The sequence below is a fragment of the Ipomoea triloba genome, chromosome 4, assembly GCF_003576645.1.
Source record: "Ipomoea triloba cultivar NCNSP0323 chromosome 4, ASM357664v1".
Lineage (NCBI taxonomy): Eukaryota > Viridiplantae > Streptophyta > Magnoliopsida > Solanales > Convolvulaceae > Ipomoea > Ipomoea triloba.
This window is the reverse complement of record NC_044919.1, coordinates 19,277,308-19,341,891: the sequence shown is the minus strand read 5'-3', so window position 1 is coordinate 19,341,891 and position 64,584 is coordinate 19,277,308. Positions and strand designations below refer to the sequence as shown.

Below are 64,584 nucleotides of genomic sequence, written 5' to 3'. Positions count from 1 at the left end.
GAGGCTAGAGGCAAATATTCCTCAACTACCAAATGGCAAATAATATACACAAATGGAAAATAATGCTCATATACACAAATGGCAAGTGATGCCCATAAACACAAATGGCAATTAAAGCCTCAAGAATACACAAAGATACTCAAAGATTCATCAACCATATCCAACCTCAACTTCAGCCCAAGAACAACCACTCAGAGTGTTCAGCTCAGATATGAACACAACCCAACTCCCAGATAATACAATCAAGAATCCAACAAAGCAAGAGATTCAAAAGATGGACCAAGAGGTAGGAATAAATACTCCAAAGACATGGTAAAATACCCAACAAAATACTCCAACAAGATTCAGAACAAAGGGGGGAACAACCAAACAAACAGATCACAGATAGCTCATTGGGACAGAACTCCCAGTAGCCTGACGGAACAGCCCAGCGGAACGCTGCCCTCCGCCACTCTCCTCCGCACGAAGGGAGCGGACCACCTCAGCGAACCCCTCTCCTCCGCCAACCCTCACCGCAGCCTACTTACGGAAGACTCCAGCGGGACACATTATACCGCTGGGGTACTCCGCAAGGGCAACCCAAACCTCAGATCACAGACTCAGACAGAATACACAATGTTCATATCAGAATACAACAATAGGATCAATTTACTCAGATTATAACTCCAGAAGCCAAATAAACAAGGAATCCATACAAACAAATATCCATAACATCAATACACAAAGGATCAAGAACACAAGTTCATAATCCATCAAGAATGACTTCACAGACAACAAGAAATAGGCTAACAGCAAGGAAATCATCAGGATTCCAATACACCAAATAATATCATAGATTGAGAGTGTAAAAATAGGTTTTAGTGGACATGATGGTTACCTCTTGAAGCACACTTCACCCAAGAAAACCTCAAAACACCTCACAAGGCACCACCTCCATCTTGATCATCTTTTTCCCAAAAGATCCCCAAAAGAACAACATAAGAACTTGTATAAAGATTATGAAAACTACATGATGCAAGGTATACTCCTAGAGATAGACACTTACCCAAGCCTCAACAATCCTAAAAGAGCAATCTTGACTTGAATATTAAAGGTGAAATGGAGACCAATCTTTGAAGGAGAAGAAGATGAAAATGGCGTGAATGAGTAGGGAAGAGAGAGAGTGGAAATCTCTAGAAAATGCTAAGTCTTGAATATATATATCATAATACATATATACATATATGTATATGTTAGGGTGGAAGATTTAATAAGGAATGGGCTCAAATCTTTATATATAACAATGCTATGTATAAGATTAATTATTGGGTCAAATGATTCATCTCTTAAATAAATGAATACATAGGATAAGGAGAAAGCCCATAATATTAGGAATTAAATGTCTTAGAGACAATATATATATACTAGCATAAGGAATTGGACCATTATATAAATACTCTTACTTATAAGAATTGTAAGGATCCAAATTAGAATAAATCCCTTACAAGAATTAAATCAAGAATTGGTCTTTTAGAATAAATAATTAATTCCGGAATAAGAAATATATATGTATATATATCAATTGGAAAGACTAAGACCAATTAAATCAAATAAATCGCCCGGCGGAAACGATTACCGGTCTCAAGGCTTGAACGAATTTACGGGGTGTTACACTCTACCCCCCTTAAAAGGAGCTTCGTCCCCGAAGCTCATAGCTCACGGGAACTTGAAACGGAACGGTTCAAGGAAACAAAGAATTGACCGAAGGTTAAAGGAAAAAGGATTGCTCAACCAACTTATCCTTAAGAACACTCTACACCACTAACTCCTAAACTCCTAAATTACCCAACCCATACACAGCATGCAAGAACTAAACTAGCTACTTCCCTAGGTCAAACAACGCTGGAACCGCTTCCTCATCACATCCCATATATCAAAGGTCGCTCCTTTGGCCACGTGGTTGGATCACACTACCTTCGTGGACTACACTGCTTTCCGGTGCGCTTCTCTTGACTGGGTGACCGAAATTCTCACCGGCTTCTCTTCATAGGATAGAGCATCTTCAAAGGTTACAACTTCAAGCTGGATATCAAGAAGCGCATCATGCACATATATCTTCAGCAGCAAAATGCGAACGCATCATGCATCTGGTCTAAGTTGGTCGGCATACGACTCCTATCGATCATGGGCGGCTTCCATCCTTTCTTGAGTCAACTCAACTTTTCCGATGACACTTGTAGACAGTACGGTCTTAGGGTTACCCAATTTACAAAATCTACCCAACCGAATGGGCTTCTACACTTCTTTGCTTTGACCTTTTGATAGCTTAGGCGAACTCACTTTTCTTGCAAGATCCAACTCAGAACCATTCCATAAGGTAAATTCGTATTGGGGACAGAAGGTTAAAACTAGTACGGTAGTACATATGGAGAAAACATTTATAGAACATATGCTTATTTTGGAAAGTTCGACCCAATAAGGAAAAATAGAGTGAAAGGGTTAATGTTTAAGATTCAAGAACAACATTGGTTAAGAACAGAATCAACGGTTATCAAGGTTACAACTTAGAAAATAAGGTTGTCACCTTGCACTGACTCATTTCAAGAAGAAAACAAGAGCAACGTTCGAGAGGATGGGGATGACTTCTCAATGTCAAGTTCTTTAAAGAGAAGAGGAGAACTCAACTTCGAAAGAAAATAAGGACGAGGTTCGAAGAGGCCAAAAGGATTTCTCAATCCAAGGGAATATCAAGTTCTTTCAACAAAAGAAAAGTGAAGGAAAGAATTCGACTTTAAAAAGATAAGGACAAGGTTTCAAAGCACGAAAAGAGTGTTGCAACAATAGGGTATTCAGATTTCCAAAGAAGAGAAAGGCATCACGTTCCAAGAGGAGTTAAGAAATGAGGTCTGGAAAGACAGAAATAATTTTCCAACAGTAGGGTATTCAATTCTCCAAAGGAAAGAAAGAAATTCAATCTTGAAAGGAGATAAGAATGAGATTTAAAATAGATCGAAGGGGTGTCTCACGGACAGAGTATGCAATTCTCGAAACAAAGAAAGGAAATTTCAATTTCAAGGGAAGATATCGATGAGGTCTAGAATTGATAGGAGGGATGTTTCAACAAAAGGAATTTGTAGTCTCAAGAAACAAAGAAGAATTTAGTTTCCAACAAGAGATGTGAATAATGATTAGAACAGATATAAGGGATTTCTCAACAAAAGGATAATTGGGATTTCAAGGAACAAAGAAGAATTCGGCTTTAAGAAGGATAGGAAGTCTCTCAACTCTAAACGATTTCTTTGGCTTGACGATTTGATCACGACACCTTGACCGATCGACGTGTTTTAACCTTGCTCCTTACGAAACGCGAATCTAGAATTCGGATAGCTCTACTTTATAAGCTATGGTCCGCACAACCTTATCACTCCAGGAGAGGTCGAAGACAATTCATCGCGGATGACTGATAGGTGTAGAACAAGAGATTTCCGAGGAAGCTTTATGAAAGGATAGGTTCAATTAGGGAGGTATTGCCTGATCTTGAAAGGAGATTCGCCTATGATTATTGGTGGTCTTGGAAATCGGGTTTACTTCCTTGTACTCTAAAACATCGAGGTCCTAAAGCCAACGTAACGCGTGCACCTTCTTTAGCATTAAGTATTCTTGCTCTTTTGATCGTTCAGGATCTTTTGAGGAGTCCTTTGATTACTTGATTGGCAATCTTCGTTGTAAGATGGTTTGGTCAAGTCTTGGTGTTCTTCTTGCGATTCTTGCAGGTCGATAGCGCGAACACATATCAACTTGTTTTTCCACTATTCATTGGTTCTTCTTGTTGGTCATCTGAGGTAGGAGGTGCAGCTCTCAACTTTAATCTTTGCGTTTAGCGCAATCAAGGGCGCTTTTGTTTACTTGCTCGGTAGATTAAGTCTTCTACGGAACTCCATTAGTACACGGTTAAACTCCTCTGAGGATGGAGCTAGCCTTTTCACTTCAGTTAGTCTTGATCTTTTGACGATTCGGTCTTCTACTAGCTTGCTTAGCTACTCCTTATTCCCTTCCTGCCACCTAGGTTCCTTCCTTAAGCCCTTACACAAGGAGTTACTCCTAGGGTGCACCGAATAGATTATGCGAGGTCCTTATTTCGCAATTCACTTCTTAGCTTCTTCGCACTTCATGAGATAGAACAACTTGATAATGGCGTTTCTCCTCGTCTTCGGGGGTCTGAAGAATTCGAGTTTTCCTTTCTACTTGACTTTGTCTTCTTTGCTTTGAAGGTTGCAACTTCTAACTTGTTCCTTCATTGCCGCGTTAGAGGTAGGTAGAACTACCTTAAGGTCTGCGAATCACGACCTCGAATTGTAATTCTTTAGGCTTCATTATTACTAAGCTTAGCCCGCACGATATTCTTCATCGTTATCACGCTTAACTAGCATGAGGCTCTTCATTATTGATCTCGAAGCTTCTACTTGGTGAGGCTGGACTCTTTATTAGCACGTCAACGTCTGCTCTTGCCGTTCCTTCGCAATCGAGGGTCTTCGAGTCTTTAGTCTTTGAGCTCCTTTCGCTTTCTTCGTCTTGCAACGAACTTCAGTTGCATGAGGTTTATTCTTCAAGTCTTGAGGTGAACGAAGATCTTGCAGACGATGTTACACGTGCGAAGACGCCAATTCCCGGGAAACGTAGATTGCTATTGCCGATCTCAAACAGTGAGTAGACTAGTCTTGTTCAACGAGATGCCCGATCTTCTTATCGCTTAGACGCATACGGTGCTATCCATTGTTTCGTAACAACTAACTACTTATTCCTAATCTAAAGCAGGCTCTTTAAGCAAAACTAAAACGAAACGACTTATCTAAAAGCGATTAAGGACTTACCGGGAAGACGCGCCCGCTAGCTGCAAACAACAAGGTTAACAAGAGCAACTACAAACAACAACGTTAACAAAGCACATAAACAAACAAGGCGTGTCCTCACCGCGATTCCTAGAATTCACACATCCTATGATTCTCAAACATCTTAATTCCTACTGATCAAGTCCTAGAGTCTCAAAAGTTCAACCCTAGGATCTCTACTCAAACCTCAACACAGGCTTTGATACCAACTGTGACACCCCAACTTTTCACAAGTCGAGATAGCTAAACTTTAACGTAAAAGCTGCCTATCTCAACTATCAAACATACATAGCGGAAGCGATTACCGGTCTCAAGGCTCGAACAAATTTACGGGGTGTTATAGCATCCACCATACTTCTATCCATAGGTAACAACACTTCATAGAAATATTGTATTAGGTGTTGTTCTGAGATTTGAAGGTGTGGACAACTAGAACACAACCCTTTGAACCTTTCCCAATACTCAAACAATATTTCCCCTGTACATTGTCGTATCACATATATTTCCTTCCTTATATTAGTCACCTTAGATGCAGGAAAGAATTTTTCTAGAAATAACTTTTTCACATCATTCCACGTAGTAACTGACTCGGGGGGAATATTATAGAGCCAATCTTTTGCTTTATCCTTTAATGAAAATGGAAAAGCTCTAAAGGTTATGTGCTCACCAGTCACCCCACGTGGCTTCATACCTGCACAAACAACTTGAAACTCTTTCAAGTGTTTATGTGGGTCTTCACCAGCCAAACCTCGAAAAATAGGGAGTAAATGAATCAAACCAGATTTTAAAGCAAAATCAACCTCAAGATTCGGTACTGTTATACATAGAGGTTGTTGGTTTAGATCCGGTGTAGATAACTCCCTAAGTGTTCTATTGTTTTGTTCGGCCATTTTACTTACAACCTCCTTGTTTATTGGATCACAGGTTGAATTTACTTCTTCAGAGCTCGATGAGCTATTTCTTTGCTTTGTTTCCTTCCTTAGTTGCTTCGCAAGTTTCTCAATTTCAGGAATGTATTGTAATTCTCCTGAATGAGAAGAACGAGTCATGCAACACTAAGGATAACAGAAGCAATGAAAATTAATAATTCAAGAAACAATTTTTAGTTCCCCGGCAACGACGCCAAATTTTGGCAGGGTTGTCGAAGCCTTACAAAATTAATACTGGCTCACTCCACTAATTTGTAGTAGTGGCAAGACCAGGTCGAATCCCAAGAGAACTAATGAGGATCGTTTCTTAAATTAAAAGAACTTAGAGTGGGAGAAATAATTTGAAATAAGTAAATAAAGTAAACTATAATCGTAAACAATTTCAGGTATGATGATATTTGATTCAAGGAAAAAGAAATATTAATGATGTGACTTAGATCATTGGCTCTTACAAATAAATTGTTAATTCAAGTACTTAGCCAAAGACTAATCAAGATAGCATAACTAGCCTTTGATATCCCTGAATTAATTGGTTCAAACTAAGCATTCAAACCAACAATTGTTATTGAATAAACTGGGGACGATAGCGTTCCATATTCACTCAATAACATCATTACACTTAAATGAAAAGTAACTAAACCTAAATCACAGATTGAGATAGCTACAACCTGCAACTTAGTCTTCCTGTTCTTTATGTACTGATCATAATAATATAATTAATACAGACTACTCGGTCTAATTGTTTATGACAATTACGGATCAGAAACTCATAGATAGCAATAGAAAAACAATAATAATAAACTAAGTTGTCAATTTAATTCATTATCAGTCTTCCTGGAAAATTAACTTTAAAAGAACAGAAAGTACATGAATTCAACAAATTAATTGAAATCGAACCTCCCTAAATTCACAACTGAAATTTCAATTCCTTGAATCAAAATAAATAAAATCTAGCCAGACATGGAGAAAAACTATTCTAATGTTCTAAGAATATGAAAGGAACAATCTGCTAAAATACATCAGAATAGCTCTCCTTTTATAGGGTTCTGAACCAACAATTTTCCCTAAAATTATTGCTCTTACCAAATCAAAGGCTGATTTCTCTCACAATTTCAACCTCAAATTCAAAAGCTTGGTTGATTTTTGATCTTCCGCGAATGAGAATCGGTCGAAGTCGATTGCCTGAAGCTGCTTTGGCCGTTTTTTCCGCTGTTGCGCACCATCCATCTGCACCTTTGCGTATGAAATAAAAGACAAACAAAATAATCTAATGTACTAATTAATGATAATCGGCAGGAAGGAATTGAAACAAAGAAAAGCAAATTAAAATCACTAATTAAGTGGGACCCACTAAACTAAATTATTAAAGATATAACTAATAAGCTTAATTATACTTAAATTTAATTAACTAAGTACTCTAATCCTAATATAACTTAATATACTAAATATAATTAAATATAAAATATAAATAATAAAATTAACCTATAAAATCTTATTTAAATATGGTATAAAATATGCTTATCAGTTACTTTCATAGACTTCTTTCTTTTGAGATATGAAGCACATTCTGCCTGGATATGATCAAACCCTTCACACTATCTGCATTGAATTCCCTTGTTCTTATTCTTGTTTTCACCCTGTTGCCATTGATTAGATCGTGATTGATTTCCATATTGTCCAGACTGACTAGACTGACCAGAGTTTTTCATGTAGTTTGAGTTGATTGACTTCCCACTGGATTTAGATGAATTTGACAAAGACGAGGAAGAGCTGTTTGATCTATTCGTCTGATTCTTACCTCCCCTGTTTCTTCGATTTATCTGTTTCAGAATCTTGGTGAAGTTTCTGGTGATCATTGCCACTACTTTATCATCCAATTCTTCGGCTTCTTCATTTGAGTCACATCCTTCAGCAATGAAGGCCACATTCTTACCCTTTTTGGAGCTATTTTCTAGCGATAGAATGTCCATCTCGTATGTCCTCAAATTACTCATTAATTCAGCAACAGATTTCTTTTCCCAGCCTACACTTTCTTGAATTGCAGTAACTTTCATTCTGAAACGCACTGGCAAAGATCGGAGGATTTTTCTAACCAGTTTGTCCGATGAAAAGGGTTCACCCAATACGGCGGCTTCATTCTTTAGTTCTTGAACCCTAGCATTGAATTCAACTATGGTTTCCTCATCTTTCATGCGCAGCTCCTCAAATCTGGTGCGCACTTGTTGCATCTTGGTTTGTTTAACAGAAGAATCTCGTTCATAGAGTTTTTCCAGAATCTCCCATGCGTCTTTTGCAGAGCTGCATCCGGCGATTAGCCCAAATTAGCCCTCATCGAGTGAACTAGTAATCGTATTCAGTGCCTTATTGTTGTTGTCACTGTTAGTAATTTCTTCAGCAGTCCATTAATCGATTAGAGCCAAAATTTCAGACTTGTCTTCTTGGACTCTTTTGGGGTGAGTCCACCCATGAGTAATAGCTTTCCACACATATACACCTTGTGCCTGAAGATAGATCCTGGTTCTCGCCTTCCAGTATCCATAATTGGTGCTGACTAATTGCGGCGGTCTAGCTTGTCCTTCCATAGACACGATTATAAGCACAACAACAATCTTGAAAAATCAGGGTTAGTATAGAACAAGGAAAACAGAAGATTTTGAAGGATCGAATATCAAGAGAAGAGTCTTGAGACTGTGCTCTAATACCAATTGAAATTTAGACTACCTGAGTCTGGGTCCTAGAGTTTATAAGTGGCTCCCAATTTTTGAACCTAGTTGCTAGGTTCATTGGAGGACACCTAACAACAATTTGACATAGTGCAGAGATTAGTTCAATTTGTGCTGTAATGCAATAATGTATATGAAAATTCTAAAGCAGTAAAGACACAAGCAATTGATAACCCAGTTTGGAATCTCAGTTCCTACATCTGGGGGGCATCACTCTGATTGTCTAACTCTTCATTGATCAACACTATGAAATGTACCACCAATTACAGTTGTGTATCACATGGTCACTCTAGAACTCATCACAACTCCATTCTAGAGTTCAACCTTGAAGAGTTGACAAGAACTTGATCTTCTGATCTTCTTGAATTGAGGCTCCCCCTCAATAGTTGCACGAATGACTTTCAGAGTGAATGCTTGCCCAACTAACTTCACGGAGAAGATGTATCTTGAGTCAAAGTTAAGCTTTGCCAAGATTTCTCATAATTGCATACAAAGAATTTCTTATCCACATCTTCAGAGTAAATCTCTCCAACCCTTCACAATAAGAGTTGGCTCATATTTATCTTTGTCTGAATCTGGAAAGCGGTTGAAACTTCAGTAACCAACTCCGAACATCTTTTATGCTCTTGTGCAGATACTCGTTCAGTAAGTTGTCTTCAGAGTCTTCAAGGTCTTCTGAACTACTTCCTATACTAAACTACTACAAGGCTACAACATTTTGACAAACCAGTTTTGAACTATCTACTGAACTAAATACATATTGTCATAAAAACTTGGTACAACCCAGTGAGTTTCTTTTTGAGAAAACTTAGTTTAACATATATATATATATATATATATATATATATATATATATATATATATATATATATATATATATATATATATATATATATATATATATATATATATATATATATATATATATATATATATATATATATATATATATATATATATATATATATATATATATATATATATATATATATATATATATATATATATATATATATATATATATATATATATATATATATATATATATATATATATATATATATATATATATATATATATATATATATATATATATATATATATATATATATATATATATATATATATATATATATATATATATATATATATATATATATATATATATATATATATATATATATATATATATATATATATATATATATATATATATATATATATATATATATATATATATATATATATATATATATATATATATATATATATATATATATATATATATATATATATATATATATATATATATATATATATATATATATATATATATATATATATATATATATATATATATATATATATATATATATATATATATATATATATATATATATATATATATATATATATATATATATATATATATATATATATATATATATATATATATATATATATATATATATATATATATATATATATATATATATATATATATATATATATATATATATATATATATATATATATATATATATATATATATATATATATATATATATATATATATATATATATATATATATATATATATATATATATATATATATATATATATATATATATATATATATATATATATATATATATATATATATATATATATATATATATATATATATATATATATATATATATATATATATATATATATATATATATATATATATATATATATATATATATATATATATATATATATATACATATATATATATATATATATGTATATATATATATATATATGTATATATATATATTAAGGAAGTGTATTGTTTGTTTAGAAATGAGTCATTTGCCAATGTGTCTGTAGTGTGCTTCTACAGCCTCAGGAAGGGGATGAGGGAAATGTATCAACTATGCAGAAGAGAGAGATAAATTAGGACATATAATTAATAATTAATTTGATAAAAAATAAAATAGAAATGAAATTACCATGTTAACCTTGTTATTGACATCCAACATGTAATACCCCGTATTTTCCTAACATTATTATTTTATTACATGTAATACCCCGTATTTTCCTAACATTATTATTTTATCCTAAGGCATTGGCATGCTTGAAATATGATCCATAGATATTCAAAATAATTTTTGTTGGTTAATATAGTTGTTAATAAGATGCGATCGTACGTACCGGTCACGAACCGTAAAATTTTTAGAGCTGGTGTTCGGACCCGTTTGTCCTAGGAAATGGATTATTAGACACCATATTATTATTCTTGAATTTCCTATTTAATTAAATCAGCCCATAGCAGCGAAAATTTATTTTGATCGTACATCGCTAAATTTCGCAGTGTACCGAACCTAGCCCAATTTTAAGTTTCAGTCTGGGATAAATTTTTGGTTTCGAAAATTATTTGATTTAAATTAGTTTCTACCGAGAATTCATCTGTTTTAATCCCGATCAGTCTAGCTAAGATATTTTTCAAGATCAAACCATAGGAAAGTGACACTTATCACAATTATATACCACATGTTGGTGTGGACTAGTCAACCATTTGAGATCAAAATATAAAGCCATTTTTTTTCCCTTTCCCTTCATTTGGACAAAAAAAAAACACAAGGAGAAGAGAGAGGAAGATCATCTTTTTTCCTCCATTAAAGCTTCACTTTCCATAGCCAAAGTTTCTTCTCAAGTCTCAAGCTTTTCGGTAAAACTTTAATTTTATTCGGTAGAAAGCTTTATTTTTCTTCCTAGACCTTGAATCTAAGCTTAGTTTCTTAATATTTGTTGTTATGATGTTAATTTTTCTCCTAGGGTTTTGGGTGAAAATTTGGGGAAAAGTTTCAAGATTCCTCCTACGGTGTTAGTACACTCCTAAAAAGGTAAGGAATCCCTTAAGTATGTTAAGGTCACTTGAAATTAGATAATTGCTAGTTTATTTGAATATGATGAGTTTAGGTGAAACTATTATGTACATGTGTGTATGTATAATATATATATATATAATTGTATTTTACATAATATATATATGTACAAAATGTTGTGTTGGTGAGATGTGGTTGCTAAGGTGCCTAAACCTCTAAATTAGAAGTATTACGTATATTATATAGTGTATGTATGTACGTGTAAGTATAATAGTATATATATTATATACGTATTATGTATGTACGTAAATCGTATGTGTATATATATGTATTTATATATATATAAACCGTATGTAGGTATGTTGGAGCTAATGGAGTTTAATTTGTTGTTGATGATGAAATTCGTATATGATAAGGATGGGGCTGAGGTTGAGATGAATTAAGGTACACGGGTTATAGAGTATTGCGTATGTTGTGAGATGGAATTTATGATAACTTAGCTGGTGATACGAATTAAGTATGGGTTGTTCTGGCCGAGATAATATGGGTTTGAATGGTGAATTTTATTTAAAATGACGTAGATATATTAATTTTGGTGATAAGGGTTGGTATAATGGTGATTAAAGTGTTAATTTTGGTGATAAGGGTTGGTATAATGGTGATTAAAGTGATGCTTTGATAATGGGTGGTTGGTATAATGGTGATTAAAGTGATGCTTTGATAATGGGTGATTAAGGTTATAATATATACTAATGTGCTTTGATAATGGGTGATTAAGGTTATAATATATACTAATGGATGGAGATTGCATGTTGATGTTGCCATGATTTAATCAAGAAGGTAATTAATCATGGATAACGAGATTACGATTATGTGTGGGGTTAATGATGGTGATGATGCTTCAATTAGAATAATGGTTAGTTAATGGCAGTGATTAATAATTAAGATTGTGGTTATGGTTGTAATTATTGATAATTATGGATTAAGGTTTAATTATGGATTAAAAATGATCAAAGGTTTATTATGGATAAAAGGTGATGTTTGAATGTTAGGTTGATACATGGGTTGTGAACTAATGATGAAGAGATTGTAAATAAATGGTGTTAATGATGCTATTATTAAGCTTAATTATGAGTTAATGATGATCAAGGGATGCTTAGGGATTATTCATGAATTAATGAGGATGCTTATTGATTAGGGATTAATGGTGAATGATTAAGTGTTAATGAAGCATGATGATTGGTCATGTTGTTGATAAAGAATTGATTGTGGATTAATAATGATATGATCATTAATCCGTGATTAATAATTAATGATGATGAGTTTGGACTAGGATGATAATCAGTTAATAGTGGATTGATTATGGACTATAGATAATAATTCTAAGGATGAGGTTGTGGTGATGAGTATGAATATTGGAGCATGATGACGATGGTATAGTGCAGAGATAATGTTATAATAATGGTTGAAGGGTATATGACGGAGTGATGATGGATTAAAGTTAGTAATGGTATATTTGAGCTAAGGATGGGTGATTAATGATTAATACTATTATTGATAGGGTATGTATGTTAACCGTGTATACATATATGTATGATTATTATGGAAATTTATACTATGTATATATATAGTATGTGCACTTTATGTGGGTATGCATAAATGTGTGGGGTGATATGTTGATTGCCTATATACATATATGTAGTGTTATGTACATATGTGATGTGATAATGAAAATTGTGGGATAGTTACACTTTATTACCCCGGTGTATGGTAATTAGTGTACTATCAAAATGTTTTGAGAAACAAAACTTTTGAACTGAGTTAAGAGAGTTGATTGATTTCAAGTTGGAACTTGGTTTTGTGGAATATGTCCAAAAAGTAATTTTTGACTCAAGAAGGATGAGGAAGAAGGAAAATTGTTTTCAAACCCTTAGTTTCTAGTAAAGTTGAGGAGGACCTTGATTAGCCTTCGGGTGGCTTAAAGTGCCCTTGCCCAAGGTTGTTATATTTAGTATGATCATTCATACGGAAGGAGCGAAGTCTATCCGCCGGGTACTATATAACTCGTTTGGATGAGGTATTCCTGCGAGGGTGTGCACACTTAAAGTATAGTTACTCTACAAAGTCCGGGTAGGTGTCGTTTCTATGGACCTAGTAGGGCCAGCTAGGGATCATTTTAACGAACCCTACCTCCAGGGGATCAGTGTTAGACCGGGTGATGACCACTGAACCCGAGTTCGATGATCAAAGTGGTCAAGAGAAGGAGTCAAGAGAATACTCCAAAGGCCTCACGCTTTCTACAAAGAAACTAAGTAGAGAATTTCATATGAAAATGTAGTTACTCTGTAGCTACGCTAAGGGGAAATGTGACGATTGTTTAAGCAAGAAAGGGTGTTGATGAACCCTCTTTGAGAAAAAGTTGGTGGAATTTTCCTGTGAGGAAGATTTTCATGTACAGGGTGGTGATTAGATGCGAAGTCCATAACATTCTTCCACTACTTACTTATATGCGTAAATGATTAGTGATGCATTGGGTAATATATTTCTTGTTAAGCAATCCCTTATCCAAAGAAATTCTACTGTTGCTCCGTTCTTATTTATTACTTGTGCAAACTATACTTGATAACTTGTTTGCAGGTAAAGTGTCAATGAGAAGTAAGGGTAATAGAGGTTTTTTTTAAGTATACCTGTTTTGCAAACCTTTATTTAATTTTGGGTGACCCATGGATCCCTTACTTAGCCGTCGCGCTAACTACACTTCATTGTGTTATCTACAGATGCAATCTAGTGTAAGTTCTTGTAGTGCGGCGAACTCTCCAAGTTCGCCGGAGTATGAGTGTCATGGCATGGATTTTGATGACTATGTACAGCAGATGACGGACACCCTGGAAGAATTATTTCCATATGTATTAAGTTGGATGTTGATGTATTTTGATGTTGTAAGTTTAGCTTGTGCACTTAGAGTGGAGTTTATCAAAGAGGCGATAGAATTCACTCTAGGCGTGGCGGTAGCCCCCAGTTTTCTGCTAGTTAGATGTAAGCTTCCGAAATGTATTATTGGGATTTTGTAATAAATCCAAGATGTGAAAATTGGGGTGTTACACAACAAACAGAATTCTTAATAAGGACTAAAGTGGGTAAAACCATTAAAGTAGAGGACTAAATAGAGTACAAAAAGTCACTTAGGATTAAATTGAATAAAACCACTATAGTCGAGGATTATATTGGGTAATTCTATCCCATTTTATTTATACTTTTTTTGTTTGTTTTGAAACATGCATTTTATTTATATTATTTACTCTTTATTGTGCATATTAATTATTTTTCTTTAATAGGAGTATCAATTCGTATATACTAAAATTATTATTATTATATATTAAATATTAGTATTTATGAATATAATTAATCAATTATAATATTATTAAATATTACATGAATTTCAATTTTGGGTAATGGTCGTGAGCCCCTAGCATATATATCAAATTTTATCAATTGCTTATATTATAAATTACTTATATTAATTCGTGATCCCCTAGCATATAGAGTTGAATAATGGATGAATATATAATAATAAACATTCAAATACTCTTGATTTCCATTCTTGTTTTTTACCATATATACAAAAATAAAAAATGTAAACAAAATATATACCCTCTATATGGAAGTTGGTCAAAATAGAAGATCAATTATACCATACATAATATTACCAATTATGTTATTATGTTATTACCCAATTAATTTGTCTTTTCCACACGGTATTATGTTATTATGTTAGTACGTGAATATAAAAACAATATTACCAATTAATAGATATTAGTTAATTTCAATGTTTCATTTTCTTACCAAATAAGTTTTATTAATTATTTGACCAATAAAATAGTTAATTAATTCACTACAAAAGTTTGGACTGAAAAATGAAATATGAGGATTTTACTTTTATATATAGTATAGATTAATATGTCTTTTCTACACGGTATTATGTTATTGCGTTTATACGTGAATATAAAAATAATATTACCAATTAATAAATATTAGTTAATTTTCATTTAAAATTTTCTTACCAAATAAGTTTTAGTAATTATTTGACCAATAAAATATTTAATTAATTGACTACAAAAGTTTGAGCGAGAAAATGAAATTGGAGGATTTTACTTTTATATATAGTATAGATTACATAAGGACATTTTAGTTTTTATACCACTTTTTTCCTTCTCATTCCTAATAATTATTATATTTTTCCCTACCAAATACTGTAATTTGAATTCCTACATTATTCCTACCTTATTCTTTCCCACCAAATTGCAATTCCTTTCCTTTTTAATTCCTTCCTCCCACCCAAATACCCCATCAATGTTTATTTTTAAATAAGTACTTCGAAATATATCAATGCAAAATTATATAACAGAGCATATGTTCATGCATAGGTAATTGAATATTAAATTTGTTTATTTAATTTGGTAATTCAAAGTGTATAAATGCAAGATAATATATAAGAGATTGATTATAATTGTCATTAAAATAAATGTTTACAACTTTGTAAAAATGCTAGTCTAAAAATAATAGTCTAAATAAATATTACTTTTGGTTTAAATTTCTCTAAGTCTTCGTAATTCTCTTTTGGGTAGCATTGTCATTGTCTTCAACTTCAATACTTGTCCTCTTCTTTTTTATTAGTAGTATGTCATGTGCAATTGGGTTACTGGTGGTTGCATAGATGTTAGCGTGATTCAATGAGATTATGGTGTAGAAAGCTGTGAATTTGCCTTGTTGTGTATATGACTGGATCTTAGTTGTACTATGAACTCTTGATGTTGCAAGTGCCTGTTGATATTTGGTAGTGGTAGTTTTTTCCCATACATGTTAATGTGTTGTGAGACGTGTGTTGTAGATTCTCATGTGAAAGCATTGAACAAAATATTAATATTTATTATATTTATAGAAGTTTCATGAGTAGTACATCTTGTTCTAGTTACATAACTTGTTTACTTGATAGTAACAATAATGACTCTGCAAGTAGTTAGAATATTGACTGTGCTACTACGGTGGTTAGTTTTTAACCCTTGGACCACGCTGAGAGCGGTTCGACCCTATCCGACCTGGATTGTCCATCCGTCCCGACCTTGTAGGAGAACGACCTCTTGGGCTCCCTACCTTGGATGCGATGGTCGTCCCCGATCGAACTGCTACTCCTGATCGGGGATGGTGTCTCGACCTTCTCTACAAGGGTCGACTCCAAATCTTAGGCAGCATTTGTAACATATGTACGACCCTTTTTCCGCTTCCTAGACCACCTGTGTATGATCCCCACGTGCCCGTCATGCCGGAAATGCGGGATTTGTCCTTTTCTCCTAGCTATAAATACCGCATTAATTGCAGAGAGAGGGACTTTTGGAAGCTTCCTCCTAGTAGCTAACATCTCGGAAACTTTTGACCTATTGTCACGTAATTCGAGCTGAATCAACCAACCCAAGAGATAGGCCGAATCAGTCCGACATCATATACTGTATAATCTCTATGTAAATGGTCATTGAATAATAATATCGGTTCTTATTTCACTACATCCGCGTATTTACATTATCAATATTTTTAGAATTAGTATGAATGAATCTAGTACTTGATTTTTTGTGTGTGCGTGTGTGTATTTTTTGTAAATTTTTTTTTTGTTGAATTGATACTAACCTTAAAGTACTGACTGCTGCCTTTTCACCACAATGCATGCAGTTAAATCACTACAAGAAATTTCACATTTAGTGATAACAGAAGTTGTCACTAAAACTACCGATTTTGGTCACTATTGAAATTAGTGACCAATTTTTGAAGTCGTCACCTGTCGTCACTTTATCCTCCTTCACTATTGTAGTAGTGACAACTTTTCAAAAGTTGTCACAATTACTTAGACTTTTGTGACAATATTTATGTACACTAAAAGTAGTATTTGAGTTATACCAATAACGGTCACAATAAATGTACAATTTGTGACCTAATATGTTATTACAAAAAATTGATTTAGTGACAACTAAAATCGTTGCAATTAATTAGTTTATTGTGACAACATTTTAGTCACAATAATTGTACTTATTTATGAGAATTGTTCTTGACACAAAAATGATTATCAGTGACCAAAAAATGAATACAAATAATTACTTTATTGTGACAACAAACATAGTAAAAAATGTTGTATATAATATCATTTCTCCTTAATATTTTGAACAAGTACCAAAAACACCGTTAATACTTTGTTTTTTTTTTAAAAAAAACATTGTTTCAAGAGAAGCCTCCGGCTTCATTATTTAATGAAGTCGGAGGCCTGGAGGCTTTTGTAAATGTCTTCATTTTTGTAGTGAATAGTTTTCCACTTTGTGCATAAACCTTTTTAAAACATATCTTCTAAGACACTGATTGAATCAACATAAAAGACAGTAGAAAGTCCAGTTGCTATCGACCCTAATCCTGATCATACTGAAGATGGAACACCAGAGGATGCTGATGAATCTACTAAGGTTACTAACAGAAGTCAAAGAGATAAGCCTACTAGAACATAAAAGAACCATCCCTCTACCAACATAATTGGTATTCCTTGTAGAATGAATTATTGTCTTACCCTTGAGGTATTTCAACCAGATAAGCACTTTCTTGTAAAATAACCCCAGACCACGTAATTACTCTGCCAATTGTAATTTATAAGTCAGCATAGTTCCAACGGCTAACTTTCAAAGGCTTTTAGTGTAGTCTTTGTTCTGTCAGATCTTCAATCAGTACTCTAACTGGCACTAAACCTAATCGCTACTACAGAAAACACATTTAACTTCACCAAAATAACGTCTATTTTTTACAAAACCGATGTCAAATAATTATTTAAATTTACAACTTTTTTTAAAAAAATGATACAACTTCGGTTAGATCAACTAATTGACGTCGTATAGTTTTCTTTTATTATTATTATTATTATTATTATTATTATTATTTATTTTAATATCCAATACAACGTCGATTAGATCAACTAACCGACGTAGTAAGTTTTTCCTATTTTTTTTATTTTTAAATGTAGGTACGACGGTTCATTATCGAACCGACGTTGTATTTGTTTTTTTTTATTTTATTTATAAATTATAAAATCTCATTTTTAATTATTAAAATAAAAACTTACAGCGTTGGTTGTTTCAAACAACTGACGCCATAGGTTCTTCAACTATATTACATTATATGCAACAAAACTCTCCAATTTGTTTGGACCCTCTCCTACTATTTTGGAAACCCTCTCTAACCTCAAAACACACTGCCGTCTGCCACACACCTCCGCCATGATCGTCGGACATCCTCGCTGCCACCGTCACACGTCCTCGCCGCCAAAGTCACACTTCCTCGCCGTTGCACGTACTCGTCGCCCAGCCGTCGCTCGTCACCCGTTGTCTCCCTACTGTCTGTCGCTGCACCCGTCGTCGCCCTGAAGTCCGTAGCCGCCCCCCGTTGCCTAGGCGCCCTTCCCGTCGCACCGCCGCCAACGGTTTAGGTAATAAAATAATTATTTTTAAATTATTTGTTTATAAATTTTGAATTTTAATGTTATATTTCAAATTTTTTGGGTTATATTTTAAATTCTAGGATTTTATTTCGAATTTTAGGGTATATATTTATATATTTTGAATTTATTGGGTTCTTGTGTATTTTAGAAATTATTGTTGATATATTTCAAATTTTAAGAAATTATTTTGTATTTTAGGCATAATAGATTATTGTTGATCAATTGCCGGCAACCGGACACACCTCCACACATGCAGCGCCGATCCACACCCAAACCGAGACGCCAAAGTGCTTTTTCGATGCTGGGTTCTGCTCGACTACATTCAGGGCGTCGTTTGGCGCGGTTCTGCTCTCAGCAACAGGGGAGTTCTTGGCGGCTTGTGCAGGTCCTCTGCCGCTGTGCTTCACTCCATTAATGGCGAAGGCCGAGGCTTGTAGAAGAGCGCTCACGTGGTTACAGGAGGAGGACCTCCATTCAATTGAGGTGTCCACTGATTGTTCCCAACTTTGCTCATATCTCTCACAGGACTGCCCAATACGCTCACACGCTGGTTTCGCCATCCAGGCGTGCAAGGCGTCGATAACATCTTTTCACAGCTGCATAGTTAGTTTAATTCCAAGATTACACAATGTTATAGCACTCACCCTGGCCGCGTCGGCTTCTTCGCAGATTGATACACTGTACTGGGACTCTGTCCCTCCTAACTCTATTTCTGCTCTTCTTCATTAATCGATTTGGTTACTTGGTTTTCAAAAAAAAAGATTATTATATTTCAGATTTTAAAAATTATTGTGTATTTTAGAATTTATTGTTAATTTAATTTGAATTTTATAAATTAATGCTAATATATGTTGAAATTTAGGAATTATATGTTGAAATTTTAATTTTAATGCTAATTAATTTGAATTTTATGTTGAAATTTATGCTAATTAAAATAATTCGAATTTTAATGCTAATTAATTTGAATTTTATGTTTAAATTAAGTACATGTAATAATGCTTTAATTAAGTACTTATTACATGTAATAATGCTTTAATTAAGTACTTATTTTATGTTTTAAATTTTCTTTATTGTAATACATTTATATATTTTCGTTTGTTAATAATTTTTCTTTCTAAACAGACATATGGATTCATCAAATGATGATGGTACTACAAAAGGTACTCAGGGTACTCAAGAGAGTGATACTACTGTTAAGACGAGGGTGTCACTCGTATGGGGTGGCGTCGTTTCAATATCCGACGTCCTTTCTTTAATATACTGCTTCTAGAAGACCGACGTCGAAAGAAAACCGACGTTAAAAGTGTTAAAAAATCGACGTTAAAAGCTTGTAGTAGTGAACATAACCTATCAGTTTGCCATAATAATTTTGCTAACTATACATTTGGGATTTACAATACTAAACACTAACAAGGGCTTTGGGGATGACTATTCTTAGTGTTGACAATCTTCCCACATGGGCGAAGAAATGAGATGCCAAATGCAAAAATAGGGACATTGAGGGGGAGTGGGAGGGGGAGGAGGAGAGAGCGAAAGAAGAAGCGACAAAAAATGTTGGAGAAAGAGGTTGAGAAGGATACCCTAGAAAAGATTGATTCAGTTAAGAAGGGGTCATTCATGCAATTGCTTACCAGTTAATGAAAGAAAGTCATATTTCGTTGTCAGATGGAAAGAAAACTGGTACGTGAAAGCATTAAGTGGTGGAGGTGTGGAGTAATTGAAGGAGAAATTTGTTTGAAGCCTTCACCAACAATACACTTCAACATTCCCAACATTTATGCTCATAATGTGATGCCAGAAGAAACATAGAAACATATTATTGTATCTTAGCGATGATTATGGGAAGTTGACAGAATTGAAATTGAAAAAAACAAAGAAGAAGAAACATAGAAATATATTATCCTATCTTAGCAACGATGGGAAGTAGATATATTAACTGTAGGAGCTTGAAGGATTCTTGAATATATATATTTACTAGTATTTTGTACGCGCGATACGTGAAAATTCATGCCCAATATTAAAACATTAATAAATACAAACAATTAAAATTTATAATTCAAATTATATATACACAAATAATATATATATTTTATACATACACATATATGATTTACCATTCATAGAAATTTAATTAAAATATAATCAACCATTAAATTAATTATATAATAATTTTAATAAAATGGTAATTAATGAATAAGGAAAAGATATGATAGATATAGGTGTATGATAATAATGATGGAGTTAAAAAGTAACGGGGTGTTATAACGGTGTAAGTGTAGTTGTGTCTAATAACATTGAAGTGTACAACATTTAAAGTAAAATGTATATATATAGCATACAAAAAGAGGGACATAAATTAAGGATATAACATTGATTGAGACTTATTATGTTTTTAGATATGAAGGGTTTATACGAATATTTTTAGAATAATAAAAAAATAACTATTTTTAATGGGTTACAAATAGCGAATCAATACCAAAAAAGCGTTTTAGATGCCTATTTTTATTGCAAAGAAAATAACTCATTTCAAATTTTATTCTTTGATGATCTACAAATTATAAATGCAATGATGATCGATCTACAAATTATAAATGCGATGATGATATGACAATAGGCTCAATTTCAGACGTTTGGGAGTATTGCGAAGATAAACAAAGCCTTAATGTACCAGGCTTCATGGATGGGTTACGGAACATGTTGAGCTAAACAGATGAGTCAACCTCAATTTCAAACAAGGATACTGAGGCAAATTAATTAAAGTGGTAACATTAAAAAATTGAATTAAAATAAAACTTGAGTCAATCTGTCTGCTGCATTGATCGAATCAAATGTATAAAATATGAGAAATGGAGTAGAAGAATAATTAAACAATTAGAATATTACACTATATATGGCTATTTAGCTACAACAAAGAAACTGATATGATGCAACAGTTTAATTAATTAAGCTGGCTGGCATATATAACATGCATCTGATCATTAATATTCAATTCCGCTATTTGGGCTGTGAAGTCTTGTGAATTCAACAAATCTTGAATCCACCCATGCACTTTAAATAAAGCAAGCAAATTAAAGTCGTGGGTGGTGGTGAAGAATGAAGATCCAAGGTAGGTTAGCTTGATTCTAGCTAGATAGTTAAGTTGAGGAGTTGATGATTGCCTGGATTTCCTCCAGGGTTTTCCCCTTGGTTTCTGGCACAACCTTGACCACAAACAGGAAGGTGAGGGCGCAAAACATGGCGTACAACATGAATGTGGCAGTGGAGCTCCATTCCATCATGAAGTTGAAGGTGTATGACACTGCCCATGCACCTACCCAGTTCACCAGAACAACCAAGCTTCCTGCAGCACCCTTTACATGAATTGGGAATATCTGAAACAAAACATTTAGTGTGTGTGAGTTCGATCACTACCGAAAAATTCTAACAGGCCGGAGCGAGAGAGAAATGTAAGTATATATATATATGAAATACCTCTGACATTATAACCCAAGGCACTGCTCCCATTCCAATTGAGAATGCTGCTATATATATCTGTTAGTTCACATTGAAATTAAATGAAAGATTTTAGATCAGACTCACTCTCTAGACAATTAATATAATGCATGTCTATTTGAATTAGATCAGATCAGAGGAAATACCAGTACTCCAGATACAGCCAACACTGGAACCAGATTAAGCCACACACTTTGACCCTGATTCAGAACAACATGGATGGAGTTTTTGAACCGAACCAATATTAGATTTCATTATACTAGCCATATATGCATGGGTTTTATTTAATTAATATGTGACAGTACAGTTCATCTGGGTTCTATACCTTTAGATAGAAAGAAGCTCCAGTTAGAAAGCAGCCAATGAATGTTCCTGTTGCTGACACCTTAAAAATAAATAAACACAAAATATGTGTTCAAAATAACCCCAAAACTAAAACTGGCATGACCAGGAGAAAGTATGTAGATCGAATTACCAGAAGAAGTGGTCTTCTTCCTGATCTGTCCATCAACATTGCCCCACCCACAGTAATAGGGACCTGTTGAAACAACATTAATTCAAGCATGAGAATATATAATCTTCCTTAATCACTGAGTTTTGTTGACAACTTTGAATTTCACTCTGACAAACCTGAACAATAGCATAGGCAATAGTCCCAATATTTCCATTGGAAAGTCCTGCAGTTTTCATCCATAAAAGTTACATACTATATATCTATCTTCAAGGCTACACTAGCAGAAAATGTTGCAAATCTGAACTGATCAATTACCTGCTGCTGAAAAGGTTTCGCTAGCGTAGAAACCGATACCATTTATCCCGATAAATTGCTGGAACACCATTAGTCCAACACCAATCTGAATGCATGCGGTTCAAGAATTCAATTACACTCACTTGATCAGGATGGAAGAGAGTAATCAAGGAAACCAAATGGATAATAGAAGAGTGCTTACAATAACAGCACGAATGTATTTGGAGTCAAACAAGTCTAGGATTCTAGCTTTGGGTAAACTCTGCAGAGTATCAACATATGCCTGGATTTCTGCAGCTTCTTTAGTAACATCTGCATTTTTCCCACGAAGCTTACGCAGTGCTACATCAAAATCTTTCTCACGCCCAACTTTTGCCTGAAATCACCAATAATTACTCAATTATTTGATCAATATTTTCATGATCGTCAAGTTAAGAACTAACAATTGGGCGAGATGTGGCCCTATGGTTAATATCCACCTACTCATCGTCAATTGGTTTTAAGATAACCAAAGAACTCCGGCATACTTTTAGGAAGTAAGCATAGTGCAGCGCTGACTGTAGTGCATTTTAAACAACACTTACCAGCCATCTAGGTGACTCCGGGACGAAGAACAGACCAACAAGCAAAAAAACACATGGAAGGATTCCTACAAAATTTAAAAATTAAGAATACTCATCAATTGTTTTCAAAAAAAAAAAAAGAATGCTCATCAATCAATTGTGTATTGTAAATTTAAATTCTTGAAAAAATCCTCACCAGTTAGAGCTAACTGTCTCCATGTCATAACAGTCCCAAGTAGAAATGCAACTGATGAGCCACAGACAATCATAAGCTGCAGATCCAAGCACCAATTCAAGAATTTAACAACTAACAGAATGCATTTAGTGCTTATTTAGGGATCATAATTTTATTATTAAGCTATTTTTACCTGATTAATTGTTGTCAGTCCACCGCGAAGATTCTTAGGAGCAATTTCAGCTATAAATACTGGAACCTGTGGCAAAGATTAAACATTAAAACTCTGAAGGGCTCATAATAATCTTGAGTTTTCAATTTTTGGAAATATTTTTTAATAAAATATTTACCACATAAGAGAAAATTCCTATGCCAAATCCTGTGAAGAACCTTCCCATATCAATGGACCAAGATCCCTTTAGTTAAGGGGAGAAGGATTGTGTATTAGTACTTAAACATTAATTAGAAATAAAGTATGTAATGATAAAAATAAATCAATAATTAATTAGCAATAATTGCATGAAATAGATAAAATTATAATTGGGAAAGAGGGAATTCCCATACAATGGCGTAATAAATTGCAAGCCACCCAGCAATACAGAGCACAGCAGACAGCCTCATTGCCTGTGTAACATAAACAAGACCAATTTATTTAATTAATTTATTAATTTATTGCAGAAATTTTTTAATTTCACATACATACCCCTTTCCTACCAACTAGGTCTGCAATCCTTCCACTTGCAATGGCACCAATCATTGCCCCAATGGTTATAATAGAACCAAACGTAGAAAACTGCAAAATTACTCAAAAATAAAATAAAATTCATCATTATTATACTTAAATATAATTAAAAGATGAGGAAATTACAATAACAAAAAATTACAAACCTGGGCAATTGATAAATCTAAGTCATTCCTTATGGAAGATTGTGTGGGTGCTGAGTATCCGACCTGCAAAAACCAAACTTAGAGCTAAACAAGATTTCCCACTTTATTTTCCCATTATGAGAAATTATTTTGAAGGTCCAAATCCGGGAAGTTAATAAAAATCCCCTTAATTTGTTAAGTTTTTGTCACTAGCTCATGCATGCTAATTCCTGGAACTAAAACTCGGTGAGAGAGATAAAATTAAAAGTAGTGTACTTACACAAGATCCGAATTCAAAAGAGCCACAGACAGCCACACAGGTACTGAAAACCACCATAAAAATCGACCCATTACTCTCTTCTTCATCCTCAGAATCCACAATAAGCTTTGAATAATCTTGAAGAAAAGGCACCTCCAGTTCATCCCCAGCCCCTTTCACCATGCCCTTTTCGATATCCTTACACTGATCGGCCGCCATTATATTATTGTCTCTGAACCCGGCGTGGCGTTTGTGTTTGAGATGGAGGCTGGAGGTATTTATATGCATGGAGAAGGTGATCCAACAGCGAGCGGAAGATATTATAGTATGAATAATAATAATAATGATTGGATACTAAAATAAGTAAGTATTTTGGAGAAAGCAAGCTGTAAACTCCGAATAAGATAAGATTATAAAGTAGGATTGAAGCTGTCTCTGACGTGTGATCGTATCACCCCATTTGCATGTTCATATGCAACTTGGATTTGATTCTTCGTTGGTGTTCCAATACCATCCAAACTCTACTACTGGACAATATAATGCTGTCGCTTCTTAATATAATTGGGATTAAGTTTTTGTGTGCTCATTTATATAGGATACGAATTTGTTGTTTTTCTTATGTTAAAAGGAACGCTTATTTTCCCTCCCAATTATAAACTCCTTATTATTCGTGTGCCAATGACTTTGTGGTCTAGTGGCATCCGGTAGTAGCATTTGGTTGCACCCCATGTTGGAGGGGCAGGTTCGAGCTTCAGTAGAGGTGATGCCGACTCTTTGTGCTTAAATATTAAGTGGATTGGACTATTTAACTTTTATTTATTACTTTCTCAAACTTTAACTTACTTATTATAACCATAATTATAAATTATATGTTTTTTTTTTAAAATTGAAACGGTTGGGACTATTTAACTTTTATTTATTACTTTCTCAAACTTTAACTTACTTATTATAACCATAATTATAAATTATATGTTTTTTTTTTTAAAATTGAAACGGTTACTATAAATTATACTAGTAAATTACTTGTGTGATGCACAGATTAATTTTTATTATATATTTAAATAATAAAATTAAAAGTGAAGTTATAAATAACTATAATATTTGAAAGTGTACATTTATTTGATAATAATATCAATGTAAAAGTATCAATAATATATGACTCATTTGATTGCATTTATTTTAGAAAGATGGTATGTAATACAATTTATGTAATTATATTATTATTAAAATAAATACGAGAAAAAGGATGAATAATTTTAAAAAGCATTAATATGAATTTTTGGTTATAAAAATAATTTTATTACCATTTAAATACTATGCAATTACTTTCATTTCCTTACTAAATAAAGTTGTTAAAAGTCTTTAACGAGGCGTTTGGTTGGAGGGAAGGAATCTATACTATTAATAAAAACAATATCCTCAACTTTAACTTCCCGCCCAAAACACTCCTATACTATTAAGGATTGCGTAATAGTTTAAAATATGGTAATACAATTCCTATTCGTAGTACAATTGTATATTAAAATTTGGTAATACAATTTCTAATAAAATATATTCTTCTCTGCCTATTCGTAATGCAATTCTAGATGTAAATTACTAATTGTAATAATATAGTACATATATTTCCTTGCGATGCAATCTATACTATTTATAAAAACAATATTCTCAACTTTAACATCTCGCCAAATTTATAATAAAATATATTCTTCCCTACGTTCCTATTCGCAATGCAATTCTAGATTTAAATTACTAATCGTAATAGTATAGTACATATATTTTCCTGCAATGCAATCTATACTATTAAAAAAACAATATCCTCAACTTTAACTTCCCGCCCAAAACATTCCTATATTATTAGCCCAAAACATTCCTATATTATTAAGGTTTGGGTAAAAAAAAAAAAAACGCCAATGTTACGAAAATTTCACATAACTCAACCCGTAAGGGTACATTCATGCCTGCAAGTGTTGGCGTACACGAGTCAAGTCGTACATTCATGCCTGCAAGTGTTGGCGTACACGAGTCAAGTCTTTTCAAGTTTATTTTGGAATTTGATTTGCACCCCCCTGCGCGTGAGAGAGAGCCTCTATGCTATACAATTCAATATGCTTTAAAAAGACTCTTGTATAAGTAGTTGTGGAAACCTGCTTTCCAAACCAATGTGGGACAAAAGCTACTTGAGAGTTTTTTCTCTCCATTTTTATAACTCAAATGGGTCAACTTTGAGAACCAATTTCTTATTCACCCATTATCCGTTTTGAGCGTACAGTATATCAATCTTTTCGTCTAAATACGAAGAATCGGAATTCACTTTGACCCAGCGTGGAAAAGAATTACAATTCAATGGGAAAAGAATAATGCGGGAATAAAGTGGAAGTTTAAATTTCAATGTTTCGTTCGCAGGAATAAAATTACTAGGGATTTCAATTCTAATGTTTGGTATACATGAGAATTGAGATGGAATAAGTAGTATAAAGTCCAAAATGCCCATTATTATTATTATTATTATTATTATTTATAATTGACAAATTAATTCACAAATTGTTATTGTTGTTGCATATAAAGAATGCGAATTTTGAATAGTTCTACATATAAAGAATTCAAAGGAACATACATAAAAGTTGTTGTATTGTTTAATTATATACAACAACTTTTATGTATGTTCTTTTGAATTCTTTATATGCAGAACTCTTCAAAATTTGCATTCTTTATATGCAACAACTCTAACAATTTGTGAATTAATTTGTCAATTATAAATAATAATAATAATAATAATAATGGGCATTTTGGACTTTATACTACTTATTCCATCTCAATTCTCATGTATACCAAACATTAGAATTGAAATCCCTAGTAATTTTATTCCTGCGAACGAAACATTGAAATTTAAACTTCCACTTTATTCCCGCATTATTCTTTTCCCATTGAATTGTAATTCTTTTCCACGCTGGGTCAAAGTGAATTCCGATTCTTCGTATTTAGACGAAAAGATTGATATACTGTACGCTCAAAACGGATAATGGGTGAATGAGAAATTGGTTCTCAAAGTTGACCCATTTGAGTTATAAAAATGGAGAGAAAAAACTCTCAAGTAGCTTTTGTCCCACATTGGTTTGGAAAGCAGGTTTCCACAACTACTTATACAAGAGTCTTTTTAAAGCATATTGAATTGTATAGCATAGAGGCTCTCTCTCACGCGCAAGGGGGTGCAAATCAAATTCCAAAATAAACTTGAAAAGACTTGACTCGTGTACGCCAACACTTGCAGGCATGAATGTACCCTTACGGGTTGAGTTATGTGAAATTTTCGTAACATTGGCGTTTTTTTTTTTTTTTTACCCAAACCTTAATAATATAGGAATGTTTTGGGCTAATAATATAGGAATGTTTTGGGCGGGAAGTTAAAGTTGAGGATATTGTATAGGAATGTTTTGGGCGGGAAGTTAAAGTTGAGGATATTGTTTTTTTATGTTTTGGGCGGGAAGTTAAAGTTGAGGATATTGTTTTTTTTAATAGTATAGATTGCATTGCAGGAAAATATATGTACTATACTATTACGATTAGTAATTTAAATCTAGAATTGCATTGCGAATAGGAACGTAGGGAAGAATATATTTTATTATAAATTTGGCGAGATGTTAAAGTTGAGAATATTGTTTTTATAAATAGTATAGATTGCATCGCAGGGAAATATATGTACTATATTATTACAATTAGTAATTTACATCTAGAATTGCATTACGAATAGGCAGAGAAGAATATATTTTATTAGAAATTGTATTACCAAATTTTAATATACAATTGTACTACGAATAGGAATTGTATTACCATATTTTAAACTATTACGCAATCCTTAATAGTATAGGAGTGTTTTGGGCGGGAAGTTAAAGTTGAGGATATTGTTTTTATTAATAGTATAGATTAAACAATGTATATAAAGAATGCAAATTTTGAATAGTTATTGCATATAAAGATTTAAATGAACATAAACAAAGAGAAGTCGAAAAATAATACATATTATAATTTAGAAGGGAATGTCAGACATCAATTTTAGCTTTAAAAAAGGGAGGGATAATTTTGTCTCATCATTGTCTTTTTTTCTTCCTAAAATCCATGGAATTAAAATCCCAATGAGGGAATTGCAATTCCGTGAAATTGCAATTCCATCCAACCAAACGAAGAAATTTAGTTGCATTCAGAATTAGGTGGGAATTAAGTGGGAGTGGAATTGTAATTCTATCCAACCAAACGTCCTGTTAAAGTTGTTAAAAGTCTTTAAAAGTTAATAAAAATTTTGATGGAATACACTCTTACCGGGCGTTTAGTTGGAAGGAAGGAATTAAGTGGGAAAAGAATTGCAATTCCATGAAAAAATAAATAATGTGGGAATAAAGTGGGAGTTTAAATTTCAATGTTTCGTTCGCAGGAATAAAATTACTAGGGATTTCAATTCTAATGTTTGGTATACATGAGAATTGAGATGGAATAAGTAGTATAAAGTCCAAAATGCCCATTATTATTATTATTATTATTATTTATAATTGACAAATTAATTCACAAATTGTTATTGTTGTTGCATATAAAGAATGCGAATTTTGAATAGTTCTACATATAAAGAATTCAAAGGAACATACACGAAAGTTGTTGTATATAAACAATGCATATAAGAATGCAAATTTTGAATAGTTGTTGCATATAGATTTAAATAAACATATACAAAGATAAGTAAAAAGAATAATACACGTTATTATTTAGAAGAAGATCAGACATCAATTTTAAATTAAAAAAAGGAGGATAATTGGATTATCTTTTTATCTTCCTAAAATTCATGAAATTAAAATCCTAAGGGAATATTAGAATTCTAATTTCATGAAAATGAAAAAATTACAATTCCGTGTAATAACAATTTTTCTCACCAAACATCATGTTAATACATTTTTTTTTGGAAAACACCCTGTTAATTCATAGGAAACATTTTTTCGGTAACATTCAATTATCCACACAGAGGGAGGCTGAACTCGGTATTTCCAATTTTCTACGTCATCTCCCTCCAAAACTTCTGATATTCTAGTTCCCCAGTTTGCTAAAGACACCGAATCTTGGCTAGGGTTCAGGGTTTTGTAAGATGAAAACAATGGGAAGGTACAGAAGCCGTAGTCGGAGCTACAGCCCTGTGAGAAACAATCGCTACGATGACCGTCGCGACCGGCGTGGAGACCGCCGTTCTCCTGCTCCCTCTGGCCTTCTCGTCCGAAATATCTCTCTCAAGTCCAGGTCTAATTCTCCTTCGTTTTCAGTTTTTATATACGTATGCGTGTGTGCCGCAGTGACGATGCAGGCATATACTAGAGCGTATGTAGCCATTGATGTTTTTACGGATTGTAATGTTGAAAATGTTTACCCCTTTAAAACAATTGCATTAACAATTTTTTTAAGGATGTTTTGGTCTCTGTATGCTTTAAATTCTTGCTAATTACTCTTCTTATTCTATCGTTTCGGGCACTGCCAAATTCTAAATGCTTGAGATTCTTTTTTTTTTTTTTTTTTTTTCAAAGATTTTGGAGTTTTTTATGAAGGCATTCCTGATTGTTCTAGCATGCAATCCTTTTACATTGCACTTCATTTTTATGAACCCTTTTACGCAAAACAATATGATTATGTTTTTCTTAGTTTTGTTAGAAAATTTGAAATTTGATTATGACTTGTCCTTCTGCAGGCCAGAAGATCTCAGAGTCCATTTTGAGCATTTTGGTCCACTAAGAGATGTTTATTTACCAAAAAATTACTACACTGGGTATGTTATGCTTCTTGCTCCACTTTTAGGTCATGGTTTAATATGTTTCAGTAGTTTGTGGGTCATTTTCTTTTTGTCTTCTGGTTAATGTTGTCTTACGATTCCATTAGTGTGCTTTTATATCATTTTGATTAAATGTTCTCCTGCTGGCTTTTGCCTTTATAGAGAACCACGTGGCTTTGGCTTTGTGAAGTTTCGTTATCCCGAAGATGCCGCTGAAGCAAAGAAATACTTAAATCATACTGTCATTGATGGGCGTGAAATTCAAATTGTATTTGCTGATGAAAATAGAAAGACTCCACAGGAAATGCGTAGGATTTCAAACACAAAGTATGCCATTTATTCTTATATTTATTAATATTCCCTGTATCTCTTGTTTGATAGATCTCAGTATGTTCTGTGACTCAAACTTGTTTGGTTTTAATGTTATATAGTGGTCGACGGAGCTCCAGAAGACACAGTCCTTCAAGATCCCCTCGGCGGAGATATCGCTGTCAGTTTGATTTTGTCCTCCTTTTACTTATTTCTCTGAAGCAAGAAACCTTTTAGCATCCTGTGCTTAGATAAATACAAAAATTTAATATCTATCATTCTGGTGTAAAAAAGGCTGTGTACATGGGACAAAGAAATTTATGAGCTTCATAAGTACATTTCATTTTTCATCTTTCTAAGTTTTTGAATATATTGTATGCAGCTTCTTGGTGCTTTCTTTGAATGATAATGTTATAGATAAACAAAAATAAAGGAATAAAGAAAGCTTTTTAGCATCTTCTTTGTTCAGAAATGCTGATTTGGTTGCAATCAAAACACACACACACACACACACACACACACACTGTGACGCATGTTTATGTATGTATCTATGTGTGTGCTTCCTTGTGCATAAATGTGTATAAGGTGATGCAATCCAATTTTATTTGTGTTTATTGATCAAATAACTTATTATTGCTATACTTATTTATTCTGCTTCTCTTTCCTCAAAGAATAATGGTTTACAATTTTCTTGGCAGCCTATTCGCGCTCACCCACCCCAACACGACAAGATTTGAGGTCTGTTTATAATCACATAGCAGAAGTTATACTTGCTCTCTTACCTAAACGTCCAGCTTTCCTTTGTCTTCATGTTTTGACTTTTCAGTTTGCAATATTGCTGTAATACTTTTACCCTTTATAAGTACTCTGTGAAAGAAGCATCTAATCTTTCTTGTGTAGACTGTATGCATCTTTTTGCATGGTTTACAAGGTATTGGAAGAGGGATCATGTTAATCATTGTATAGCAATATCTTATTCCTTTGATGGACAATGCTTAGAGACTTCTTTGCTTTTGGTTTATAAAGGCAGATGAGGAATAAGAGCCAAGTTGGTTAATGTTTCATGTATGCAAATGGTATGATGCCAATATATTCATTGACCTTGTAGGACTGTAAGCGAATCTAGTGCCACCAAGGTTATCAGCTAATATATTAATCAAACTTTTGAATGTCATTTTATTATTGGAACTTGAGCCTGCTTTTGAATGCTTGAGCCGGAGTGGGACACTTAGGGGCTAAGAGCAGCTTGGTCACTGCCCTGAGCCTGGCATTTAGATTAGTTTTCTTAATTCTTGATAAGTTGATAGTGTTAGGTTCAGTACCCTTTGCTTATGAGCACTACTTGAATTATAATTTCTTGAAGCAATAATTCTAGTAATATGTAGTAAAACTGTGAATCTGTTGGTTACCATCTCAATGGCTGGGATCCTGGTGGAGGTTAGAATCAGACATCTAGAAATCTACTTTTGATATTTCCTTTTTCTGAGGTTATAAGTCTTCTTGACATCTAGCTGGAGACATCAAAATGAAGTTACAGTTTTATTGGCTTCTTTCCTTTTCAGTTACATGTGTGTATTTTTGTGTCCTGTGTTACTAGGATGTTGTGCTTGCCAATTTAAAGTAATAATTTTTGTTTTCCTTTATCATTTGCTGTTTTTTCTTTGGTTGATGATAAGCACTAGGAGTTCTGATTTAAAGTTCCCAGGCATAATTTTATTTTTAGGGTAGATCTATCTAACAAATGCTAGTTTCTTTCCGTTTGAAGTCTGTAGATTGGGGAGACTTGGGGGAGTCAGGACTGGTCAAGAATTGTGAAAATGGATTATAAAGATGAATTCAAAGACTATTTGCACTCATATTTGTGAAAGATTCACCAAATGTTTCTGTTTTAAATAGACCTCAACATGGGGTATTTGTTTATTATTTAAGGACTTTTGATCATGAGGTTTTGCTTTTTAAGCAATTAATTCAAAATGGTGTGTTACTGATTCAGAAACAAACTTAGTTTATCTATTTATTAATATTTATTTGATTTCTTCATGTTGCATATTATTCAGTTAGAGAAAGAATTTATAGCTTAGTTGGCCAAAGAAAGATTCCATCTTCAAAGATGCAAGATTTTATAGTTTTGCTGATTGAGATGTGATGGGATTTGACAAAGGAACCATGGAGACTTTGAAGCTTACTGATATCCTTAAACAATGTTTGCATCAAAATGTAATTTTCCCAAGACTTTGAAAGAACATACAGGTAATAGTCATGATTCAATCACTGGATATTGCAAGGGGACATACACTATGGTTTGTTTGATGTTGACAGTGATTTGTCGGATTCTTGTGTGATTTTGAGTTGCTATGCACCTACTCATGAGAGAACAGTCATTGTCAATATGGTTACTTTTAAAGAAAAATCATCAAATGTTGCTAATGAGTTGATATGCCTTCCTTGCATCCTCTTGTAGTTACTTACCCTATCTGTTTTGCTTATTTGTCTAAAGAGACAGAGATCGTCATGGAAGGGGTGACTACTCTTCTCCAAGGAGATCCAGATCACTATCAAGATCTCTCTCCCCTAGGGGTGACAGGTCAATAGAAAGGAGGGCAAGGCGGTCCAGATCCATACCCCAGCCTGTTTCTCCACATGGTGACAGGAATGGTAAAATTCAAAGTCCAAAAACTAAATGTCAGGCTCCCCATGGTGAGGATAATGCTCTGAAGCAGTCTGAGAGTCCAAGAGAGAATTCACGCAGTTGATCAGAGTCTCATACTAGATCCTACAGGTTTGTATGAAATTCTCTCCCTTTAGGTTAAATTAGACTTCAGCCTTGCATGGGAAACCAGTTAATGTTAATGTTGGATGTTATATATATACCCATATGTAGGAATCTATGGCTCTTATTGAGTGATGCCATTTCTTTCGTGCTTTGATTGACAAGTTCAAAGGGCCATTGACACTGTTGCTGTGTTCTGTGCAGTTCTCTTTGACAGCTGTTTTATTCTGGCGATACCCCCTCATAGCCTTTGCTGAAGTATATATGTGCTCTCTTATCTAGCCGACATGTCTGAAGCTATGAAGCATTGTTGATTCATGACTTTAGTTCGACTGCCTTGTATCTGTTTTTGGGAACTCGTTTCATGAGAATGTAAATCTCACTAAGAGGTGCAACCTTTATTTTATGCTATCTACCATCGCTCGTTATAACTTTGAGTTAATTTTGCTGTTATTTATGTTTTAATTTACACTCCTTATTTGTATACTTGTGAAGTATACTTTTATGTTTCCATGTGACTCGATTCAAGTGTTGAGTTAAAAGACGAGATTGCAGTAACTTGTAATGTTTCCTTGTGACTCGATTCAAGTCTGGCAATGTTTTCCCGTTCAAATTTAGAGGTATTTTTGTAATACTCCTTTCGCCCCATTTTATGTGTCCGATTCGGTTTACGAAACTTAATAGAGGTTATTTTTAATTCAATTTCTCATAATATTAAATTTAGTTTTAGTCATGGTTGTAGTAGGCGCGCGGTCTAGGCGGCGCTTAGGCGGTACCTAGGCAGCGACCTATAAAAATAAAAAATTAATTCATGTGTGTAGGCGTATATTATATATTATACTCCTTGGCTCATTTTACCTGTCCTATTTATTATTCATTGGTCAAACTAACTCTTTATTCATTGTTTATTTTTCTTAATAATTTTTTTTTTTTGCGTTTAATAGTACTTTTAATGTAGTTTCTAAATATATAAATTTTATATATTAATGCTAAATTTAATATTATGAAAAATTAGATTAAAAATAACTTCAGTTAAGTCTCGTTAAACGAACTAGACAACCAAAATGGGACAGAGGTAGTATTATATATATATATATATATATATATATATATATATATTCAAATGCGGCGGCGAGCTCCGGTGCGGTCATGCGGCCTAATCTGCACCGTCCAATTTCATTAATCCTACTGAAATTCGCGTATGTTTAAGTGGGGTTATTATGGTAATTTTAGTATTTATATTACGTGAATTAGAATGGTGTATTTTAGTACATAGTGTGGTGCGTTTGAATACATGCTGTGGTGCGTTTTATTACGTATGGTGGTGCATTAACTGTGTTGTGGAATGGTGTGTTTTAATCTATCCGCTGGTGCATTTTCATCCGTAGAATGATGTGTAACTCTGTTGTGGAATCGTGTGTTTTAATACGTCGTCTAGTGCATTTTAATACATTTAATGGTGTGTATTTCAACACGTGTTTCTAATAAGTGTGCTGTGAAATGGTGTGTTTTAATCTGTCATCTGGTGCATTTTAATACGTTGAATGATATGTATTTTAACACATGTTTTCTAATAAGTGTAATAGTGCATGTTTATAATCTGACATGAGGCACGTTGTGGTACATTTTAATATGTAGAATGATTTGTTTTATTAAGTATATTGATGAATTTTAAGTGAATAGGTGCATTTGGTATATTGTGTGGAATGGTGTGTTTTATCGGTGATCTGGTGCGTTTTAGTACGTAGAATGGTGTGTTCTGTAACATATATATATTGCGCGTTGATTTGATGAGTTGATATGATCTAATGGCTGAAAATAGGCTACACGGTCACACCTAATGACCAGGCCACACCTGATCATGACTCTCTCTCTCTCTCTCTCTCTCTCTCTATATATATATATATATATATATATATATATATATATATATATCTTACTTCTCTTATATAAATAAATAAATGTATATATATATATATAAATATAATAATAAAATTAATAAGGCCGACTCGCTCGAGTTAACTCGACTAACTCTACCGAGTTGGGCGAGTTAACTCGGCCAAATTCGGCCTAGTCGGTCGAGTTAGGCGCTAGGCGGCCTCCTAGGCAGCCGGCCACCTAGGTGGACGCCTAGGAAGCAATTCGTCTCGGTCTAGGAGCGCCTAGGCGAGGACTTTTGCAACAGTGGTTTTAGTATTCAAAAAATTATATATATAGAAACTACACTAAAAGTACTATTAAACACAAAAAATTAAATTAAAAAATAAGTAAAAAATCCTAAAGAAAATAAACAAAGAAGAAAGATTTGGTATGACCAATGAATAGTAAGTAGGACAGATAGTATGAGACAAAGGGAGTTCAAACATTTGGGTAAATTAAAATTAATTACACTCAGTCAAATATTTTCACGCAATACTTTATATGAGAAAAACACAAAAAACAAGGAAAGAATATGAAATAATCCTATATATATATATATATATATATATATATATATATATATATATATATATATATATATATATATATATGAATTCAAAGATATACCCTTTTGGTAATTATAATGTTTTTGGTATTAATTCAAAATTTGAAAGCTTTTACCTTTCTTGAGATATCTTACCATTTAATAATTCTAATACTGCACCCTTTTGATCTCATTCATTGTGTATAAATACACTCTATATGACCATACACAACCGATAACTTCATAACCCCAACTAAGGTTAATTATTTCATGGAGTTGTTAGTGGTTGGTTTGGAGGCTCCCGGCGGCTGTTGGTGGTGAGATTTTCTGACGTTACCTTCTGCTATGCTTGATGTTTTCACGCTTCAACCATGGATTTTTGGGAACCTTTTAATTTTAATGAGTTTGGTTGACCATGGCGTTTGAGTTGGTGTTATCCATTTGAACGGTTGACTGGTGGGTGATTTTGCGGGTTCAAGATGGTGCGGCGTGGTTGAGTTCTGTCGATGGGGTTTGCATTTCGTTTGTTATTTCCTTATAGATTTGTTAGGCTTTCTATGGTGTCATGGAGTTGGGGCTTTTGCGCTAGAACTTGGGGGCGTTGCTCACTGTTTCTTTCTGGCAGCCTTGTATTTTCCGGCCATTTTGGAGCATTCTCTGTGAGGGTTTTTGATATGACGGTGAGACTCTGATTATACTTTTTTTTTTTTTACTGAGGATTGTTTTGAGTTGTTGGCGTTTTGTCTTGGTTGCTGGTTTTTGGTGTTTCGTGTTGACTTTGATTAAAACAAACTGCTCATTGTCTAGTCAAGTAGAAATATTAGAAAATGCAAGTAATGTGTAACAGAAACAGGTTGCTGATCGTGATCTTCTTCTGAAAGCCAGCCTTGACCGAGAAGAAAAGCTGAAACAAGAATTGGAGGACTTGAAGAAACGGATTAAAATGATGGATAACACATCCACTCTTGACCAGATTCTAGATGCTGGAAGACAATCTACTACGAAATATGGTCTCGGATTCACTAGTGGACTAAACAAAGGCAAAACTACCTTTGTCGGGGCTTCTGGACCAAACACAGACATCCTTGAATCTAGCTCAGCCCGTCGTGGTTGTGGTAAAGTATTCAAAACTACATACAACTATAAACGCTATAACCCCGTTTGTCACTATTGCAGGATTCACGGTCACACTAGGCCAGAATGCCTTTACTCTTACAAAGACCAAAGGGCTGAAAAATACTCTAAAAAACACGTCCGTTTATCAAACAAATTTGGGTAAGAAAATCAGACTATGTGTGTTACGTCTCCTTTCATACCAAAGATACATGTAAAGCTGAAAAGTGATACTTTGACAGTGGTTGTTCTCGCCATATAACCGACAATGCAAAATTTCTAAGCAATGTCAAAGAAAGCAAATGCGAGATTACATTTGGTGATAGTGTAAAAGGAAAAATCACTAGCATTGGATGGTGCAAAAGAAGGCTTACCAAAGTTACGAGTGTTGCTTGTAAATGGTCTTCACGCCAATCTTATCAGCATTAGCCAACTTTGTGACCAGAACTGGAATGTCTGTTTAACACCTTGTTATTTGGCATTATAGCCTAGAGTTGTAAGAACTTAGTGTTTGGACCTTAGTTTTAAGATAGGATTGCTTCGGGGACGAAGCTTTCTTTTAAGGAGGGTAGATTGTAATACCCGAGATTTCCTTCTTCCGATATTAACCCATTTGAACTCCCGAGGTCAATCTTATTCTTTCTTGTGTACATTATTTCGGTACATATAAAATACTACCAATATTTTAAGTATATTTTATACTAGTATGTGTATTAGTAACTAAGTGATTTTTATACCCTATATATAAATAAGTATATGTACGTATGGTATATGTATACAAGTATACAATTGTATATTAAATATTATTACTACTTGATTTTATTAAGAAGTATATATATGTATATAGTGTACGTATGTACACTTATGTTATGTATATATATGTACTAGTTAGAATTATATTTATATGTGTATAGTATGTGACATATGTATACCTATATATTATTAAGTGTTTTATATATAAGTATATATGTAAATATATGTATTATGATAATATGTTACATATATGTTATTGATAGGGAATATACCTCGAGTATACCGCCCTATGAATACTATACGTATGTTCAGTGTACTATACGGGTATTAGCTCAGCGCTATATAATGGACCTTAGTCCTTCATGAGTATGACTTTTTCTCTTTTCTTCCTCTCTCTAGAATATCCAGGGAACCATGCTCTCTCCTCTCTTTACCTTGTTCAAGATCAATCAATAAAGAGATACTTGATAGGGAATATAACCCGAGTATATTGCCCTATGAATACTGTACGTATGTTCAATGTACTATACGGGTATTAGCTCAGCCCTATATAATGGATGACGTTGATGTAATGTATGGGGTGAGTGTGAATGTGAAGGTGGTAAATCGAAGAGTCAAGACTCCCCGAGTGTCGTGTCTCTCAAGGATGACGAATGGGAATCGAATTGGTGTGTTGGCATCTAAGAGGTTGAAGAGAAAGAGTTACGGGAGTGCTAAGGGTCAGATTCATTTGTAAGAGGGGAAGGTTGATAAAGGTTGTGTGAAATAAATAAAAGAGAAGTAAAGTGGAGATTGGGCTTTAGGCTTTTCCATGTGGTCTATCTTTGGATGGTTTTGCGAGTGCAAGTTGTGGAATAGACTAGGGAGTTCGTGGCACATCACCAAGTGGCGTCACACTTTGGACTCCCACATCCTCATTCGGTTGGGGCATTTCATCGAACACTTTGTCTACCACTCTTCTCGGATCTTGTCCTTTCGGACTAAGAGCGGAGATGTGGGTGAGTTAGACTCGTGAGTGGCCGCTATCGCGCACACACTCACTTCCTTTGGGTTTGCTACCTAATGTGGCCACAAAAGGCACAAATCTTGAGGAACATCATCCACACAAGTTCAACATCCAACAAACAAGCAATTTCACAAATCAAAGCAATAATATTAAACATCCACATAGATCTACCATGGGGCCACCAATCCCCTATCTAATCTACTCTATCATACTAGAGAAACAAGAAAGAGACAGGGAAATTCAAAGAAACAAGTATTGAATTAGAGAATGGGGAGAATGGTTACCACCCTTAGAAAGGGGATCTTTACAACCTTGATCTTGCAATCTTCCTTCTTGCCCTTGATCTATTCTAAAACTTATGAAAGAAAGGAATTTTTCCCCAAGAGGGGAGAAAACCCTCTAGATCTATTCTACCCTATTCTATGAATTTTCTGATCTATTCTCCTCCTCTTTTAGGTTTAGGGCAAAGGGGATTTATATAGGTGACAAAAAGGGGAGAAAATTCCCGAAATGGCCCTTGGCCCGACCACGCACGCTACCACGCGTGGTGGTGGGTGTGGGAAGCTATTGGAAAGATTCCACGCCCACTCACACGCGTGTGAGGCTGCGTGGGACGGTACTGCATTGCGCTTCTTTTGTCTTTTGCTCTGTTTTAGCCTCAAATCCCTCTCCAACCTGTGAAATATCTCAAAACTCTTTCTAGAAATGTTGTTAGAAGATTTTAATCGCATTTGAGCTAAAATGCATGCAATTATTGTAATCAGATGTCAAAACATTGCATTTTCAATCTATTAAAAACCCCTTATAAGTGCTATCCTTGGTGCTTATCAAAGTTTCCACACTTAAACCTTGCTTGTCCTCAAGCAAGCATACTTTTCTAAACACTAATCATATAAGCACCAAGGATAGTTCTTTCTCTCACGGTTAACCAATCAAGTGATGTGTAGGTGTTCGGAGTTGAGCGGGTGAAATCCCCTACACTATCTACCAAGACTGCTAAACTCGTGCCAACCAAATGTAAGAAATATGCTAATGAAGTCAAGGTCTCGAGAAATGGATATTATATGAGAAGATTTTTGTTCACACCTTTCAAGCATGCAAGCGATAAAAGAGTTTTCACCTTGTATTTTCTAGGGGCCTCCAGCCGATCCGACTAGTGGGACCGATGCTCACCCCTTAGCCAATTTCCAACCTAACGCCAAAGCCTCTTTACATAATATAAGTGAGGGCAGGGACATGGACCGCTCATCGCCATGGCTTGGGCGATCACTCTATTTTCTCACTTCCTAAGATAACGTCGTCAGGCTACCCGACTTCACATGGAGATCCATGCTTTTTTGAAGGTCAGTGCAATGGGTGCCTGAATCCTAGCGAAGTGGCTCACCTCCTCTCTATTTTCTCATCTTTCAAGATCTCTTCGGGGTTACCGACTTCACATGGATCTCCATGCTTTTTCGAAGACAGTGCAATGGTTACCCCTTACCTAGACAAGATGGCTCACCTCGCTTTTATCTCTAGGAATGACCTTTTGCCTTTATTCACGTTTCACCATATCAACCCCTCATGCCTTTTTCTAGGGATTAGGGATTGTTTTCACTCAAAGCTCACTTAGGCTCTCCTTTTGCCCCATGTCCTGCTAAGATTAATTCAGTTTCCAGGCTTCGCTATTCTTATCTTTCTAAAACTCAAAGGATTCACACTCCCACTTCAAGAGATCCTTGACTGAGGTCCAAACAAAATACAAGGTGAAAGCATGCAAGCACTCATCAAAAATTTTCAATTTGGGTCCGAATGTGCAAATTGGTGCAAAGTGAAGCTTCCAAAGCATATTTAAGACATTCAATCCTTGGCACAAGGTTAGGAGCCCTCCTAGATAGTATTGGCAATAACACACCCTCTAGGTTCCTATACCTTATCACTTAATCAATCAACTGTTTCAAGAAGCATACATCCTTTCCACACTTAAAAATAAACATCGTCCTCGATGTTTCCACAAGGAACAGAGGAAAAAGGATATATGTCTAAGGGTTCTACACATGCCCCTTTTCCACACTTAAAAGTGTGAACTGGGCTAAAACAGTTCTAATAAACAGACTGTATCCGACACAACAATTTTATGCAGGTCTTCATTTGCGATTCTAGAAAATAAAGCAAACCAAAACAGGGCATTAAATAAGGATAAAAGAAATACTTACAATTTGTATCCTTATCAAAGTTTTGCAATCTATGTTCGCCCTTCAAAACTTGGTCAGTGTAAAGGTAAGGAAATAAATTAGGAGTTGAAGTTATACCTTTTAAGATTGGTCTTTCATGGTTGTTGGTGGAGTGGTCCCTTCTTCTCCTTATTTGTGGGTTGCCTCCCATAAGCGCCACGCTTAACGTCTTTGGCTAGACGAAACGTGCAAGATAAAACATAAACAAAAATATAGCTAAAAATAAAAACAAAAGTAAAGAGATTGTCCACAATCAATTGTTCAGAATTATCAGATCACAACTCATCATCATCAAGATTTTTCTTTTCTTTTCTTCAGTTTCTTCCTTCCTTCATGTTCTCTTCATTTCCTTGATCTCTCTTGAAATCTCATCCAGCTTTTGCATTTGCTCCAAGTGCAATTCGTATTGGAATTTTTAGAGGGATCTCCAATCAGTGACTAGGGTGAACCATCTCGGAATGTTGAAGCTAGAGGAGTTGGTGTTTTGCTCTTCAGGTTGTGGTGGAGGTACAGACGGTCCGGGCTCTCTTGCTGGTGGAGAATACATTGAAGAATCCAAAGGCGAATACATTTTCAGGAGAGACGGGGAATTGAATGACATCAGAGAAGGTGTGACTCCTAGCGATGTCATGGGCGTGTTAGCATGATCTTCCGCCATCTCTTCATCTACCCTCGTCTGCGCTAGTTGTCTCAAGTGAAGTTTTGCGACGTCTTCGGGAGATAAAGGAACTATGTGCGCTCCTGGAAGCCAATGTTCAAACCAATGCATTTTCATTTGATGACCTAAAGAGATGCATAGCCTCGTCACCAAGGGGCCTATAAAGATTGCCCTGGCTGACTCTTGCTGTTGTGCAACAAGCAAGTTCCTACAAATCGAGCTCATATTCACTGAGTTCCCAGTGTCCATACTCCATAGCATGAATAGTTCCGCCTTTGAGACTCGGTCATATGTCTCAGGCCTTCCTTCCCATGAATGAGCAATCACTTTCCATAAAACCTTTAAATCCTCTCTTACAATATGAGAGACTCTTACCCTTGACCCTTCCCATTCGATTCCTTGTCTTGCGATCATCGACCAATATTTTCTCGGAATGTCCCTGTCTCCAAAGTCATGCCTTAATCTCCGGTACCAGTGCTTTGACTGGTCTTCCTCATCGTAAAATCCAAGGAAACACCCAAACGGTTGGCCGATATGTTATAGTCCTGGTTGAAGAGTCTAAACTTAATGGTAGGGCTGTAGAGATCTCCAACCACTCCGTCAACATTCAAGCTCGCAATAAACTCATGCACTAGAGGGATAAAAGTATCCTGTTTCCAGCTTAACAAATTGTTCCAGTATGGTTCTGCAATCAACCTCTCCAGTCCATATTTGCACTCATAATCCTCCAATACTGTCAAGTCTACATATCTCCATTGCACAATAGGGTAGTTCAACAGCTGTCTGTACCGACCTAGCATTGTAGCTGTCATTAATAGGATTTGAGTCCCAGTCTGTACTTCAATGTAACGAGTGTCAGCACTTCTTGCACTGTTTTCTTCTGCTGGGGCTTTCCCTCTTTGGAGCCTTTGAACTATTTGTTGTGCAAGGTCATATGGCGAAGACATTTTTCCTATAACATGGGCAATCAAAGCAATACAAGGAAAAATACTTGCCAATTTTAAATATTGATTATGAGTAACTTTGCACATTTCTAACGAAACGATTACAAGAATTCATTGCATGCAACCATCATTTTGATTTCCATCAACAATTCTATCCTATACATGCAAGAACTAGCTCACTCTATTCCATACTCATTCAAAGTCAAAAAGGTCAACATATGGTCAACTTCATCTTCTTCCTCTAGACTAGCTCAAGGGTGAAAAATGGAAGCATCATGAAAGTTAAAATTGGACCATCTAACTAGTAGAATATAGCAATGTAGTGCCTATAGAGTAGGAAAGTTGCAAACTTTGCCCACCATGCTCTCTATATCAACAATGATCTCATCATGACAAGAAAATACCCAAATCAAGCAATTTCAAGATCTAGTCACAAAGAGATGTTAAAACATGGAATTTCTAGTGTATAGAAAGCAATGTAGGCCTAATACAAGTCTATCAAGTCATCCCATAACGATATATCTCAAGAAAAATGTCATCCAAGAAAAACCCATGGAGATATTCTTCAAAATAGAACAAGTTCTTCATTAAACAAGTAAATAGGAAAGAAGAGTATGTTCTTACCTTGGAAATGACTTAAGATCCTCAAGAAAGTTGAGAGACTTGAAAGGAAATGCTTTGGAGATGTATATTTTCAGCATGGGAGAGTTTGTGCTCGTGGTGGGGAAGAAATGAAGCAAGGAAACGGTTTTAAACCATTTCGCGCAAAAATTCGCGAAAAATCTGGTGCCCGTCCACGCACGCATCCACGCGTGGTGGTGGGCGTGGGAGCTTACTGGTTTATTCTCACGCCTGCTCACACGCGTGTGAGAGGCGTGGACGCTTACTGGATTATTTCCATGCCTAGCCACACGCGTGGTGGTGGGCGTGGAAGACGTGATGTGCAAAAGCTTACCTTGGTTTCCCTTCCTCCTTTTGTTAGTGATGATGTTTGACGATTGATTGTGGGCAATTATGACTCTTGGATAGATGATCTATACTTGTTAGCTTAACTAAGGTCACAAAAACATTATTGAAATGAAACGAAAAGAAAACATACTATAGAAAACAAGAAAAACTTAAAGAAACATAAGATAACGTTGGGACTGCCTCCCAAGTGCGCCATGGTTTTACGTCTCCTGGCCGGACGTAATGTGGCCTATCCTTCAAGGCACACAGATTTTGGGACTTTACCAAGCGTCCCGTGAACTTTCGCTTCAAGGAATGTCCCAAGGTGGGAAACATCCTTGAACACCCACATAAGTAAAGGAATAACATCATGCATGATTGAAAAAATTTTAGCATTAAACACCCTCCTTAACTCTTCTAGGATGGTGTCTATTCCCTTTTCTTTTTCCTCTCTTCTCCCCCTAAAGATTTTCTCATTTCTTTCAAACCATATCTCCTCACACCCTTCCTTAATTTCGAGTGTGGTCAACTCTTTCCACTCATCTTCTTCCATAAGATTGATCATGAAGGACCTATTATTTCCTTCCCTTTCTTCCTCACAATCATTTTTTTCATCACTCCACTCTATTTGATTAGAGAAATCACTCTCACTCTCACTCTCACATGAATAGAATGAAGCATCATCCTCTTCACTCACCATCTCATTTTCACCCAAAGCAAAGGATTCATTTTCCGAGAAATTAAAGCAATCATAATCATTAGTAAACAAGATAGAATCCTTACAAGCAGTACTCAATACATTAAAATTTTCCATGGAATCATCCTCTTGAAATTTAAAGTAGTCATAATCACATATGATGAAAGTATTAAGGCGAAGGGAGTCATCCACAAGGGTGTTTTCAAAAAGAGCACAAGGATTTTCAAAAATATTAGCGCAAAGAAGATTAGGAATTTTACCATATTTTGGCTCTTCATCCTCCCACACTACTTCGATGTTCTCATCCTCACTCTCCATCTCTACCTCCTTTTGATCTGCCAATTCGAAAATTGGAACTTCTTCAAGCACCGGGGCGTAACAATCCTCCATTTCTTCGAAACTCTCCTCTCTCCTAGTATTTTGCGCGTTTTCGACCTCTTGTATAATCCTTGGATGGGCTTCCAAAGTGGGGGTGTCTTCTATGATGGTGGAGTTAGCTCGGGATTCATTCATTTTCATGAGCTCTTCCATCATGGACATCATCTTCGTTTCAACTTCTTCTAGTGGAAGTCCTTTTTTCCGGAGGGTAACGAGATAGTCCTTTAGTTCGCTCTTGATTTCAGCTTTTAATTTAGCCATATCCTCCCTGGCCATCCTAGTGAATTCGTCAATTTTTGCTTTTAGAATTTCAATTTCATCGATGGCCGGTGGGATATAATCGCAAGGATTTATATGGGTATTATATGGGTAAGAGGGTTGTGTTTCATAAGAGTAGGTAGTATTGTTTTCTTTGTGGTTTTGTGATGGAGGTGGGTAGTAAGTGTTTAGTTGGGAATTGGGAAATGAATTTGACTCGGGAGTATAGCCTGGATCAAGTTGTTGCATCATTTGCACAAGCTTACTCTCTATGTTTTGGGATATTTCTTTGGAGCTTAATGAGTCAATTTCTTGTGAATTTGGTGGTTGTGAAGGGTAATTTTCTTGGAATTGTGGAGGTGGTATTTCATAAGGATATCGGTGATGATTTGGTGCATGGATTGGATAGTGATATGGAGGTGGTAAATGATATGGTTGTGGAATTTGGCAATGATATGGATGTGGGTAGTGGTATGTTGGTGGAGGGTAAGTATAGGTGGAATGGGGGTAATAGTGATATGGTTGGGGTTGAGGATTTGCATAGGATTGTCCTCCATGGTGTGGGTAATCATGGGGATTCATTTTAGCGCTTATTGGCAAGCTTCAAGTGGTTTGATTAAAGAGAATTTCCTGCACAATAGCTTAGCCAACAACAAATAACTTTGCAACTAAAAGTAGTTGCAAGTGAGCACAAGATATTCAAGATAATATAAGCTCACTCCTTCAAGCAAATAACAAAAATAAGAAAATAAAATAAACAAAAAGAAAGCAATTCAAGAACTCTTAAAATTCTACTTCTAAGATGTCAACACTATTCGAAACCGTTTGCCATCCCCGGCAACGGCGCCATTTTGACGTTGATGTAATGTATGGGGTGAGTGTGAATGTGAAGGTGGTAAAACGAAGAGTCAAGACTCCTCGAGTGTCGTGTCTCTCAAGGATGACGAATGGGAATCGAATTGGTGTGTTGGCATCTAAGAGGTTGAAGAGAAAGAGTTACGGGAGTGCTAAGGGTTAGATTCATTTGTAAGAGGGGAAGGTTGATAAAGGTTGTGTGAAATAAATAAAAGAGAAGTAAAGTGGAGATTGGGGTTTTAGGCTTTTCCATGTGGTCTATCTTTGGATGGTTTAGCGAGTGCAAGTTGTGGAATAGACTAGGGAGTTCGTGGCACATCACCAAGTGGCGTCACACTTTGGACTCCCACATCCTCATTCGGTTAGGGCATTTCATCGAACACTTTGTCTACCACTCCTTTCGGATCTTGTCCTTTCGGACTAAGAGCGGAGATGTGGGTGAGTTAGACTCGTGAGTGGCCGCTATCGCGCACACACTCACTTCCTTTGAGTTTGCTACCTAATGTGGCCACAAAAGGCGCAAAGCTTGAGGAACATCATCCACACAAGTTCAACATCCAACAAACAAGCAATTTCACAAATCAAAGCAATAATATTAAACATCACATAGATCTACCATGGGGCCACCAATCCCCTATCTAATCTACTCTATCATACTAGAGAAACAAGAAAGAGACAGGGAAATTCAAAGAAACAAGTATTGAATTAGAGAATGGGGAGAATGGTTACCACCCTTAGAAAGGGGATCTTTACAACCTTGATCTTGAAATCCCAATCTTCCTTCTTGCCCTTGATCTATTCTAAAACTTATGAAAGAAAGGAATTTTCCCCCAAGAGGGGAGAAAACCCTCTAGATCTATTCTACCCTATTCTATGAATTTTCTGATCTATTCTCCTCCTCTTTTAGGTTTAGGGCAAAGGGGATTTATATAGGTGACAAAAAGGGGAGAACATTCCCGAAATGGCCGTTGGCCCGACCACGCACGCTTCCACACGTGGTGGTGGGCGTGGGAAGCTACTGGAAAGATTCACACGCGTGTGAGGCTGCGTGGGACGGTACTGCATTGCGCTTCTTTTGTCTTTTGCTCTGTTTTAGCCTCAAATCCCTCTCCAACCTGTGAAATATCTCAAAACTCTTTCTAGAAATGTTGTTAGAAGATTTTAATCGCATTTGAGCTAAAATGCATGCAATTGTTGTAATCAGATGTCAAAATATTGCATTTTCAATCTATTAAAGACCCCTTATAAGTGCTATCCTTGGTGCTTATCAATGGACCTTAGTCTTTCATGAGTAGGACTTTTTCCCTTTTCTTCCTCTCTCTAGAATACCTAGGGAACCATGCTCTCTCCTCTCTCTAGCTTGTTTAAAATCAATCAATAAAGAGATGAATGGAGAGCTAACTTATGGATCTTTTCTTCATTGTTCATACAATTTCCATACGTATTATAGACGTGGATGAAGTTTCTTAATTCGCTCTGTAAATTGTACACAACCATGTATGTAGATAAGTCGTGTAGAAAGCCCGGTTAGGTCGACAATGCCACCACCGACCTTGTAAACCCCGAGACCATATCTCGGCATAAGTCTTACGTAATAGAAAATTTAGTCCGGTTAGGTCGACATTACCACCACCGGCGCTATAAGCATGATCAGGTTGGCGTTGCCACCATTGGCACGATGAGCCCGAGACCATATCTCGGCATAAGCTCTACGTAGTAGGCAATTAAGTCCGGTTAGGTCGGTGTTACCACCACCGACGCTACAAGCTCGATCAGGTTGGCATTGCCACCATCGGTACGATGATCGCATGACTAGTTCTTGGCATTAAGTCCTACGTTGTAGGCAAGAAAGATCGGTTAGGTCAGCATTACCACCACCGGCGCTTTAAGCCCGATTAGGTCAGCATTGCCACCATCAGCACGATGAGCCTGAGACTAAATCTCGGTGTAAGCCCTACGTAGTAGGCAATTACGTTCGCTAAACCGACCATCGATACTCTAAGAATGGTTTGATGCATCGGCCTCGTGAACTCAATTGGTCACCCCCCGATCACCGCCAAAAGTGAAAACAAACTCTGGAGGTGATGGAGTAGTTTTAGTGGTGATGGTGTAATAAAAGTGGTAAAATGAGGAAAAGTCCCCGAGTGTCGTATTCTCAAGGATGGCAAATTGGAATCGAATTAGGTGTTGGCATTAGGATGTTAAGAAGTAAGAGTTACAAGAACTAGCTAGACCTGGCCAAATCCCGGGCCTAGAATGGCACAGGTCGGGACTGGCCCAAGGTATACAGGGCCGGTCTGATCCCGGGCCGATCCTGAGCCTAGGCGAGGGCTTTGTGTGGGCCGATCCTGGGCCGGTTCGAAATTTTTTAATATTAAATATATAAGTTATTATAAATTGATATATTTTGTTTAAAACATAATTTAAACCCTTAACCTCATGATTAATAATTTAAGGTGTTTAGTTTTCAAAAAAAAAAAAAATAAAAATTTAAGGTGTTTCTAATTAAGTTATTTCAACATCTTAGTACATTAATAATAATTAATATATACATATATATATATGAATTTATTTTGTTTGAAATGAGATTTAAACCCTTGACATCATGATTAATAATATAACTTAGTTTCCAATTAAACTACTTCAATCTCTTCGTACATCAATAATAACTTATATATTATAATCATTTAGAAGAAAAAAAACCCACGTAGTTCTCTATTTTTTATAAGAGTTAATTACACTTTTGGTCCTGTGACTATAGGGGTCTTGTTAATTTCAGTGCTCGACTTTAAAAATTAACAATTTAGTCCCGTAACTATGTAATTTTTAACACATTTGGTCCACCTGGCCAATTGTCGCCGAAAAGTTGTAATCTATTTTAATTTGTTTAATAAGGGGGGTAAATTAGTCATTCTATGTTCTTCCTTCTTCTTCCTTTTTCTTCACCGGACGACAACGGCCACCTGCGCAACATTCTGTGAAGGTTTATATGCAGAGCTATTTATGGTTTAATTAATTTGCGTATTTCTTGAGGGTTGATGATGTCTTCACTCTTCACCTCCTTTCCAACCAACATAATTCGAAGAAGTTGAGTCAGCTTGGAATCCATTAATGGGGCAAATCTCTACTGTTTCAACTGTTCACTTTTATTTTATTTTTTATTTGATTTCTTCTTCCTCGTTCTGGTCGCCTTGGTTGATTTTGTCATTATACAATAATTTTGAAAAGAAAAAAAAATTAAGCAAAAAATTGAAATTGGAACCCCATTTGTCTAGCCTTCTTCCCTTTCCTTCTCCAACTGGATCTTTCTCGAATCGGGCAACCTGCAAAACTTCTGCAACCTTTCATCCACGGCGTCTGGTGCACCAAGTCGCTAGCATAAACGCGTTGGTGGCTGATGTCCCAGTTGCAATTGTAATCCCTGTAACACGGCTCCAAGACCATCACGTCGGAGTTGAAAATGGAGCCGTTGTTCCCGGCGGTCGACATCTCCGCGAAATTGAAAAGAACATCAATGTTGTGCAAGACGATGAAGTCGAATATTTTCCCCTCTTTTTAAAACATCAATTGACCATTTTATCCCCAACAATAAACATTTTATAAACATATACGTTTTTCCGGTAAGAATTGACCGGTGATTTGGCCGGCAGGACCAAATCTGTTAAAAATGCATAGTTAGGGGACTAAATTGTTACTTTTTAAAGTCAAGTACTCAAATTAACAAGACCCCCATAGTCACAGGACCAAAAGTGTAATTAACTCTTTTTTATAATCATTTAGAAAAAGTAATTGGGTTTGCTCTTAATATTGTAAAAAGTTAAGATGCCTACCTATCCTTAATATTGAATCCTCAAAAAAATATGCACGTTGCATTGTTGCAACATGCCGACATGGAGCCTTCTGGCAACTTTGCCCACGACAAAGTTATATATGTATATTTTTTAAAATATAGTAGGTGGCAGTGGCAGTGAGCAATTTAGCAAAGCATGACACATTTGCCAATTGCCATGCTTTGCTGCGTGCTGCCCCTTAGGACCCTACACTGCCCAGGCCTATACCCGGGCCTGGTCTATACCTGGGCAGGTTAGGGGCCTGGGCCGTGCTCGTGCCTGGTCTGGGGCCGGTCCGTGTCTGGGTCGATTTTTTTCTGGGCCGATTCAGGGTTGGTTCGACCTTGAACCGGCCCGTGGCTACCTCTAGAATTAGCTAGGGACAAGATAATAACAAGGCATAGGTTTGAACGGTACAAGAACATTATTAAAACACAATTAAAGCAAAGCGGATGGGGCTAGGATATATCGGAGCTTGCATTATTTGGCTACGGAGAGGCTTTGATTACCTATTGGTCTTACTAAAGGGTATCGTTATACAATCCCGAGTGATGTCACACTCGAGCTCCGAATCCTCAGTCGGTTGGGGAATTTTATCAAACACCTTGCCTATGAGTTCCCTTCTGGGCCTCATCTTCCCGGATAGAGGGCGGGAGATGTGAGCATCTAGCTCTCGCCCATTTGCGATATCTCGGCAAATGGGTGATCTTAGGCTCTTAGAGAGATCGGGGCCCTCGATCCAACAAGATAAACACAATCATACACACAATTTAGCAAGATCAAAGGTAAATCAAATCCACATTTGAACATTCTCAAATCTAATAAGCACCAAGAATAGCTTATTTTAAGGGTCATTTAAGGGCTAGTATTGTATGGTTTAGTACCCATTTCATAAGAATATCATGCGTTAAGACTCGAATGTGACCAAAACCACTAACAAGAGCTTGGAAGATGCTTTTAAGCTATTTTACAGCCAAACGGAGGACCTAAGGCCAAAACGGAGTAGAAAATGGAGAAACCATGAAGCAGGAGCCTCCCACGCAGCCTCACACGCGTGTGGAGAGGCGTGGAAACATTCCATTAACCCCCCACGACCTCCACCACGCGTGTGGAAAGATCGCGGAAAAAAGTCTTCAGGGCTCGACGTCGAGACCCCTGTATCAGCCCTAAAATATGCTGCGCGGAAATTGTCCATCTTGCCCCTATTTTGTTCCCCCTATATAAGGCTCATTATTTCAGACCTTTGAGAGGGGGAGGCACACCACAATCTTTAGATCTAGTTTTCGTTTCTTAATTTCTTCCCCTTTGGGGAGGAAAACATATACTCCTCCTTAGATTAGAGTAGATTAGGATGAAGATGATGATGTAGATTTAAAGCTTCCTTTAGGTAACATTCTTCTTTTAATATAAAGTTTGCTCTTTTACTTTCTTGCTTGTTTCCTTTGTTGCTATTTATGTTTATTATGTTAGAGTAGAGTAGTTGGGTGTGTGTGCCCTTGTTGATCTATGGATTGATGCTTATATATTATCATATGATCTTGGTATTGTGGGAGTATGATTGATATTTGTATGGATGATGTTGTTCAATCTTTGCTTCTATTTCCGGCAAGGGTAGTTAGTGAACCGAGTGGAAGTGAGAGTGTGCGCGATGACAGCCTCTCACGAGCCCAACTCATCTATATCTCCGCTCTTAATCCGAAAGGATGAGATCCGAGAGGAGTGGTAGGTGATAAGTCTCCGAGATACCCTTATTTCAGGCACATTTTAGGGTGTTTTATCGCGTCTATAACATTCTTACTTGGTAAATTATGTGCGTAAATGCTTAAAAATCACTAACTGATGCACAAAAGCTACTTTTAGCCTAAAGGAGGTAAAACAGGAGTCCCGGGAGCAAAAAGGACCAAAAGTTGAGCTTAAAGAGCAAACCAGGCAAGATCAGAGCCCTAGAGGACCAAGTTGGATGGCCACACGCGTGTGAGCGTGCGTGGAATTAATCCAGTAGCCTCCCACGCACACTCACACGCGTGTGAGGAGGCGTGGAGATAGTGATGCGCGATTTTCAGCTAGGGTTGTCATTTCGGAGACTATTTAAACCCCTTTGATGGATTTTCAGAGGAGGTTCCCAGAAAATTAGTTCTTCCTTTCTTAGTTTTTCTTTTGGAGAGCTTTCTCCATTTTTCTTAGTTTTTAGATTAGATCAATCTCCATTGTAGCAAGACAACAAGCTTGGATTGAAGATCTTCTTATCTCTAGGTGACTTCTATTTCATTTCTATAATTTTACCTATCTTGTTCTTAGATTGAATTAGTCTTTGCTTGCAATTTTACATTATGAGTAGCTAGTTTAGTCTTGGGATTTGGATTGTGTGATTGAATATTGTTTGTGTGATGATCTTATCTCTATATCTTGGATCTATGAGTTTGTGTTGATGGATTATCTATTCTTGTCTTTTGATTGTTATTTTGATGAGATCTTGTTTAGATTTGGCCAATCTAGATGAGAGATTGAGCTCTTGACTCTTTCATGTCTTTGATTAGAGTTAGGATTTGAAGCTTGACACAATCATAGTTCCTATGGACTTCTTAAGAATAGTAGGATAGTGTGTAGCTTAAGTGTTTGATAAAATTCCTCTTAGAACTTTGGATGCTTGAAGGCACTCCTAAGTCAAAGAAGCCTTAGTACACAAGGTGGAAAAGGACTAAGACAACACACTCTTGAATAGACAATATCCTAGCAATCTTAATCCTTGACCTTAGACACTCTACTATGCAATATTCATGAACACTATCCAATCCCTACCCCTTTTACATATTCACAAAATCACTTTTATTTTACTACTCTTGTAACCCCTCACCTATTTCAGTAAAAATTAAGGTTCGAAAAATATTTCTTTAGGCTATAACATTCATGAGATGATCTCCCGATGCCTCAAAAGAATTATTATAAGGACAGTTAGTAATAAGCTGCGATCGTACGTCCCGGTCACGAACCGTAAAAATTCTAGGAACTAGTATTCGGACCCGTTTGTCCTAGGAAATGGATTTTTAGACATCATACTATTATTCTTGAATTTCCTATTTAATTAGATTAGCCCATAGCAGCCAAATTGTGATCGTACATCGCGAAATTTCGCGGTGTACCGAACCTAGCCCAATTTTGAGTTTTAGACTGGAATAAATTTTTGGGTTTGAGAATTATTTGAATTGAATTAGTTTCTACCGAGAATTCATCTGATTTAATCCCGATCAGTCTAAGCTAAGATATTTATTCTACTTACCACTAGAAAGTGACACATGTCACTAATTTTCACCATGTATTACTCTAGCTTATGAAGCAAGATAACAATTAAGTCTTCAACTTCATATTTCCTTGCCTCATTGCCGAAATATCACAAGGGAGAGAAGACAAAAATTTCCATCATCTTCCTCATTGAAGCTTAGTATTCCATAGCTAAATTTCTTCAACAAAGTCTCCAAACATTCGGTAAAACTCCAATTTTATTCGGTAGATAGCTTTATTTTTCATCCTAGAACATGAATCTAAGTTAAGATTTCTTAAAATCATGTGTTATGTGGTTGATGGAATTCTAGGGTTTTAAGGTGAATTGGGGAAAATCATCTACAAGGATCTCCTACAAAATTTGAAACCCGGTTGAGGTAAGGAATCCCTTTAATTGGTTGAGCTTGTTTGAAACTGGATAATTGATAGCTTGGTTGAAATATGATGAGTGCTAGGTGGAACTTTTGTGTACATGATGCGTGTATAAATATATATAATGGTATTTTTTCATGATGCATATGTACAAAATGTTGTGTTGGTATGAGGTGGTTGTCAATGTGCCCAAATATTTAATTTAAGTACACTAGGTATATTATAAAATGTATGTGATGTATGTGCGTGTAATGTAGTATAGTATATATATATATNATATATATATATATATATATATATATATATATATATATATATATATATAATTTATACATGTGTATTATGTATATATATATGAAAGCCGTACATATATATAAGTACATATATGGGTATGTATGTATTAATAAAATGTCACCGTTTGTGTGAAGAATATGGTATGTATAAACCATAATTATATATGTTGTTAGTAAGAAGAGTAATACTATGTAGTTAGGTATATGTGTTATGTAGGTTGTGTTACATATGGTGTAGTTAGGTATATGTGTTATGTAGGTTGTGTTACATATGGGTGAACTTATTATATGTGTTATGTAGGTTGTGTTACATATGGGTGAACTTATGAATAGTATAAGGAAGTGGCATTATGTGCTTGGTGAACTTATGAATAGTATAAGGAAGTGGCATTATGTGCTTGAAAAGAATAAATATATGTTATGTGTTATGCCTATGTTGAAGTTGGGAAATATATATGATATATGCATTGAGATGTATGTGTCAAATGTGAGACTTATGGATATATGCATTGAGATGTATGTGTCAAATGTGAGACTTATGTGAAAAATGTGGGGTTGAAAGTTGTCAAATGTGAGACTTATGTGAAAAATGTGGGGTTGAAAGTGTAGAAATGTGAGACTTATGTGAAAAATGTGGGGTTGAAAGTGTAGAATTGTTACACTTAAATGAAAAATGTGGGGTTGAAAGTGTAGAATTGTTACACTTAAATCACTTTTGTGAAAGGATGTTAGTGGATCATCCAAATGTTTTGTAAAAAAAAAGAAGAATTTTTGAATTGGGTTAAAAGGAGAATTAATTTCCGAGTATTGGGATTGACCCAAGTATGTTCAAATTATTTTCAATGCAAGAAAAAAAAATGAAAGAGTAGAAAAATGTTTTCAAACCTTAGTTCTAATAAAGTGGTGAAGGATCTTGTTAACCACGGAATAAAGATGAGCTTAAAGTGCCTATTCCGCATGGTAATCATGGGTATGATCAATCATACTGTGGGCGAAGTCTATTCGCCGAGTACTATATCACCCGGAAGGAAAAGGTACTTCTACGGGGGTGTGCACACTTAAGTATAGTCACTCTATGTTCGGGTAGGTGTCGTTCTTATGAACCTAGTGAGGCTAGCTAGGAATCATTCCAACGCTCCTATAAGTCCAGGGGATCAGTAGTAGACCGGGCGATGACCACTAAACCCGAGTTCAACGATCCAAGTGGTCAAAAGTGGAGAAATAACTCCAAAGGCCTCACACTTTCTATCTAGGACTAAGAGGAATTTTGAAATGTGAATGTAATTACTCCGTAGCTACGGGAAAGGGAGATGTAACAAGTTTTAAGGTACCCAAAGGTTGTGGGTGATCTCTCTCTTTGAAAAGTGAAAGGTGATGAGAATTTCATTATGAGGGAAAGGTTTTTCTACTAAGGTGATTACAAACAAGATGTGTGATTTATGTTTTCTACTACTTATTGTATGCTAAATTGTTTAACAATATATTATTGGGTATGTAAATGATTACCAAATGACCTTGTCAAGAGGGAGAATGATATGAGACATTATTGAACTTTGCTCATAGTGTATGCAAATTGCTATTTATAACTGTTGCAGGTAGAATCTTGCAGATGAGTAAGGTATAGGGTTTTCTATGTAACAATTTTTACAAGACCTTTATTTAGTTTTGAATAACCCATGGATATCCTTACTTAGCCGTTGTGCTAACTACACTTCACTGTGTTCCTATCAGATGTAGTCTAGTGTCAGTTCCTGCAGCGCGGTGAACTCCGAAAGTTCACCGGAGTATGTGTGTCAGGGCATGGATTATGACAATTACATACAGATGATGGAGGGAGAAGACCCATACGCACCTGGTTATGCTCCCGAGGCTCCCACCAACCCAGATACTCCTGTAGCTCCGTCGGCCCCTTTTGTCTCTTGCCTGGTTATGGACGAGGTCCAGGCTGCTTACGGCTTTTACCCCATAGAGCCGTTAGATGGTAGTGATTCCCTGGAGTTCATTGTGCACTACCCCTATCCTTGGGACCTAGCCCTCGGGATGTTTGGGAGGAGTGGTCGATGGTCATAACCACTTCTCGGTTTTTGGACCACATTACCTGGTATGAGGGGGAGTGGCACCTGGTCTGGGGAGAGTTCACCGGCCCCGTGTACCGCATGCTAGACTAGACGTCGGATCTTTGGGAGTCATATACTTTTTGGTGTACATATACTTTTTGTAGCCTTAGTGATGGCTAGGCATGACCAGTTGCGTCTATTTTGGCCCGAGGGGCAATCGTATGTATGTATTTTTGCAAGATTATATACTTTGCTTAATGAAGCTTCACCAGTTGATATGTATGAAAGTGTTAAGTATCTGTTGAGTGATTGTTGTGATGAGAAGAGTTCCTTTAGCCTGTGCACCTAGAGTGAAGTTTATCGAGGAATGATAGAACTCTCTCTCTAGGTGTGGCGGTAATGCCTCGGATGTATGGGAAGGTAGGTCCGGGGTGTTACAACTCTCTTGCACTCAAACCAACCAAATGCACTACTCTCACTCACAAATCCACCCTTCACCACACTCGAGTCCTATGCATGATCCAATCAAGTAAACTCCCGAACGGTTGACACACCTCCACGTCCCTCCTTCGAGACCGACACTCGGGGAGTCACAGACTTTCCGTTTTAACATAAATATCTTTTGACGAATCAACCCTACACAATACTGCTTCTTCAGTAGGCAAGGTGTTCGATAAAATGCCTCAACCGAATGAGGATTGAGAGTCTGAGTGTGACGCCACTCGGTACCAATACCGTGACTCCCTAGATCAATCCCGAAACCCAATTCCAAGCTACCTACGATAATCAATCCTTTGGTTTAACTTTGGCATGCACCTCTTCCTTTTATCTTTTGTATTTTCTATCTCTTTTTACCTTTCAAACCTTTCACCAACCATGAACAAAACCTCCACCTTTGATTATTGTAACTCTTACCTTTCAACTTCCTAAATTCCACACATATTCGGTTCCCATTCGCCATCCTTGAGAGACACGACACTCGGGGAGTCTTGACTCTTTGTTTTACCACCTTCACATTCACACCTCACCCTAAACTACATCCTTCAAAATCATTAATGCAAAGCTCTTTCAATCCTAGCCCTACCCTAGGATCTAGCCACTCATGGGCATAACAATCATCATCTATTCACTCAAGATCAAAATCAAATAACAAAACAATAAGAAATGTAAATGGATTCAAGAGAAGAAAGGATTCAACAATGAAATTGAAAAGCAATTGCAAGAAAAGTAAAGGAAATATACCAATTTGGGGAAAACAAGCAACAATCAATCCTTCAATCTTCTTCCAATCTTCCTTCTCTCTCTAGAATTCTAACCTAAAACTCCTAATCTAAAATTGGGAATGAAAATATGAGGTATCCCTAAAAAATCCTAACTAGCTTTCTTAAATAACCTTCCCAAAATTGCCATTTTCAATTTTTCTTCCGCATGTCGCGTCCACGAGCTCATCCACGCATGGATGGCCTCGTGGATGGATACTGGAATTCGTCCATGAAGGCTCCACGCGTGGATGGAACTTCCTAGGCTTTCAAGGACTTCTTTCCTGCTCTGGATGCTCGTTACGCTCATTTCATTTGCCGAACAGCTCCCAGGACCTGTAGAATGTCCTAAAAATATACGAAAGATGCTTTGCATGTTGTTAGGTTATTAAGGCACAAATTGTTATGGATTAGTCATAAAAGGACACTGAAATGCTATAAAACTATTTCGATCTAAACCTAAATATACAGTCATCTTTGGAGCTTATCAAGTTTCCACATTTTAAATCTTGCTTGCCCTCAAGCAAGACAGTTCATCCCTAAGCACATAAGTTCCCAAGATACTAAGCTTACTCAACTTAGACTCCCGGTCAATAAAAAACGAATGTTAGGGCTATCGGAGGGGGAGAAATCTCTTGTGTTATCTACAAAGAATGTTGGCCAGATGCCATATAACTCAAGGAATATTTCAAGGAAGTAAAAAACCCTTCATAGATAGATAGATGTTATAAGCAAAGGGGAACACACTTCTCACACCATGCTCATTCATGCAAAACAATTTCGAATTCACCTCTCATTTAACTAGGGCCTTCAGCCGATCCCACTAGTGAGAACGATGTACACTAGTTAATCAATCCTGCCGACCAAACGCCAAAGCCTAAACAAGTAAGTAAGTGGGAGTAGGGGCATGGACCACTCACTGACAATGGCTTGGGGCAACCTCTCTTTCTTCTCACTTCCTAGGATAATGTTATCGGGCACCGGACTTCACATGGATCTCCATGCTTTTTCAAAGACAGTGCAATGGGTACCCGAACCCTAGCAAAGCGGCTCACCTCCTCTCTGTTTTCTCATTTCCTAGGGTCAATCCGAGTGGACAACCGACTTCACGCAGAGCTCTATGCTTTTTTGAAGGTCAGTACAATGGTTTGCTCACATCCTAGCGAAATGGGTTTCCTCAATTCTTACCTCTAGGAGTGGCCTTTTGCCTTTTCTACTTTTCTTCATTCATCCCCTCATGCCTTTTTCTTGGGATCAAGGGATTTTTCACTATAAGCTCACTAATAGGCTCACCTTTTGCCCCATTCCCTACCACAGTTAATTCAATTCCAGGCTTCACTTACATTATCTTTCTCAAATTAAAAAGTGCACACTCCCACTTCGAGAGATCCTTGACTAAGGTCCTATCTAAATAAGAGGTGAACATCATGCAAGCAAGCAAGAATGTAAACCTACTTGGTTCTAAACACTCTCATGGGTGCAAAAAGTAACTTCCCAAAGATATTTCAAGAATAAAAACTTTATTGGCGTTTAGTCAAAATTCTCCCTAGATAGCACAAACAATAACTCACTCTCCAAATGGCAAAACACACCCATTTATCATGCCCAAAATACCAACTTAAGCAATCAGACATTCAAGCACAATGTGCATAATTTCCACACTTTAAAACAAACATCGTCCTCGATGTTGCCTTGAGGATCAAGTGGAACAAATGAGCACGGTCATTCAAAATCAATCAAACTCTTTCCAAACTTTAGAAGTGTTTCCGGGGTGTGGGGTATCAACAACATAGCATTTTGTGGGTGCGAAATAGTATGTGCTTATCAAGTGTGCAAGGAGCATGTACAACAACTCAATTTCCACACTTTAGAATTGAAAAACGGGGTATCAAAAGTAGAAGGGATAAGAGGATTACAACCAAGTAAGCATCCCTTCCTTTCCAAACTTTAAGCTTCCAACATCTCTTTTGCCTCCGTTCTCCAAGCTACATGAAACAATATTAGTGCAAGAAAACAACCAATTGATGTTCAATGGCTTGACGGAACTCCTTTTATTCATAATGAAAGCATTAAGGCATAAATCCTAAAACAAGGTAAGTAACTAAAACAAAAGCAACAAGAAAGACATCACAAACAAGACAAGAGATGATTCTTGGCACGGCCAAACCATGGAGATTCTTAAAAATGGGAAGAACAAGAGCACAATGCACAACAATTTGTCAGGACCTGTCCACGTGGGCTCCACGCGTGGAGGGCCACATGGATCAGCACTGGAAAGGTTCTACGTTGGCTCCACGTGTGAGAGCTACGTGGGACAGTAGTACTGAAACTTTTCTTCGTCTCCCAACTTTTTCCTTCCACTTTTGGTCAATTTTAGCTCAATTCTTCATAGCTTAGCACCAAAATCACCTACAATGTTAGCTTAAGGAGAAACCAAAGCAAAAAGTAATAACAAGCTAACAAAACACAAAAGAAACAATGAAAATTATGCACAGGATAGACTTGGGGTGCTTCCCAAGAGCGCCATGTTTAATGTCTTAGGCTTGACGCGGTAAGTCCTATCCTTCAAAGCATACCGATTTCGGGACCTTACCAAGCGTCTCATGTACCTTTGCTTCAAGGTATGCCCCATGATGTAGGACGTCCTTGAATTCCCAACCAAATAAAGGAAGAACAATTTGCATAGTTGGAAAAATTTTAGCCTCACACACCATCCTCAACTCCTCTATGATGGTGCGAACTTCCCTTATTTCCTTTTTATCTCTTCCACCCCAAAATATCTTTTCATATGTAGCATAAGATTGATACCATATCTCCTCACTCCCATTTTCATTTTCAAACATGGTAACAACACCCCGCTGATCAAGTATAAAAAGCTATTCTTTCCCCATTTCCCCTTCATTTTGCCGAACCAAGAGGAGAGAAAGAGAGAGGGTTCACCATTCTTCTTCCTCCATTGCTTCCATAGCCAAAATCCTTCTCAACTCTCAATTTTATTCGGTAAGTTTTCGATTTTATTCGGTAGAAAGCCTTGTAATCCTTCCTAGGTTATGAATCTATGCTTAGTTTCTTGATATTTGATGTTTTGGTGTTGATTTGGATCTAGGGTTTCAAAGTGAAATTTGGGGAAAATCATCCAAGGTTATTTCTAAGGAATTGTGACCACTTTGAGGTAAGGAAATTCCTTAAGTTGGTTGAGGTTTCTTGAAATTGAGTAATTGATAGCAATTGATGAATTAGGGATGTTGAGTTGAACTTTATTGTGTGCATATTAGTAGAAATTGTGAGCATCCATGCTTATGAAGGTTATGTTTAGAGAAATATGTACATGTATTTATGATGTGAGTATATCATGTACAATATGTATATATATACATACCATTTTCGAAAATAATATATAATAAAATTAAAAAAAAAATAATTAGTATGTATATATATATTAAAACCGTATGTATATATATAGTATATGTATATACATTAATCATGAAATTGTTTAGTATATGTATATATATATTGAAACCGTGTATATATAGTATATATATATGTATTGAACTCTACAAGCGGGTGCATTTGCAGTTTTGAAAAGAGAGTTATTATTTGTGTTATCTAGGGAGAATTTTGACTAGATGCCGAAAAATTTTTTACTCTCGAAATATCTTTGAGGAAGTTACTTTTCGCACCCATGAGAGAGTTTAGAGCCAAATAAGTTTATATTCTTGCCTGCTTGCATAATGTTCACCCCTTATTTACGTAGGACCTTAGTCAAGGATCTCTCGAAGTGGGAGTGTGCACTCTTTAATTTGAGAAAGATAAAACTAGCAAGGCCCGGAATTGAACTAACCTTGGTAGGGCATGGGGCAAAAGGTGAGCCTAATGGTGAGCTTAATGAGAAAACAAAACCCTTGAACATTAAATAGAAAAAGGCATGAGGGGTTGACACGAGGAGAAGTCGAAAAGGCAAAAGGCCAAGCACCAAATGAGTTTAATAAAATTGAGGGAAGCCAATTCGTTGGGTTGTGTCCAAACCATAGTCTTCGGTAAGCAAAAAGCTTTATCTGGAGTCGGTTGTTCACATAAAAAGATCCCAAGAATTGAGAAAATAGAGCTGAGGTGAGCCGCTTTGCTAGGATTCGAGTACCCATTGCACTGACCTTCGAAAAGGCATGGATCTCCATGTGAAGTCGGGTGGCTCGATCACGTTATCCTAGGAAGTGAGAAGAAAGAGGGACCGCGCTAAGCCAAAAGCGGTGAGTGGTCCATGCCCCTACCCTCATTTACATTTACGTTGGGCTTTGGCGTATAAGGATGGAAAGTTGATTAGCTAGTGCACATCATTCCCACTAGTGGGATCGGCTAAAGGCCCTATTTAAATAAAAGGTGAACCGAAACTTTGGAAATGCATGCTTGCGTATGGTGCGAGAAGTGTGATCCCTTGTTTTATTTGTTTTATCTACGGAAGGTTTTTATTTCCAGGAAATATTTCTTGAGTTGCTGGCATCTGACCAAAATCCTTTATAGATAACACAAATGATTTCCCCCGTTTCAACAGTCTTAGACACCCAATATTTTGACTTGCCAAAANTTGATGTTTTGGTGTTGATTTGGATCTAGGGTTTCAAAGTGAAATTTGGGGAAAATCATCCAAGGTTATTTCTAAGGAATTGTGACCACTTTGAGGTAAGGAAATTCCTTAAGTTGGTTGAGGTTTCTTGAAATTGAGTAATTGATAGCAATTGATGAATTAGGGATGTTGAGTTGAACTTTATTGTGTGCATATTAGTAGAAATTGTGAGCATCCATGCTTATGAAGGTTATGTTTAGAGAAATATGTACATGTATTTATGATGTGAGTATATCATGTACAATATGTATATATATACATACCATTTTCGAAAATAATATATAATAAAATTAAAAAAAAAATAATTAGTATGTATATATATATTAAAACCGTATGTATATATATAGTATATGTATATACATTAATCATGAAATTGTTTAGTATATGTATATATATATTGAAACCGTGTATATATAGTATATATATATGTATTGAACTCTACAAGCGGGTGCATTTGCAGTTTTGAAAAGAGAGTTATTATTTGTGTTATCTAGGGAGAATTTTGACTAGATGCCGAAAAATTTTTTACTCTCGAAATATCTTTGAGGAAGTTACTTTTCGCACCCATGAGAGAGTTTAGAGCCAAATAAGTTTATATTCTTGCCTGCTTGCATAATGTTCACCCCTTATTTACGTAGGACCTTAGTCAAGGATCTCTCGAAGTGGGAGTGTGCACTCTTTAATTTGAGAAAGATAAAACTAGCAAGGCCCGGAATTGAACTAACCTTGGTAGGGCATGGGGCAAAAGGTGAGCCTAATGGTGAGCTTAATGAGAAAACAAAACCCTTGAACATTAAATAGAAAAAGGCATGAGGGGTTGACACGAGGAGAAGTCGAAAAGGCAAAAGGCCAAGCACCAAATGAGTTTAATAAAATTGAGGGAAGCCAATTCGTTGGGTTGTGTCCAAACCATAGTCTTCGGTAAGCAAAAAGCTTTATCTGGAGTCGGTTGTTCACATAAAAAGATCCCAAGAATTGAGAAAATAGAGCTGAGGTGAGCCGCTTTGCTAGGATTCGAGTACCCATTGCACTGACCTTCGAAAAGGCATGGATCTCCATGTGAAGTCGGGTGGCTCGATCACGTTATCCTAGGAAGTGAGAAGAAAGAGGGACCGCGCTAAGCCAAAAGCGGTGAGTGGTCCATGCCCCTACCCTCATTTACATTTACGTTGGGCTTTGGCGTATAAGGATGGAAAGTTGATTAGCTAGTGCACATCATTCCCACTAGTGGGATCGGCTAAAGGCCCTATTTAAATAAAAGGTGAACCGAAACTTTGGAAATGCATGCTTGCGTATGGTGCGAGAAGTGTGATCCCTTGTTTTATTTGTTTTATCTACGGAAGGTTTTTATTTCCAGGAAATATTTCTTGAGTTGCTGGCATCTGACCAAAATCCTTTATAGATAACACAAATGATTTCCCCCGTTTCAACAGTCTTAGACACCCAATATTTTATGATTTCCCCCGTTTCAACAGTCTTAGACACCCAATATTTTGACTTGCCAAAAGCTTTAACAGTCTTAGACACCCAATATTTTGACTTGCCAAAAGCTTTATTTTGCATGGGCACCCAATATTTTGACTTGCCAAAAGCTTTATTTTGCATGGGAGAGTATCTTTTTGACTTGCCAAAAGCTTTATTTTGCATGGGAGAGTATCTGGGACACTTATATGCTTAGAGAGTAAAATGTCTTACTTGAGGACAAGCAAGAAGCAAAGTTTGGAAAATTTGATAAAACTCCGAGATACCCTTATTTCAGGCACATTTTAGGGTGTTTTATCGCGTCTATAGCATCCTTATTTGGTAAATTATGTGCGTAAATGTTTGAAAATCACTAACTGATGCACAAAAGCTATTTTTAGCTTAAAAGAAGTAAAACAAGAGCCCCGGGAGCAAATAGGACCAAAAGATGAGCTTAAAGAGCAAACCAGGCAAAAGCGGAGCCCCGGAGGACCAAACTGGAAGGCCACACGCGTGTGAGCAAGCGTGGAAACTTTCCAGAAGCTCTCCACGCACACTCACACGCGTGTGAGAGGCGTGGGGGCATGATGCGCGAATTTCAGCTAGGGTTGTCATTTCGGAGACTATTTAAACCCCTTTGATGAATTTCCAGAGGAGGATTCCAGAATTTTAGTTTTCCCTTTTCTTAGTTTTTCCTTTGGAGAACTTTCTCCATTTTTTCCTAGTTTCTAGATTAGATCAATCTCCATTGTAAAAGACAACAAGCTTGGATTGAAGATCTTCTTCTCTCTAGGTGATCTCTATTTCATTTCTATAATTTTAGTAATCTTATTCTTGGATTAAATTAGCTTTTGCTTGCATTTCATATCATGAGTAGCTAATTTAGTCTACGGATTTGGATTGTGTGATTGAATATTGCTTTTGTGATGATCTTATTTCTATATCTTGGATCTATGAGTTTGTGTTGATGGATTATCTATTCTTGTCTTTTGATTGTTGTTTTTTATGAGATCTTGTTTGGATTTGGCCAATCTAGATGAGAGATTGAGCTCTTGACTCTTTCATGTCTTTGATTAGAGTTAGGATTTAAAGCTTTACACAATCAAAGTTCCTATGGACTTCTTAAGAATAGTAGGATAGTGTGTAGCTTAAGTGTTTGATAAAATTCCTCTTAGAACTTTGGATGCTTGAAGGCACTCCTAAGTCAAAGAAGCCTTAGTACACAA

The 64,584-nt window shown here is 35.9% G+C and overlaps 2 protein-coding genes across 5 annotated transcripts; one reads left to right on the top strand and one right to left on the bottom strand.

The window, feature by feature from the left end:
• Nucleotides 1-21,712: 21,712 nt before the first annotated feature.
• LOC116017396 (sugar transporter ERD6-like 16) lies at nucleotides 21,713-25,308 on the bottom strand. Its single transcript, XM_031257977.1, has 16 exons — nucleotides 25,045-25,308; nucleotides 24,786-24,848; nucleotides 24,601-24,690; nucleotides 24,462-24,521; nucleotides 24,248-24,313; nucleotides 24,091-24,156; nucleotides 23,919-23,994; nucleotides 23,744-23,808; nucleotides 23,362-23,535; nucleotides 23,181-23,265; nucleotides 23,042-23,088; nucleotides 22,887-22,949; nucleotides 22,737-22,796; nucleotides 22,558-22,611; nucleotides 22,391-22,450; nucleotides 21,713-22,290 (listed from the first exon to the last, which is right to left on the bottom strand). Exons 1-16 carry the CDS (start codon nucleotides 25,240-25,242, stop codon nucleotides 22,054-22,056), a joined length of 1,464 nt encoding a protein of 487 aa, XP_031113837.1. The 5' UTR covers nucleotides 25,243-25,308; the 3' UTR covers nucleotides 21,713-22,053.
• A 4,727-nt stretch (nucleotides 25,309-30,035) lies between these two features.
• On the top strand, nucleotides 30,036-34,457 carry LOC116014930 (serine/arginine-rich SC35-like splicing factor SCL28). 4 transcript variants are annotated; one of them, XR_004097515.1, is made up of 7 exons: nucleotides 30,036-30,297; nucleotides 30,740-30,817; nucleotides 30,983-31,147; nucleotides 31,252-31,310; nucleotides 31,828-31,867; nucleotides 33,187-33,379; nucleotides 33,627-33,766. XR_004097515.1 is itself a non-coding variant. In XM_031254893.1 (7 exons), the coding sequence occupies exons 1-6, from the start codon at nucleotides 30,149-30,151 to the stop codon at nucleotides 33,880-33,882; spliced, it is 747 nt and encodes a 248-aa protein (XP_031110753.1). In that variant the 5' UTR covers nucleotides 30,036-30,148; the 3' UTR covers nucleotides 33,883-33,908; nucleotides 34,104-34,457. The 4 variants fall into 4 exon arrangements, 3 of the variants coding, with proteins under 3 accessions (XP_031110753.1, XP_031110754.1, XP_031110755.1); XM_031254893.1 differs by lacking the exon at nucleotides 33,187-33,379 and adding an exon at nucleotides 34,104-34,457 and having other exon boundaries at nucleotides 33,627-33,908; XM_031254894.1 differs by lacking the exon at nucleotides 33,187-33,379 and adding an exon at nucleotides 34,011-34,457 and having other exon boundaries at nucleotides 33,627-33,908.
• The last annotated feature ends 30,127 nt before the right edge of the window (nucleotides 34,458-64,584 follow it).

Coding starts and splice junctions, on each gene's coding strand:
- LOC116017396 (XM_031257977.1), bottom strand. CDS start 25,242: ATGGCGGCCGATCAGTGTAAGGATATCGAAAAGGGCATGGTGAAAGGG. Junction 24,522..24,600: donor ACCTAGTTGGTAGGAAAGGG/GTATGTATGTGA, acceptor TATGTTACACAG/GCAATGAGGCTGTCTGCTGT. Junction 22,451..22,557: donor TGGCTGTATCTGGAGTACTG/GTATTTCCTCTG, acceptor GTGAACTAACAG/ATATATATAGCAGCATTCTC.
- LOC116014930 (XM_031254893.1), top strand. CDS start 30,149: ATGAAAACAATGGGAAGGTACAGAAGCCGTAGTCGGAGCTACAGCCCT. Junction 30,298..30,739: donor AATATCTCTCTCAAGTCCAG/GTCTAATTCTCC, acceptor GTCCTTCTGCAG/GCCAGAAGATCTCAGAGTCC. Junction 30,818..30,982: donor CCAAAAAATTACTACACTGG/GTATGTTATGCT, acceptor TTGCCTTTATAG/AGAACCACGTGGCTTTGGCT.